The following is a 72,089-nucleotide window of genomic DNA, read 5'->3' as shown; positions in this document are numbered from 1 at the left end:
TAATAAAGACAGTGAAGCCAACACAGAAGAAATAATCTCTCGCCTCATTTGACGCAAAGTGGGAGATTATTGGGATTATTATGTTGCGTCATGGGCTCGGTCCTTAGCCCAGTTTAGATTGCCGGTATTGGGTCTGTCCAACCGTGCACATTTTGTTCTAGGGTTTAGTATATAAGCTGCATGCATGCAGTCTTTGTAGTTAACGCTTTTATAATTTTTCTCTTTGAGTTTTGTAAACCCTAGCTCGCCTCTACAGTGGAAGTTCTTCATCGAGCTCTGCTAAGGTGTGACTTCATTGAATCATAAGCACATATTTAATTCTATTCTGTGTTCATTTTCTTACTGTATTTGTCTTGTTTGATTTTCATATTCATACCTGTGAAAGATCTAATCGATCTAGAGTTTTATTCTCTTCATATATATATATATATATATATATATATATATATATATATATATATATATATATATATATATATATATATATTGATTAATTTATTAATTTATTTTTTAAAATAGATTTAAAAAGTTTCACCTAATAAAAACCTTAATATATATTTTATCTCAAAAAAAAAATTATCTATATAATATTTAACTATAATATATTTATTCAGTGCTTGTTTATGAATTTTAAACCACAGTTAAATAATTTGTTTTTTTCTATAAAGTTGTCTAATATTCTAATTATATGTGGGTTTAAAAAGTTTTGGATTTTTGAAAACCGAATTATAAAAACCGATTCAACCGAATTGTATTTTGGTTAGATCGAAACGGATTTAAATTTTGTTTGAACTATTCGAATCCATGTTTTGAAAACCAAAATCAATATTGATTCATTTGATTGAATCGGATCGAACCGATCCATCCAAACGAACAGCCCTATAAATACAAACTTAAGTGGTTGTCAATACAAACTTAAGTGGTTGTCAAAGGAAGGTGGTCGGAGGCAGAGATGAGATGGCATATGAGATGGGGCAAAATTGGAATCGTGGGTTTTTGGTGCCCTTTTGTCCCGGTCCTTCAATTTTCAATTTTAAAGAGAAACCAAATCTTCACTTCAAATTTGTATTCTTTTTATTTTCTTTGACCGAGAACCCATTTAGAACCCATATCAAACACCCCCTTAATTTTCTTTCTAGTAAATCATTAAAATGACCATTATTGTATGTATCTAAAATAATCCACCATTTCGCTAAACTGATTTCAAGAAATGCCTTTATTGAAATCCACTACAAAATCAAAGTTCTAACAACCTTGCTTCTCCACCAAATGATGGTGTTATTTTTTGGCAAAATGAGCAGTTATTTTGTAATAAATTTCTAAAAAAATTGTCCAAATGACTATTTCAGTATTTTGTGAGAAATGTTAAAAAAAAAAATCTGTTGACCAGACTATTTGTTTACCCATGACAAGCCTAATCACTGATTGAAGAAACACAAGGGGCAAATGTACATTAATAATAACTATTCCAACTAGAATCATCCTTCCCATATTAGCAACTTCAACACTATCAAGCATTATACAAACATAACAAACAAACTGGAAGCATAAATTCTTAGAATATTAGCAACCGGATGGATTATTACTTCATGTATTTGTGAAGAAATTTGCGATGGAAGTCGCTACGAATGGTGTCATTGATGAAGCGCTTTGGAGCCTTGGTCTCTCCACGAGCCTGGTTCTTGAACACCACATCATCATCCCACCTGTCACAAATATACAACAATCAATCACACAAAATCAAATAACACACACACACACATATAAATATATATTTAAAGAGATTGCAATACCTTCGTTTAACATTGAAGGAAGTGGAAGTTGGATTATTAAGCAAAGGGTTCCCTCTTATCAACTCAGCCTCTTTCAGTTTAAGCTCCTCTTCTTGCTCTTCACGTTCCTGTACAAACCAAATCCATGTCATATATAATTAAACAAATCTCAAGTGAGGAAAAGATTCTTATTAAAGAAAAAACATAATAATAAATAATAATAATAATAATAATATGTTTAAGAAAGACCAACTCACTTTGCGTAGTTTTTCCTCGGCTCGTTCCTTCTTGATTTGTTCAAGCTCTGCTAAAAGTGCCTCTGTATCATCTTCATCATCATCATCATCATCGTCCTCATCACTAACCACAGAACAAATTTGTAAGCCATATTGAAGATATTAAGGTTACTCAAATATTCAATTGATAATTCTACATTTCTTTTTTGGCTTAATGGACTTAATAGGTTAAGTACTTAAACAAGGCATGGTTACCCATTCAGCCACTTTACTCAATACTCATACATGACTTGATAAGTAGTTTGACTTAAACCTGTTAAAATTACTAGGTAAAATACCAACCTTTCATCATCACTTTTGATGTCTAAATCAGCATCATCAGCATCTGCAGTGCGTGGAACAATGCGGTCCTCAATTTCTCTCCTTGATCCTAAGTATGGATAATAAATATTTAAACAGTAGATTAAAATTTTGCATTTTGGTTACAAAAGCAATCAAAACATCAAAAGAAGTTATTAGATGCAATATGTACCTTCCAGTAGGTGATGACCACTTTTTCTTCGGTCTCTATCCTCTGCAACCAAAATTGATACAATCAATCACATACACAAGTCAACAGTCAACACTAACTAATACTATTACATTACAGATGAAAGAGAAGAGTCATATGATTTTACCACTATAACCCTTGTCTTTAGATGAGAAGTGTCTCCGCTCACGCTCCACCAACTCCTCTTTCAGGTCTCTCCTTTCTAGTTCATCCTGGGTGTCCTGACCATCCTTTCTGTAGCAACAAACACCAAACTATAAAAGATTAATCTCCCTTCTGCAATTTCATCAAGTTTCGTATGCATATTAATAGATTTTGTTTCAATGTTACAAGATTAGTGTGCAGATACTAATTTTAAACAACTTGAAGTAAAATACAATATAGAGGAAAAGGTAACCTGGGCTTGAGAGTTGTGTGAGAAGCAATATCCCTCGAGGAATACTTCTGAGAAGGACCAAATATACGTGTTCCACCTTGTTCGTTACCACCTTTAGCAGGTGCCCATGTCGGTCTAGCAGCCGTCGTCATACTTTCTCACGACTCGTTCTGAGACAACCTGCCGATTCAAATCCAGAAAGAAGGTAATCTGATTAATCACTGATTTTGTATTCTACAAGTATTATAAAGGTTAAATTGGATCCTACAAATACCTAAGCATAAACTAAAATCAAAACAAATATATGAATGAAAACCGACTGAAATCTTAGAACCAAGCCTTGTTTCATCGGAGAAAGAATTGAAACGCCAGAAATTTAAGGCTAGGGTTTTACCTTGACACGATGATTATCCAAGTCGACCGTCAATCGCCTGAAAGCAAAGAAAGATAAAACGAGATCTGCCCTCTTTTGTTAACACCTTGTTTGCGACCCCTCCCTTGGATTTAGATTGGGTAGTCCTTAACCTTCTCAAATCGCAGGAGAAAAAGAAAGAAAAGAAAAAAAAAGTCAAGAGAAAAAATAGAATAAAAAGGAAAATAATTTTTTTTTTCGAGTTGGAAAAAGATTTTCTTTTTCTAAATCCTTCCAAATCAAAAGATATTAAACTTGAAAGCACAAAATTTTCTTTTTATTTCCATCAATTATCTTTCTTTTCTCTCGTTAAATTAAACTTAGAATAAGAGTGTAAATACACCTATTAATTCATATGTTATTCATTAAGACTATGGTCATCGGTTGTCAAAAATAATAAAAAAGAATTGGGAAAATATTGTAAAAATAAATTTAAAAAATTGGCAAATATCGTTAGGAAAAAAAATTAGGTTTGTAAGAGAAATAAATGTTAGGCTAAATTCCTAAAAGAGTAAATTACACGAATAGTCCCTATGGTTTGGGGTCATTTGCGCTCTTGGTCCCTAACTTATTTTTTAACTCGGAAGGTCCCTATTGTTTGTTTTTTGTTACACGCTTGGTCCTTACTGTTTGTTTTTGTTACTCGTTTGGTCCATGTCTTACCTAATAAGACTATTATTTAAATAAGAAAAAATGATGGGGTAGGTAAGGTAAGGTGAGGGGGTGGGTTTGGGGTGTGTTTATTTAATATAAATTAAAAAATTAAGGCCAAAATAGTCTTTTTAGATAAGATAGGGACCAAGCACGTAACAAAAACAAACAATAGGGACCTTCCGAGTTAAAAAAAGAAGTTAGGGACCAAATGCGCAAATTACACTAAACCATAGGGACCATTCGTGTCAAATTTTTCATAAAAACCTAATTTTTTTTTCCATCATCCACATTCTGACAATTCTATGGTTGTGTGTCAAATTTTTCGAAATTTTGTAAATGAGGCTAATCTTTGCTTCTATTTTTTTGTGGGTTTTCATAAGATTGTGGGGGAAGAGGATATGAAAACTAATTTTCGAGGAAGAGGATGAAGATATCTCTTGCAACATAACGTCAAGTCGTATTGCTTATGTTCTGTTCTTTATAATAAACTAGTTTATAACCCGTGGAAACCACGGTTACAAAATTAATTAAATATTCATAATAAAAAATTCAAAATTATTAATCAATTATTTTATATAAAATTTTAAATACATTATTAATTAAGAGATTTCTTTATTAGTTATGTAAAATTATAATTATTGATTCAAATAAATATGTGGAATTAATTTATCATATATATTAGACTATTTTTATTTGTGAACTAATGAAAACAATAATATAAAATTTAAAATTTAAATTTAAAATAAAGAATAAATAGATTGACAAATAACATCACATTAATTAGGAGGTTTAATGAATTTAAAATAGAGAATTAATAGAATGACAAGTGACATCATATTAATTAGGAGAGTTCTAATATTATAACACTTGTCAAAAAGACTACTCTTTTATTAGTATAAAAATATTATAAAGAACTAAAATGATCTTGCCTAAAAGCACTTGATAAAGTTAGACTAGACCATTTGCCATAAGCCAAAAAGAATTGTCATGTCCATTAAGCTTATCGAGATTTTGACAAGTATATAGGCCCAACACACGATTCAAAACTGTTAAAAAAAAACTCCATTTGGTTCCAATTCAATTGGACCAAGAAAAGACAATAAACAAGATCCAACGAAACTATGATTTAAAAGCAAATCATACAGGATCAATTTAAACCGGCTTTTATTTTATATTATTAATATTAAGTAGGTGAATCCTGATGTATTGTAAGAAAATATAACTATATTGTTAAATAATATTTTTTAATAAATTGTGATTTGATCATTATACATCAAAAACCAAACAGAACACCTAATTACCTATTAGTTTTATTAAACATCATAATTTTAACTTATTGGTTATGTCTAATGTTAAATCATGATTTTATATTTCTTTTATATATATATATATATATATATATATATATATATATATATATATATATATATATATATATATATATGAAGCTTAGGAATAGTAAACTTGGCATTTTTTTGGCAGAAATGGTCCCTGCACTTTGCTCCTCATTCTTTACCTATTTTGATATTTTTGGTCCTTGCAATCAATATTTTTACACTTTTTAAGAACTTTTTAATATTTAAAGTTTGGCCACAAAACTTTAACGGTTTGACAACTTTGATCCCTTTTCTAAAAATTTGCTAATTCCTACCCCTTTAATTCTTTAACCGTTTTGAAACTTCTGATCCTTGCAGTCAAAACTTTTACATTTTTTCATAAAAACATGAAAAAAACGATCCGGGGCAAACTCCGGGCTTTTCATCCTTGCACTTTCTACGTCTGTCATATTTATCGATTCGGAAACAATATTGAAAGCTTCTGGCCTCCGCGTAGCGGGGTAACCTTTCTAGTTATATATCAAATCTATGTTGAATTCCTTTTATAACGAATAACAAATATTATTAAAAAAACTGCTATAACTTTTGACAATGTTGGTGCATAGGTTTTCCATGCTCAAGGCAAAAAGACTTAGGTGTTGTTTGTTTTTTATAAAAAACTTCTTCAAAACTCTTATTGTTGCGCGGCGCAGCACACGCGCAACACTTTTTGTCCCGCAGCAGTTTGTTTTTCGGAAGTCTTCGGGGCTTAAAATCTTTGCCCGTGTGCTTCTTGGGGAAGCACTTGTTGTACCTCTTCCCAGTCCTTCAAACCTAAAAATTCAACCCAAAAAAACACGCCGCATCGTTCGTAAACATCTTCTGCCCAAATGAAGCTCCATCGACGTCCCTCCAAGATCGCAGCCCCACCACCTGTTGTCGTCACACCTCGTCGTCGCCCCACCTGATCGTCGGCGACTTCCACTGTAGAATATCTTCCTTCTTCGTCGGCCTCGTCCTATCATAGGTATGTTTTTTTTTTCTGTTTTTCTATTGATTTTGGAAATTGGCAATTGATTTCGTTTGTAATCAAAAATTGATTTCGTTTGTATCTCTTTTAGTCCATAAAAGATCAGATTAGGTGAATTGCATGTGAATTAAGTTGAATTCGTTTTTTTTTTCATTCTGGAAATTGGCAATAGAAATCGTTTGTAATCATAAATTGGTGTTGATTTCATTTTTTGCTGCATATATGTTGTTGAATTGTTGATGTTGTTATATGTTTTTTCTTGTTTTTTTTTCTTTGTTGAAGATGATGTTGTTGATGCATTCATGTTGCTAAATTGTTATTGTTGTTGTATGTTATTTGTTTTTCAAGTATAATAGTGATAGTTTATTGCTTAAAAGTCACAAATATATGATGAAATATCATAAATTTTGCTTAAATGTTTGTTGAATATGCTAAAATCTTTGCTGAAATCATAAACTTATATGTTTTTTTTTATTCATGATGCATTGTTGTTGAGATGTCATCAATTTAAGTTATTATTATGTTGCAATATCATTAAGTTATTATTACGTGTTTAAAAACAATTTTCGATTTATTAAATTAGTTTATTTTAGTTTTCTAATGTCTACAACAGTCTACAGATGTTAACAAAAACAAACACGCTTATTATTACAGTCTGCAGCCGTTTGGTCCACCTCTTCGGTTGTAGAGGTTTGCAGAAGTGGTTCGCAGACTTTATGAATTTTTTCTTCAGAAAAACAAACAGCACCTTAATAATGCCTCTTTTACCAATAATATTCATCAGTAACATCCCAAAAATACGAGCCAAAAATTTCATTTTTAAAACATATACTTAGTAAAGCATTAGGAATAAAACGTTCATCGATCATAACATTTCATGAAAGATATCACATGTCTGGAAAACATTTTCATAAACATAATAATGTCAGAGTACAAATCCCCAGGAAGATCTCATAGTGCGGAATACGAGGCATGTGTGTGATGGGCCGCTACCACGCCAGCTCCTTCCCCTTCGAAGAAGAGGTACCTGAAACCAAAACTGAAAACTGTAAGCACGAAGCTTAGTGAGTTTCCCACCATAATACCTCATACCATACAAACATATAATGGACAGCTAGGAGATACGGGCCTCGCCCACACTCCGCTAGCTGGGAGATACGGGCCTCGCCCACACTCCGCTATCTGGGAGATACGGGCCTCTCCCACACTCCGCTATCTGGGAGATACGGGCCTCGCTCACACTCAGCTGCTAAACCATAACATACAAGTATCACACAGACAACGAGTATAGACAATTCTATCATACTGGCATATATCATAATCAACTCAACCAAGAGATACGGGCTCGACCCACACTCCGATACTAACTTATCGTCTATACGGGCCGGCCTTGGTGCCTTAGACCCGTTACTACTGGAAGGAAACTCACCTCGAAGAGTAGCTACCGAAGGTCTGACTGCTAGACGTCTGGCTGCTGCACCGGTAATCCTCCGGCTACAAACCCATAAACATAGATTAGCCACTCATAAATACCCTTAGGTCAATTGACTGACCCATCCCTGGTCCAAGGTCAACTCTTGGTCAAAGTCAACTTCTAGCTGACTGAACTCGCCGAGTCGTGGCACAGACTCGTCGAGTCCTTCTCCTACTAACCCGGTCATACTCGCCAAGTCCCTCTTTCATCTCACTGAGTCACCCTTGACTCACTACTCGGGACTATGGAACCGACTCGTGATCCGACTCGCCGAGTCCGAGAGCAACTTGCCGAGTTCCACGAGCAGGTCTCCTACTCGCTTCCAATCCTCACCAGAACATCCCGCAAGAGGATTTGGGGTTTTGGGACTACGTTACACTGTTAATCCCGCGTGCAGATACGAAGGGTTGGACCTTCAACACTTAAACCCCTCTTACTCAGTGAAAGTTCATATGTAACACCCAAGATCAGAAAGGCCAAGAAAAGGAAAGAAACCCTAAGTCAAGGAGTGGACTCGTCGAGCCCAGGGAGGAACTCGACGAGTCGGAGCGGGATCCGGGGGATCGAGTAAGTGACCAACTCGGCGAGTCGGCTCGTGAACTCGGCGAGTTGGGTCTGAACGAGGAAAACCCTAAATCCGGGACTTGGAGCCTATTTAAACGTCTCATTCTCCTCCCTAGGGTTCCTTTACGACCTCTCTACCCCAGAACACCAAACCCTAGCCATCATATCCGTTTTTGAGCTACATCTTGCCTTGAAGAGTGCATTAAAGCTTGGAGAAGGAAGAAAGGCCTTGGAGGTGCAAGAAGGGACTGTAGATCCAGGATTGAGAAGACATTTCAGACCAATTGGAGGTAATAAGCTGTTGCTTGGACTCCCTTTGCACCTAGATCTATTCTTATGTGTAAGTTTTGGTCATTTTTGGCATGATAAGTAACCATTTCGAGCTAGAGGTCCAGATCTAAGGTTGCTACCTCAGATCCATGATTGTTTTGGTCTAGAATCCCCTAAAGTATCAGCCCTTGGTATGTTGGAGAAGTATGTTTTCCATAAACCCTAGTATGAATGTGTTTTGAGCCTAGATCTCTTTAGCTACACATAAAGTTGGAACCCCTGTTTGGCTCGAAAAGCCACTACATGGATTAAGAGCTGTAGCGACTCGGCGAGTCACATGGGTGAACTCGGCGAGTAGTATGAAGATGAGGAGGAACTCGACGAGTGGGATGAACAACTCGTCGAGTTGGATGAAGTTAGGCATGAACTCGGCGAGTTGGAAGAACAACTCGACGAGTTGGTTGAAGATTGCCTTGGACTCGGCGAGTCAGGTCGCGAAACCCCAAACCCTTCGAGTTGAAACTAGAATCAGTGAGTCAGGTGGAGACTCAGCGAGTTGGATAGGTCAGGACACGGAAATAGTTGGACTCGGCGAGTCATGGACTGACTCGGCGAGTCGAGTCGCGAATAGAAAGACCTTGAGCATATGAACTCGGCAAGTCATTAGGTGGACTCGGCGAGTAGGGTTGACCTGGAAGGTTGACTTTGACCAGAGTTGACTTAGTTGACTTTTAGAGGACTGCCAGACTAAGTGTCATACTGATATTGGTAGCTCGGAGAGCTGAAGGAGCAGCGGCTCGGGGGATTGTCGATCAGCAGCCAGAGGATTATCGGCAGAGCTCAGCAATTCAGGTGAGTTTCCTTCCAGTAGGAACGGGTCTAAGGCCACAATGCCGGCCCGTTTAGCTAGTAGTAGTTTCCGGATTTTGATCCAATGCAGTAGTTAGTATGTTTGATGCCTTCGTGGCCCAGACAGGATTTATGTGTTATGTGTTCCGGGCTACGGCCCGATGCAGTATGCAGTATATGTGTGTTCATGCTAGTTGATATGTTTATGTTATGTTCTGTTCAGTTAGTTCCGGACTTCGGTCCGATGCAGGGGGCAAGGCCCCAGTTAGTCCGGACTTCGGTCCGATGCAGGGGGCATGGCCCCAGTTAGTCCGGACTTCGGTCCGATGCAGGGGACAAGGTCCCAATCAGTTTCCGGACTTCGGTCCGATGTAGGGGGCAAGGCCCCAGTTAGTCCGGACCTCGGTCCGATGCAGTGGGCAAGGCCCAGTATGTGCTTTATATGTTATTGCATGGTATGTGGTAGTTTGGGGGAGCTCACTAAGCTTCGTGCTTACGGTTTTCAGTTTTGGTTTCAGGTACTCAGTTTTCAAAAGCAGAGCTCGGAGAGATTGCAGTGCACACACCATAGTCAGTTAGCCTGGGAAATGTTTTACTCTGATAATGAGATTATGTTTTGAATCTAATACTCGAAAGTTATGTTATGACTTATGATACGTTTTTATAAATATGGTTTTAGAAATGTTTTAAAAGAAATTTTTAGTCTTGAATTTTGGGTCGTTTCAAGTTGGTATCAGAGCCTTGGTTTGAGGGATTCGGACATACCCTCGGGCGTGTCTGAACTCAAACTAAGGGATGGGTATAAAGGTTTTCAAAAAGGAAAAGACAGTTTTGTAAAAAGAGTTTTGAAAAAGAAAACAGTTTTAGTAAAGCAAAAGAATTCAGAAAGAAAGGAGTTTTGGTAAGAGAAAAGGGTGTGGTGCATGCAATCAGCCGAGCTCAAGTAAGTACTCCCAAATTACCCATACAAGTTACGTTATGATTATCAGTATCAGTATCAGCTTCAGTTTCAGTTCAGTTTTAGTTTCAGCTTCAGTTTCAGTTCAGTTTTAGTTTCAGCTTCAGTTTCAGTAGAACAACATGCTAGAATAGGACTAAGGATCTAGGATGATGCCTTATGTGCCTGCTTTATGTGTTTCAGCTTGAGAAGAATTTCATGCTAGTGATGAGTAAACAGTAGTAGGATAGCCTGTGTAGGTTATGCCTGATAGTATGAGCTTAGCATTGTATGCTAGTACAGTTTCTTGTTATAAGAATAGTTTTGCTTGAGTGTGTTTCCCTTATCCGAATGTTGCTTGCTTTGTGCTTTGTGGGACTCTGAGTGATGGGAGTTAGCCATTAGGTGAATACGTCACATCACATGTGAGCAGGGTTGAATAATCTCAGAGTGCTGGATTTGGCCCTATTGCGCAGCTCTCGTTTGAGTCTAACCGTTGTAGGGACGAGACTTTTACTCGAAGGATTATCCGAGCCTCATTGCATGTGATGGTATTTAGGTGGTGGCTAATTGGCATTACAAGGAGGCTTTCAGCAGCTGAGGATTGGTTTGGGTGGACTCAGAGGTTCCCTAGGGAAAGCCTAGGATGAGAGTAGCAGAGATCAGTAGTAGAGAAAAGGGGACTTGGTTGAGTTGAGGTAACTCTTGAGGAAAGTACGGATAGATGTGGAAGGTAGTATGGGCCCGTACTACTGAATGAAGAGGATCCGTACTCGATTCAAGAGGGGCCAAGGCAAAACCAGGGAACTAGTAGAGTGTGTGAGAGATCCCTCGGCAGTAGTGTGTAAATTGATCAGGAATTGTTATATTTTCAGCATGGTGACGTTGCGCGAGATATCAGTTGGCAGTTCAGGTGCCGGGGAGGGATCTGGATCAGGCTCTAGAGCCGGACAGCTTGAGGATCAGATGAGGGATTTCATTTCCGCAGAGATCATGCGCAACATCATTGATCAAACTCCAGTAATTTTCGGTTCGGTTAGAGAGGCCATTGTGGAGCTCATGGACAGTCATCTTGAGGCCTTTAAGGCCGGGATAGTTTCAGGATAGACTGGGGCTCGTCTAGACCCCGATTCTTATGGAGTTTAGAGATCCATCGGGAAAGGAGATCCCATTTCTAGTTTTTGCCATCAGGGGACAGGAGTGAGTGGGGCACCCCGTCTCCAAGAGAGACCTTTGCATGATTGGATAGTTAAGGAGGTTACGCGAGCCATTCGCGAGGATCTGCCCGACATGGTTGTGAGGATCACTGATAGGTTGATTGCGAAGCTCGAGGATCAGACAGCTGTTGTTCAATCGACGGGCGGTGTCGACAAGGTAACGCAGGAGCGAGAGACGGGCAGGGAATCGGAAAGGAAGAGAAAAACGGATGAAACTCAGGGAGCCGCAGGTTCGGGCAAGAGGCCCAAGGGGTCGGATTTGAGGACGAGGAACTATCAGAGCCGCAGTCGATGCGGGAAGTGTGGTAGGACGCACATGGGTACATGCAGGCGTAGAAGTGGGGGCGATGCTGGATGTTTCAAGTGCGGCCAAATTGGCCATTTTAGCAGAGATTGTACTGTTACCATCGCTCAGGGTCTTGATCCGATATGTTTCCATTGCAGTTAGAGGGGCCACAAGAAGGCCCACATTCCGAGTTTGTATACAGCAGGGCAGGTGCCAACTCCTGCCCTTGGGACTTCAAGTATCGCCAGTGGTTGCCGAGGCCGGGCAAGGGCGCCCACGGCTCGGAGCCGAGTTTTCCGGTTGATTTCAGCAAGGATTCGAGCAACGCTGAGTGATGGAGGTATGTATCTTTTACCTCCCTGTCAATTATTATTCATGTTATTATTGTTATGTTGTTGCATTGATATCAATAAGTATATGTGTTGGGGGTATTATATTACCTACTTGTGACGGAGTTTTATGCCATCTGCATACCATGGGATTAGAATGGTGAATTGGAGGTCGTTCCCTCTAGATCAGGTTACTTCAGATGCGGTGACTGTAACATGTATGTGTAAGATTCAGTAGTGCCTTATTACTTGCGGAAGGCGTTAGTCGGGTAATGATCAGTTATATTCTCAGTAGTGATAATCCAGAGTTTTTAGTGGAGTAGCTAGCAGTCAGTAAGGAAGTGGGTTAGGAATGTGCACCCCAAACGCAGGTTCTCGGGATGTAGTCCCTAAAGAAAATACAGTTAAGGATCGAAGGGTGCTCAGTCAGATAGCAAGAAGGGTGCGGATCTGGTAAGAGTTAGTTAGAGCGCTAGCAAGGGTAAACGTCGGCGGACAACATGTCGCCCTTTTAATGGAAGGAAGGTTGGAAATCCTTTCGACCAGTGAGCAGTAAGGAACTAGCCGAATCCAAGTGGGGGAGAACTCTCCGAGTATACAAGGATAAGAGCCACGTAGACCCAGAATGAGTGCGCGGCCTCTGAGAAGAAATGATAGTAGCTTAGTGATTGATGGATTGAGAAGTTCAGAATTGGGAGTTCGAGGACCTTCCCAGCAGTTCGTTCATGTAATCGAGATGGTTAGAAGCTGGTTGGGAATCCAGGATTGGAGGACCACCTGTAGGGCTCAAGTGAGTCGGAATGAGGATCCTGAGAACGGTTAGCAAGAGATGTTTTCGTATTAGTAGCCAGTGACAGAGACAGCAGACAGAATTGTGTAGATTCAGGAGTTGGGAGTTTGGAAACTTCCCAACAATAGCTTCTTGTATCCGGATTAGTAGACGGTTGGTTTGGGAACCAAGCCGAAGAATTCCTCGACGAAGCGCTAAGTATATCAAGGATATAAGATGTCGAGGTTGATGCAGTATTTAAAGACTGAGGGCTGGTTTTGAGAAATCAGGATGAGGAATCCCTAGCAGGACTAGGGATAGTCAGGATGTCCTCAGATAGTAGTAGTAGTAGTAGTGGTGGTGTTGTAAGCCTACGGGGGTAGCTGTAGCATTCACTATCAGCCAGATAGTAGTAGTAGTGTTGTAAATCTACGGGGGGTAGCCGCAGCATTTACTAGCAGTCAGATAGTAGTATAGTATTGTAAGTCTGCGGAAGTAGCCGTAGCACTCGTCTAGTTAGTAGGCAGCATGAGCGCGTTGTTGGACGGGGGGGAAATAGTAGTACCCACCAGTTTGGGTGCAGCAGTGAAGATGTGGGAATCCACGAGTTAGATTTCGGATTTTCCAAATGGTTCAGTTATGGTTAAGTCGGCGATTCGACAGTCGGATCGTCACCACAGTTATGAGATCAGAGTAGCAGTGGACCGTTGGGGTTCGGGTATGTTAAGGGCTACCGTCAGTCTGGGAGTCATCATGTTGTTAGTCGTGGAATTGATGATGTCAGGATGTGACGTTTGGACCTGATCGGTGGATCGGAAGGTTGTTAGAGCCACAGTGACAGGATAACTAGTGGAAATTAGTTCCAGAGAAAGATTTCGTTCAGAAGTCGTGGGGGCGACTAAGTGAAGAGTCCTTTGACTCCACAGTTGAGTTGGAACTCAGTGTTTCAGGCAGTTCAGTGTATCAGGCAGTTCAGTGTTTACGGCAGTTCAGTGTTTCAGGCAGTTCAGTGTATCAGGCAGTTTAGTGTATTAGGCAGTTCAGTGTTTCAGGCAGTTCAGTGTTTCAGGCAGTTCAGTGTATTAGGCAGATCGGTGTTGTAGGCAGTTCCGTGTTTCGGATAGTTGCAGTGTGAAGGTCAGTATTAGTATAGTTGGTTGATTTGGAAATGGCAAGTCCCTCTCAGTAGGATCAGTTGAGCCTTCTGCCAAGTATAAGTGATCTGTAAGGATAGCTAGGCAGGTAGCTTTTCTTTCAGGATGGAAGGCTCGAGTTAGTAGGAGTTGAGTAATCAGATGGGAGATAAGCAAGTTGGTTCTAGCAGCATCGTTTCAGTATGAGTGGCAGAATGGATAGAATAGTTATAGATAGTCGAAGTATCTTCAGGAGTCGCTGGAAGTGACTAGGAGATTGCGATGGAGTGTAGTGACCGGTGGGAGTCCGGTAACTCAGATATCGGCAGATTAGTTGGACCAGGGTGGTCTCAGTGCATCCGGTAGGCAGATGAGGGGTAACAAAATTCTCAGTCGGAGGAAGTAACATTGAGGAAATTAGGGAAAAGAGAAGAATTCAGTATGTACCAACAGTAGTGACCAGCACTGTGAGTGGCTGGAGTGATGGACAGAAGGGTGTTAGTTTTTCCAGACAGAGAGTTGGAGGCAGTTCGCAGGACAGTTGGCCATAGAAAACTTCGAGGACGAAGTTTAGTTTAAGTGGGGGAGAGTTGTAACACCCAAGATCAGAAAGGCCAAGAAAAGGAAAGAAACCCTAAGTCAAGGAGTGGACTCGTCGAGCCCAGGGAGGAACTCGACGAGTCGGAGCGGGATCCGGGGGATCAAGTAAGTGACCAACTTGGCGAGTCGGCTCTTGAACTTGGCGAGTTGGGTCTGAACGAGGAAAACCCTAAATCCGGGACTTGGCGCCTATTTAAACGTCTCATTCTCCTCCCTAGGGTTCCTTTACGGCCTCTCTACCCCAGAACACCAAACCCTAGCCACCATATCTGTTTTTGAGCTAGATCTTGCCTTGAAGAGTGCATTAAAGCTTGGAGAAGGAAGAAAGGCCTTGGAGGTGCAAGAAGGGACTGTAGATCCAGGATTGAGAAGATATTTCAGACCAATTGGAGGCAATAAGTTGTTTCCTGGACTCCCTTTGCACCTAGATCTATTCTTATGTGTAAGTTTTGGTCATTTTTGGCATGATAAGTAACCATTTCGAGCTAGAGGTCCAGATCTGAGGTTGCTACCTCAGATCCATGATTGTTTTGGTCTAGAATCCCCTAAAGTATCAGCCCTTGGTATGTTGGAGAAGTATGTTTGCCATAAACCCTAGTTTGAATGTGTTTTGAGCCTAGATCTCTTTAGCTATACGTAAAGTTTGCCACTTTACGTGAGGAATAGGCCTTAGAAGTATGGATCTATGAGTTGGAACCCCTGTTTGGCTCGAAAAGCTACTGCATGGATTAAGAGATGTAGCGACTCGGCGAGTCACATGGGTGAACTCGGCGAGTAGTATGAAGATGAGGAGGAACTCGACGAGTGGGATGAACAACTCGTCGAGTCGGATGAAGTTAGGCATGAACTCGACGATTTGGAAGAAGAACTCGACAAGTTGGTTGAAGATTGCCTTGGACTCGGCGAGTCAGGTCGCAAAACCCCAAACCCTTCGAGTTGAAACTAGAATCAGTGAGTCAGGTGGAGACTCAGCGAGTTGGACAGGTCAGGACATGGAAATAGTTGGACTCGGCGAGTCATGGACTGACTCGGCGAGTCGAGTCGCGAATAGAAAGACCCTGAGCATATGAACTCGGCGAGTCATTAGGTGGACTCAGCGAGTAGGGTTGACCTGGAAGGTTGACTTTGACCAGGATTTTGACTTTGACCAGAGTTGACTTAGTTGACTTTTAGAGGACTGCCAGACTAAGTGTCATACTGATATTGGTAGCTCGGAGAGCTGAAGGAGCAGCGGCTCGGGGGATTGTCGATCAGCAGCCAGAGGATTATCGGCAGAGCTCAACAGTTCAGGTGAGTTTCCTTCCAGTAGGAACGGGTCTAAGGCCACAATGCTGGCCCGTTTAGCCAGTAGTAGTTTCCGGATTTTGATCCAATGCAGTAGTTAGTATGTTTGATGCCTTCGTGGCCCAGACAGGATTTATGTGTTATGTGTTCCGGGCTACGGCCCGATGCAGTATGCAGTATATGTGTGTTCATGCTAGTTGATATGTTTATGTTATGTTCTGTTCAGTTAGTTCCGGACTTCGGTCCGATGCAGGGGGCAAGGCCCCAGTTAGTCCGGACTTCGGTCCGATGCAGGGGGCAAGGCCCCAGTTAGTCCGGACTTCGGAGGGGGCAAGGCCCCAGTTAGTCCGGACTTCGGTCCGATGCAGGAGACAAGGTCCCAGTCAGTTTCTGGACTTCGGTCCGATGCAGGGGGCAAGGCCCCAGTTAGTCCGGACCTCGGTCCGAGGCAGTGGGCAAGGCCCAGTATGTGCTTTATATGTTATTGCATGGTATGTGGTAGTTTGGGGGAGCTCACTAAGCTTCGTGCTTACGGTTTTCAGTTTTGGTTTCAGGTACTCAGTTTTCAAAAGCGGAGCTCGGAGAGATTGCAGTGCACACACCATAGTCAGTTAGCCATGGAAATGTTTTACTCTGATAATGAGATTATGTTTTGAATCTAATACTCGAAAGTTATGTTATGACTTATGATACGTTTTTATAAATATGGTTTTAGAAATGTTTTAAAAGAAATTTTTAGTCTTGAATTTTGGGTCGTTTCATCATATGACTCGCCGAGTTTGAAGAACAACTCGACGAGTTCCAAGAAATCTTCATAGGACTCGCCGAGTTGTTCTTCCAACTCGCCGAGTCTAAGGCCATCTTCATAGAACTCGCCGAGTTCCACTTTGGGACTCGCCGAGTCCGTACGACCCACTTCCCATACATACCAAAACTGAGACATGCAACGCTTCTAACCCATAGATCTATGTTGTAACGCCCGTGTTTCTGGGCTTGCCATTTTTAGCAATGTAATAGTCTAGGTTAACCTTTGTAACCCCAATTTGAAATAATAATAATGTATTATTTGTGAATTATGTGATTTATGTGTGTTTTCTTAATTATTATAATTTAATGAATTAAGAATAAAATAAGCGTCAAAATTAATGTATTAGATATGCCCGATATCTTTGGATAATGTTGTAGTAGTTGAAACGAGGTTTCCGAATATATATAGAACGCCCAAATCTGACTTCGTATGAGGAAGTTATGATTTTCTGAAGTTTCGACTGGGGCAGTATGCAACCCGAATACTCGATTTGAGATCGAGCGGTTTTTAGTCGAAACAATCTAAACGAGAATCGAAGATCTCGTTGTTAGTAGTGAAACGATGAAAAGATAGGCGAGAACGGACGTCAGACGAAGAAGTTATGAATTTATAACGAAATTTTTTGTCCTGACCTCCTAAAAATAATTAATAAAAATAAAACTCTGTAGCTCTACCCCTCGTGCGTCCTAACTGGATACTCTCGCTCATCACATATTCAAAAGCATAACGCACATATGACAACAAATCCTAGGCTAAGGCATCACAAATCAGGCCATTCTAATCCTAAGATATGAAATACCTAGCCTGTCTCTAGCATGCAATAATATCTCATAAAGTGCATAATAGATATTTCATAACACAAAAGTAAGGGTATTTTGGGAAATCACCGTTTGGCTCTGGCTGATTGTACACACTGCTCTTTCTTGCTTTCTCTTTGAACTCTTATCCACTTTTAGAAAACTTATTTATTTGAAAACTTTTCCTTATTTCCTCAGTTTGAGTCCAGATTTACCCGAAGGCGCATCCGAATCCCTCAAACCAAGGCTCTGATACCAATTTGTAACACCATGATTTTCAAGGCAAAATTTTCATTTAATTAATCAAATTATTATTAAATCACTTGTTTAAAATCTCATACACATTTGAATTACAAAAACATAGTTCCATTTTCGCTTAGAAGAAAACCAGGATCCTCCAGAATACAACTCTTTCTTTGGTGTGTACAATCGAGCCGGTGCCATCCCGCGTTACTGAAAGAACCTGAAACAACATACGTAAAACACTGTAAGCACGAAGCTTAGTGAGTTCCCCAATATACACCTTACGCACATACGCCTTTCCAGGCCCTGACCTTCCGGTCCACTGCACAATGCCTTCCGGCCCATGAGATAATCGCCTTCCGGCCCATAACGTGTTGCCTTCCGGCCCGTAGTACATTGCCTTCCGACCCATAACATATTGCCTTCCGGCCCAAAAACATATACAACACATAATACATTTACTCTAACACATAAAGCACATATATCATATATCATACCTGACCTTTCTGTCACATAACACTTTGCCTTCCGGCCCATATAAACATGCATATCACGCGTAGCAACTAACTTTCCATTTATAGCATATATACATAACACATAACATATTCGACCTTCCGGTCACACAATCAAACCCTTCCGGGTACAGTATAGTGAGAAGACTCACCTCGCAGATACTGGAAGTTAGCAACTCCTGAAATCCCTTGCACTTGATCCGCCGAGCTACAAGCTCCCTATAACATCATATATCTCTTATTAATACTTCTATCTTCCACGTTAACTGACCCTAAGAAATCACACAGGTCAACTCTGGTCAACGGTCCACGGTCATCTCGACTGGACTCGGCGAGTACCCTGGCGACTCGGCGAGTCTAGTCGTCCTCACAAGTTCCTGGATGTTCCCTTTCTACTCGTCGAGTATCTCTCTTGACTCGACGAGTTCCTCGTGGAAGAATCGCGGGGCCACCCCGACTCCACTCGCCGAGTCTGAAGAACAACTCGGCGAGTCCCAGTGAATCTTCAAGCTACTCGCCGAGTCTGCTCATCTGACTCGGCGAGTCCATGCCATGCAGTCGATCAAACTGCTTCCTGAGATAAATATTGTCCCGAAATACACAGGCATGGGACCCTCTGGACCCCTAAAGGTCCTAATACAAGGCTATAGCCGTTTGGGAAACAAGGGTAACCATCAATCTAACCACAAAAGGGTTCCATAAACCCTAATTCCATGCACACATTCACAATACAGGAAATAATCCGAAAGGTTACCTGAATCACGTACTCTCTGTGTCCCCAAGCCTCAAAACGTGATTCCCTTGCTGTCCCATTAGCCAAAACCTTCTCCTTCTTGGACAATAACTTCTTCAAATCACCAATCATCTTCAATCCTTGCTCTGGATGCCCACAACCGATTTAGGGTTCTTCTCAGTCGGCCAAATGACAGACAATGACGGCATAAGATCCCTTATATACGTCCCAAACTGAACGGCTAGGGTTTTCCGCTGAACAGCGTCGACTCGCCGAGTCCATAACTGGACTCGTCGAGTCCAGTCGCGAACCCGCGACCAGATCTGCGATCCTACTCGGCGAGTCAAGCTCAAACTCGCCGAGTCCCCCCTCTAGGACACCCCAAAATGTGATTTAACAATACTTGAGATTTCGGGCTGTTACAGTAGTCTCACCTACGCGTGGATATAAAGAACGTTGAAAACGGAGTTCGTATGAAGGAGATATGAATTTTTGAAGTTTATTAAATATTTAATATTTATTTTTAATTCAAAACTCCGATATTATCCGAAGAGGAGTCAGCCGGCCTATCCGAAGTACGCCCCACGTACTGATGTATGCCCCACGTACTGATGTACGCCCAGCGTACATCGAAGGATGATGAAGTCAGCACTCGAGTACCTACGATGAGGCAAGCGCTTACGAACCGAGGCGTACGCCCCACGTAGCCTCGTACGCCACGCGTAACCCCGAGGTTCAGCTCCTATAAAAGGGGATCCGAAGGCAGCTCTTTTCTTTTTACAATTTCTTCCTTCTCTCTTTAGTCTTTGCCTCGTTTTGCGTGCCGTTTGAACCCCGAAGCCCTGGTAATATTCCTGAGCCCCGAAGCGAGATCCGAATCCCCGAAGATCCCGAAGAGCGTTATTCCCGAGCCGAAGCTCTGCCCGCGAGGAGCCCGGTTTTTGTGAAGATCTTCCAGATCTACGAAGAGACACTACTTCTGCAAGCCGTAGTGCTGCCCGATCGTCTTCCGATCAAGTGAGTGTATAGTCCCTTTTCAATACACGATATTATACAAGTAATTGTTGAATGTATTTGAGAATACGGGAAGTATTCTATATAAAATACGTGCTATGTGTATATATTTTGCAGTTATATGTGTGAATGTATATTCATTCTCTTTTATCTCATAGATCTGATATATTCTATATGAAATACGTGTTATGTGTGTATGCCTCATCTGTTATGTGGAATATGTATTGATTAAAGCATGCTATACAGGTTTTTAAACAATGTATAAAAATGTATATTTTTATCTACTAATATGTTGGGTAGAACATGGGTAGATAATTGGTGTGAAATAAACAGATGAGAGGCATCGGTGTTATTGGTGTTATTCTAGTCATCCAGCAGAGTATGGATGACGACCACGGACTATTCTAGACTGTCCTGTGGAACACTAGCAGGCTCATTACTTGTAGGTGTTGTGAACGACGTGTTCACCAGTGTACTCTATCCCCCACATGGTTGCCTTTAGGGCACTTATTGTTGAGGAAGCCCCTCTGCAGTAATGTCCGTCCCGATGAAAATCCTGAATTAGGTTCCTTATAATAGAAATTATTTTAGGGACGTAAAGTGAGGATAACGGGAATGGGTAATCGGGTTTTATTGTGGATTGGTGAAATTAAATATAATTATTTATTGTGGGTTGAAAACCCTATATGCTCACCAGGCTCCCAAGCCTGACCCACTCAGTTTATTTGCATTACAGGAAGTGGTGCAAGAGCTTAAGATGGGCGAATCATCAAGTTGTTTTTGTTTACAAGTCTGTATATGTATATATTAGTTGAATGACTTGTAATGTTATCGTTTATGCTTTATGATCTGTATCGAAACATGACATCCCGACTTTTGATTATGAAATGAAATCATATTTCTTTATGAAATGTTTTGATAAATATCTATTTTATCATGTTTTGTTTTTGGGAACAAATTCCGCATCTCTTTAAAACTAAAAGGATTTACTCTGAAAATGTTTAAAAAGCATAAATGAAACCGGTCTTTTCTGGCCGAGATTTTGGGGATGTCACAGTTGGTATCAGAGCATTAGTTTAAGCGAACTAGGAATTTGTAGGATTTCTAGACTTAAACTTAGTATGCTAAGTGGAGACTGTGAGATGTGTGTCTGATAAATTTTAGACACGAGCACTAGTTTATTTTAGGAAAGTTGCCTAAAATGCTTTTATGTGCTAAATGTTATATGTTGCCATATATGATATTGTTTGTTCGGATCTACGGTTTGTTGCCAACCGGATCTGAAGGTTTATGTGTTCAGGATTCTAAGCGTATGTATACGATATTAGAACTAGCATGTAATCGTTTGGAGTAATAAGGTGAAATTATTCGGTGTGTAGATCAAAAATGGTGAGAACAAGAAGCAGAGTTGGAAATGCTGATGAAAACAGGAATCAACCGCCTGTAAATCAACAAGTACCTGTTGTAGCTGATGCACCTGAGCCGATAACAATGGCTGGTGTACAAATGATGATTCAAATGATGTTGGATCGTCGGATGGAAGAAACAAGACGCCTGCTTAGGCAGAATCGTGAAGAACCGTCAATTCAAGCGGAAGAGCTCGAGGAGAATGGGGGGCAGTCTGAAGGAGAAAACTTTAGTGGGATCATTGGTCAAGATGAACAACCAGTGGTTAGACGCAATAACCAGTATGGAGGAAATGATGGTCGTGGGTGCAAGTATAAGGATTTCATGGCATCCAAACCACCATGTCTATCCGTAAGCCCGACGCCGGTACAAGTTATGGATTGGGTCTCCGAAATGGAGACTATGTTTGAAAGTTGCGAATGCAGCAACAGGCAGAAGACCGCTCTTGCGATCTTTCTGCTAAAATCTGGCGTGTTGAGTTGGTGGAAGCTGTTAGCTGACTCTATGCCCAGGGGAGAAGCAAGCAAAATGTCTTGGGAAGACTTCGTGGAACAACTAAAACTCCAATACTGCTCCGAGCAGGACCTTCTGGAAATTAGTAATGAGTTTCAGAATTTGAAGAAAGGGAAATTGAGCGTTACTGAATACGTTGCAAGTTTCACAGAAAAGATGAAGTTTATCCCCTATTTGGTGCCTACAGAACTCTCTAAGGTCAACAAGTTTGCCCTTGGACTACCAGCGGACTATGGTCCAATGGTTAAGCAAGCAACCACATTGAAAGCCGCCATTTGGGCTGCTAGAAATGTTGAGACCCGAATCAGGGAAAAAGGTCTGGAAAGGTCAGAGGTTGGTGAGAAGAGGAAAATCGATGGATTTTCAGGGTCCAACAAGAAAAGTAAATTCTCGAAGTCTAGTTCGAAGGGAAGTGGAGGAAAGGTAGAGGCGAAATGGTGCGACAAGTGCAAAAAGAAGCATCATGGGAAGTGTGGCGGGGAAACCACATGCTTCAAATGTGGAAAGCCAGGGCATTATGCCAACGACTGCACCTTCACCAAGAATGTTTGTTATGGTTGTGGTGAGGAGGGGCACATCTCAAGGGATTGTCCAAAAAAGAAGGAAGCAGCAAGACCCAACATTCCGCCAAAGCCAAAGGCGGGAGCATTCCAGATGACACTGGAAGCTGCTAAAGATGAAGCTGATGTCGCTTCAGGTACCTTTCTCGTTAACAAATTTCCTGCCCAAATTTTATTTGATTCTGGAGCCAACTACTCCTTTATATCGCATGAATTTGGTAGAAAACTAGCTTTTCCTCTTGATAGACTAGATAATACCTTATTAGTCGAAGTTGCTAGTGGCAAGTTTGTACCTGTTAGCCATCGTATGAAAAACATCTTAATTGATCTGAATGGGAATAAGTTCCACGAGGAATTATTGCCTATCGAACTTAATGGTTTCGACATCGTATTGGGAATGGATTGGCTTAGCGCCAATGATGCCGAAATTTTATGCAAGAAGAAAATAGTGAAAGTGAACCCGCCTGGGAAGGAATCGTTTATGGTGTACGGAGATAAACGCAGAGTAAATTCTGGAATCATTTCTCTAATGAAAGACGGAAAATGTTTGACCAAGGGGTGTACATCATACTTAGCATTCGTGATCGATGCTAAGAAGGAAAAGAAGGTGATGCAAAATATTCCTGTTGTGTGTGATTATCCGGAAGTATTTCCAGAAGATCTTCCTAGATTACCGCCCGATCGACAAGTAGAATTTTGTATTGACTTGTTGCCCGGAACAATGCCAATTGCAAAAGCACCTTATCTATTAGCACCAACGGAAATGAAGGAGCTAATGATGCAACTTCAGGAGTTATTGGACAAAGGTTTCATAAGACCTAATTCATCACCCTGGGGAGCTCCGGTGTTATTCGTAAAGAAGAAAGATGGAAGCATGAGGATGTGCATCGATTATAGGGAGCTGAATAAGGCAAAAATAAAGAATAGATATCCGTTGCCAAGGATTGATGACCTATTCGATCAACTACAAGGTTCAAGTTATTTTTCAAAGATCGACCTAAGGTCAGGATATCATCAGCTGAAAGTAAGGGAGCAGGATATAGAGAAGACCGCATTCAGAACGCGATATGGACACTATGAGTTCTTGGTTATGTCGTTTGGACTAACCAATGCTCCAGCAGCATTCATGGATTTAATGAACAGGGTTTGTAATCCGTTCCTTGATAAATATGTGATAGTGTTCATAGATGACATTCTGATTTATTCAAAAAGCCAAGAGGAGCATGACAGACACTTGCGAGAAGTGTTAGAAGTCTTGAAGAAGGAGAAGCTGTATGCGAAGTTCTCCAAATGTGATTTTTGGATTCGAGAAGTCCAATTCTTGGGTCACGTGGTCAACCAAGAAGGGATAATGGTTGATCCAGCAAAGATCGAAGCTGTGATGAAGTGGGAACAACCGAAAAGTCCCACGGAGATCCGAAGCTTTTTAGGATTAGCCGGATATTACCGAAGGTTTATCCAAGGCTTTTCTTCGATCGCTAGTCCATTAACAACTTTGAACCACAAAGGAGCTACTTATGCTTGGAATGATAAGCATAAAGAAGCATTCGAGAAGCTAAAGAAGAAGCTATGCGAGGCACCGATACTTTCTCTACCCGATGGGGTTGAAGACTTTACTGTTTATAGTGATGCGTCTGGGGTTGGATTGGGTTGCGTTTTGACCCAAAGGGATAAGGTGATCGCATATGCGTCTCGACAGTTGAAAGAGCACGAAAAGAACTACCCGACTCATGATTTGGAGTTGGCAGCGGTAGTTTTCGCACTGAAAATATGGAGGCATTACCTCTATGGCACGAAGTGCAAACTTTTCACTGATCATAAGAGTCTCCAATATCTCTTTGGTCAGAAAGAATTAAATATGAGGCAACGACGCTGGCTGGAATTACTTAAAGACTACGACTGTGAGATACTTTACCACCCCGGTAAAACCAATGTTGTTGCTGATGCTCTCAGTCGGAAAGTCAATCTTGAAAGGAGAAGGCCAAGAGCGTTGAGAATTGAAGTGGTCTCGACTATTTTGGAAAGTATAAAGAAAGCTCAAAGCGAAGCTTCTGAGAAGAATGACTGGAAGGAGGAACGTTTTGGCAAAACGTTGATGTTCGGTGTAAACAGTCACGGACTGAAGGTGTTCCAAGATCGGATTTGGATACCTAAGACAGGAGGAGTCAGAGATCTTCTGATGGAAGAAGCTCACAAAACCATGTACTCGATTCATCTCGGTAGCACAAAAATGTATAGGGACCTGAAACCATACGGGAGTTTAGAACCATTACCTGTGCCTATGGGTAAGTGGGAAGACATTGCTATGGATTTTGTCACTAAACTACCCAGAACAAAAAGTGGTCACGACATGATTTGGGTGGTCGTTGATCGATTCACTAAGAGTGCACATTTCATAGCAGCCAATGAGAAATGGTCTATGGAGAAGCTTGCGAATTCTTACGTGAAGGAAATTATGAGGCTTCACGGTGTTCCGCTAACGATTGTGTCGGATCGTGATAGCCGTTTCACCTCATGATTTTGGAAAAGTCTACAAGAGGAATTGGGTACCAAGTTGTGTTTAAGTACAGCTTACCATCCGCAGACTGATGGTCAAAGCGAATGGACAATACAAACACTTGAAGATATGTTGAGAGCGTGTACCTTGGAATTCCTAGGTAATTGGGATGAACATTTACCTTTGGTAGAATTTTCCTATAATAATAGTTTTCACTCGAGCATAAAGATGGCACCTTATCAAGCATTGTATGGACAGAAGTGTCGTACGCCGTCTTGTTGGCTTGAGGCTGGGGAAAAGCAGTTTATGGGGCCGGAGATAGTCCATCAAACTGCTGAAAAGTTGAAAATAATTAGGGAGAGAATGTTAGCAGCTCAGGACCATCAAAAGAGCTATGCTGACAAAAAGCGAAGACCGATGACTTTCGAAGTTGGAGATTCGGTTTTGATTAAAGTCTCGCCGTGGAAGGGACTTATAGATTTGGTAAAAGGGGAAAGTTAAGTCCAAGGTTTATTGGACCGTTTAAAGTTCTTCAGAGGATTGGGAACCAAGCTTACAAGCTCGAACTACCAGAAGAACTGAATGGAATTCATAACACTTTTCATGTGTGTTATTTGAGGAAGTTCACGGGAGAAGTTCCCGACATAATTCCACTTTCGGAGTTGAGGATCGATGAGAACAAGAGGTTGATTGAGGAACCAAAGGCAATCGTTGACCGAAAGACTAAGAAATTGCGACGTAAGATGGTCGAGTTAGTGCTTGTCCGATGGAAACACACGAATGGGCCGAATCTCACCTGGGAGACGGAGAGTGACATGATGAGTCGCTATCCGCATTTGTTTGCTGGTGTGTGATTCCGGGGACGGAATCATTCTAAGGTGGAGAGAATTGTAACGCCTGTGTTTCTGGGCTTGCCATTTTTAGCAATGTAATAGTCTAGGTTAACCTTTGTAACCCCAATTTGAAATAATAAAAATGTATTATTTGTGAATTATGTGAATTATGTGATTTATGTGTGTTTTCTTAATTATTATAATTTAATGAATTAAGAATAAAATAAGCGTCAAAATTAAAGTATTAGATATGCCCGATATCTTTGGATAATGTTGTAGTAGTTGAAACGATGTTTCCGAATATATATAGAACGCCCAAATCTGACTTCGTATGAGCAAGTTATGATTTTCTGAAGTTTCGACTGGGGCAGTATGCAGCCCGAATACTCGATTTGAGATCGAGCGGTTTTTAGCCGAAACAATCTAAACGAGAATCGAAGATCTCGTTGTTAGTAGTGAAACGATGAAAAGATAGGTGAGAACGGACGTCAGATGAAGAAGTTATGAATTTATAACGAAATTTTCTGTCCTGACCTCCTAAAAATAATTAATAAAAATAAAAGTCAAAATTAGTCGACGGAGTCTAAACGAAAGTTGTAGAGCGTAGTCTCACCTACACGTGGATATAAAGAACGTCGAAAACGGAGTTCGTATGAAGGAGATCTGAATTTTTGAAGTTTATTAAATATTTAATATTTATTTTTAATTCAAAACTCCGATATTATCCGAAGAGGAGTCAGCCGGCCTATCCGAAGTACGCCCCGCGTACTGATGTACGCCCAGCGTACAACGAAGGATGACGAAGTCAGCACTCGAGTACCTCCGATAACACAAGCGCTTACGAACCGAGGCGTACGTCCCACGTAGCCTCGTACGCCCCGCGTAACCCCGAGGTTCAGCTCCTATAAAAGGGGATCCGAAGGCAGCTCTTTTCTTTTTACAATTTCTTCCTTCTCTTTCTAGTCTTTGCCTCGTTTTGCGTGCCGTTTGAACCCCGAAGCCCCGGTAATATTCCCGAGCCCCGAAGCGAGATCCGAAGCCCCGAAGATCCCGAAGAGCGTTATTCCCGAGCCGAAGCTCTGCCCGCGAGGAGCCCGGTTTTTGTGAAGATCTTCCAGATCTACGAAGAGACACTACTTCTGCAAGCCGTAGTGCTGCCCGGTCGTCTTCCGATCAAGTGAGTGTATAGTACCTTTTCAATACACGATATTATACAAGTAATTGTTGAATGTATTTGAGAATACGGGAAGTATTCTATATAAAATATGTGCTATGTGTATATATTTTGCAGTTATATGTGTGAATGTATATTCATTCTCTTTTATCTCATAGATCTGATATATTCTATATGAAATACGTGTTATGTGTGTATGCCTCATCTGCTATGTGGAATATGTATTGATTAAAGCATGCTATACAGGTTTTTAAACAATGTATAAAAATGTATATTTTTATCTACTAATATGTTGGGTAGAACATGGGTAGATAATTGGTGTGAAATAAACAAATGAGAGGCATCGGTGTTATTGGTGTTATTCTAGTCATTCAGCAGAGTATGGATGACGACCACAGACTATTCTAGACTGTCCTGTGTAACACTAGCAGGCTCATTACCTGTAGGTGTTGTGAACGACGTGTTCACCGGTGTACTCTATCCCCCACATGGCTGCCTTTAGGGCACTTATTGTTGAGGAAGCCCCTCTGCAGTAATGTCCATCCCGATGAAAATCCTGAATTAGGTTCCTTATAATAGAAGTTATTTTAGGGACGTAAAGTGAGGATAACGGGAATGGGTAATCGGGTTTTATTGTGGATTGATGAAATTAAATATAATTATTTATTGTGGGTTGAAAACCCTATATGCTCACCAGGCTCCCAAGCCTGACCCACTCAGTTTATTTGCATTACAGGAAGTGGCGCAAGAGCTTAAGATGGGTGAATCATCAAGTTGTTTTTGTTTACAAGTCTGTATATGTATATATTGGTTGAATGACTTGTAATGTTATCGTTTATGCTTTATGATCTGTATCGGAACATTACATCCCGACTTTTGATTATGAAATGAAATCATATTTCTTTATGAAATGTTTTGATAAATATCTATTTTATCATGTTTTGTTTTTGGGAACAAATTCCGCATCTCTTTAAAACTAAAAGGATTTACTCTGAAAATGTTTAAAAAGCATAAATGAAACCGGTCTTTTTTGGCCGAGATTTTGGGGATGTCACATATGCTCCTTGGGCATGCTCATCACGTAAAGTTGCAAACTTTACGTGCATGCATGGTCCTATGAGCTCAAGAGGGAAAATCCAAGCTCTTTAAGGGGTCATACACTCAATAGGGACCTCAATCACCCCAACCACAGAGACTTTATACTTCTAGGATGTCCATAAGATCCCAATCTGAAGTCCTTTTAGAACTTAAAGCATAAATACATGGAATTTGAGATTTTAGGGCTTGAAACCACTAATTTGGGACAAAAAGGGGATCTAATGAACTAATGATCAAGGTAAGAACTTTTCTACCTGAATGGAAGCTTCTCACAGTGTAGATTCCGGATCTACCTCCCCTCCTTGCACACTTCAACCTCCTCTTCCTTCCTCTAAGCTCCAATCCTTCTCCACAAGGCCAAAATGACTCTCAAGAAAATATGGGGGCTAGGGTTTCTCTCTACAGCTCTCTGGAAGTGTTAGGGACTAAGGAGGCCAAGTTAGAGCGTTTAAATAGGGTGCAAACGCCCGGATTAGGGTTTTTGTCCAAACAGGGTCTACTCGCCGAGTCCGGGGACCGACTCGCCGAGTCCAAAGTTCAAACCCCACGCCTTATCCCGCTCCTACTCGGCGAGTTGGTCCTTCAACTCGCCGAGTCCAAGGCAAAAAAAATGCATAAAATTAAAATATTAATCACAAGAAGTACGTACCAGGAACCAGGTGCTACATCATCTCATTCAAAAAAAATTATCTCATTTTTGTTCCAATTGTTAAGGCTTTTCATCTTATTTTTTGTGTTTTAGCTAATTACACGAGCAAATTAAATTTTTTATATGGACATTTTTCATTTATAGATAACATGTGCTTCTATTATAATGTCGAGAGACGTGCATGTACTTTCCTATAAAATCATTCATTTAAACACTTCTTTTGCTTTGATTGGTGCTCAATAACCACCCCCAATACCCAACTAGCTTGTAACACCAATATACCTTTGATATGATGTTGAAAACTCAAAGTTTGATTCTTTTACAAGAGGCAGAAAGCGGGTTGGGATAGACCAAGAGCCAACAGTCAAGCCCAATGCACAATATACACACCGACCACCGTTTTACCGAGCCGACCACCAGTATAATAATCGCATATCTACCGTACAAGATCATACCAAACAACATCCCTGGAAACACATGAAAGATAACTTATTTTATTAAAGGGTTCTACCCTTACGACCTATTGACTAACATATGACACATGCAAGAAAGCCATAAACCAGACCAATCCTCACTTATATAAAGGTAAGTTCTTCTTACAAAAGGGGAACAAAAAGCTAGAAGGAAATTTATATAATACACAACACAAAGCAATATCTAATTTAGGCATCGGAGATCAATACCAGGGTCCAACCGTCGGTATGGCCTTCTAATATAGTATTTGTTGATCTTCTGAAGCGTGACTTCCATGTTGTTCATTAGACGCAGTCCCACGAGGATAACTATCAATACACACGGAAGACCACGTAGCAACATTGGCATCAACCATATTGAAAAATGCAGAACAAACAACCAACTTCGTACCCACATTCTGAATCACCTTTCAACACATTCAACTTGATTCCATCATTTACACTAATATTTGTTACAACACCAATGACAGCGCAAGGAGTAGCTGTAACGCCCGCAGATTCAGGCTAGACGATTAATATATAATAAATGATAAAAACGACATATTTACAGAATGTTATTTAGGATAAATAACCTTAACCAAAGTTATAGTATATGTGACAAGAATTATGTACATACAAAGAATTTTGAAATCCAACTTCGTGTGAAGAAGTTATGCTTCTTCGAAGCTTAGCGATTAACAAACACAACTATGCAGGTCGTAAAAATGTGAATTTTAGATAGGTTGCTTATTAGCCTAAGTAATCTAAACGAAAGTCATAAAACCGAGAGCGTGCATATAAAGAACATATAAATCTGACTTCGGGAGAGGAAGTTATGATTTTTCAAAGTTTCGACATAGCAATGTAGACACAAAAATCGAAATTCAAATTGGTTGATTGTTAGCCGAAACAATCGAGCAATGAAGATTTCGTGAATATGAACCTGTCGATATAAAGATAATCAAGAATGGAGTTTGCATGAAGAATTTATGAATTTTGCACGGACTCTAACAGTCTAAACCGGTCAAAATATGAATTTTGTTAGATCAAGAATTATGTCACACCCCAAAACCAAGAACGGCAGAAACGTTCTGGGGCGGAGGACGTCATGTAAAGTATCACAACAATGCAAAGTAGTAAACAAGCAACAACATCATCCATTGCATTAATAGTATAATTTTAATTACAAGTGTGTTCTTTCATAGTATAAAACAACATAATGAATAGTCAAAATAAAAGACGAGTCTTGACTGCTCCGTCTTCACAAAACCTGGTCGTCATACCTGTCTATTTGTGACCTGAGAATACAAGTTATTTTGAAAGCGAGTATCAACAATAAAGCTGGTGAATTCATAAGTATTTATGTGTCTTTGATTTGTAAACCTGTGAAGAAAAGACTTGTAATTGTTTGAAGGAAAGTTTGTATAAGTATGAAAATGTTTGTAAGTAATTGTAAACGTTTGAAAACCCTAGAAAATCCCATATTTCCTACTAGTATAAAAGTAGTCTTCTACCAAGACCCGATTGTTTTGAAAGTAGCCTTCTACCAAGACCCGACTGTTTTGAAAGTTTGAACCTCTACATAAGTGAAGGTTTTTCCTTGTACAACTATTATTATTCGAATCTAATCTACCTCATCGATTATGTGAATGTGACACAAGTAAAGGTAATAAGGAAAATAATATAATAACTGAAATTGTATCCTTTTGTATTTGTCGTCTGTAAAGTGTAAGTACTGTAGTATTTGTATAAAGTGACTACTATTGTACTAATTGCCTTAAAATGAGTATTAAGGTATAATGTGATGGCTAGATCCATACTAAACGCTCTCCCCGTCAAAAGATTCTGGGAACCAAACGCGACTCCTGCAATGATTGCAAGCCGTGAACATCCACATTATGATTATATGATCATGTATACCCAATATAACTATCACCCTTTGTTTAGAACAATGTGTTAGTGATTCATTGGTATAGTTAGATCATGTACTTGTTCCATGCTATAGCACCTTATTATGTTTGTTCTGTTATCGTGTATTGTATCTTCATCCCTGTTTATCTTTATTGTGTGTTCTCTTATGTTATCGTGTATTGTATCTCTTCATATAGTATGCGTTGTATTAGTATGTCTGTAATTGTACTTTTGTAATTGTATCTCTTCATATAGTATGTATTGTATTAGTATGTCTGTAATTGTACTTTTGTAATTGTATCTCTTCATATAGTATGTATTGTATTAGTATAGACTTGTGATTGAACTGACTCTTGTGTGATTCCTTGTACTTGGAATAGTAAGTCGTATCTCCTAACTATACCTATTATAGCTACTAGTAATGTACGTGTATAACCGAAAGTATGCCTTTTCTACCCAAAGGTATTGAAATGACTGATGGGACTTTTATGTCTATATATGTATACATGATATATAACTAATATTTAGATGACATTCGGACGATTAATCGATGCCCTAAGGCCACATCCCAACGAGGAAAAGGAAATAAAGCGAGATAGCCGTCCTAAGTCCTTTAAACATTACTTATATAACTATACATATATGGGCCTGCATTTGACAATATAAATGTATAAAAGAAGTTTTGTAAAACCTTTGAAAAGTTTAATAACTAAGAAATGATGACTTGATGTCAGTTTATAAAATGATTTGAAAGTAGTTTGTTTAATAAGAACAATTTTAAGTATAAGAAAACCTTTGATTGAAACACAATTGTAACAGAGTTTGAAAGGAAACATATAGTATGTAAGAGAGTTTGATAAAGAGCTTTAACATGTAAAAACGTTTTAGTAAGTCATTTGGAAGTAGTATACTGAGTAAACAGCTAAAAGTGTAGTAAATCCATTTTTATGCTAGTTATTAATCTCATGTGATTGATGTACTAACTAGCATGGTTCAACTTGTATCCCCCCCATAAAAGCATTTATAAACATTTAAAAACATTTAAAAGGTTAATTAAGGGGTATGAACTCACCTGTAGTGAGTGGATCAGATGGAAGTGTCAGACAAGTGCTTGGTGTCAAGTGAAGACTTAAACACACACAATGATCCTAATAACATATAAAGACATATGTATATATAAAAATAGTGATTATAACACTAATTAGACAAGTATAAACATCCTAATGCGTGGAAAACACTTTAGTCAAAGTGCTAGGAGGCCATTGGGTTGCAACTAAAGATTGCAAGGCATTGTAAGTGAGTTTATGGTCAATGGACCATACTAAATGGAGTTTACAGCCCAGGGGAGTTTACTACTGGCCATAAACTCTCTAATGGGTCTCCATTTGAGGCTTAAAGGCAAGATGTCATAAGTGGTTAAGTGTTTCAAGGCTAAACAAGAGGCTAGGTGAGTTTAAGGTCCAAGAATGACCTTAACTTGTGTTTACGACCTGGGGACCACTTCCCCATGAGTTTATAGCCATAAAATCATGGTGGGAAGTACCATTTCGTTGCTTGAAGTCCCTAGTTCAATGGGGTATGGTTCTAGACTAAGTTTCAAGGCTTGGTAAGGGGCTTGGGTGCAATTTGCCCTACTTATAGGGGTTTACGGCCCAAGAACATGTCTTGGCCATAAAATCCTTTGATCTTGAGTTTCTTTGTGATTTCTAAGGCCTAAACATGTTAAACCTAGTGTACAACGAGTTAGAACAAGAGTACTTACGATCTAGATGCTTGAATGGTCGGTTTTGGTCAAGAACACGAGTGTGTATTTTTGGTGTTCTTGGTGAAGCTTGAAGATCTACACAAATGGAATGATTTCACGGATAAAATCATGTAAGATCACTAGTTCATGTAAGATATCAACTAGTTAGGGCAATAAAATTACGAGTTTTGAAGATCGGGGACGAAGATCGGGATGATACTTGAGAGGATTTCAGCCAAGGGAAGGAAAGGAATGAACAAAATGGCCAAGACTTCATCATATAGGAGGAGTTTACGGCCCACATGGTGTTTACGACCGTAAACTCCCTTGTGGTGGCCGTGAACTCCTTGTCAAGGGGTTTCATACTTGTTCTTTGAGCTATAACTTCAGCAGATAAACCCCGACACTTATCCCTTAAGTGTACAAGGCTCAGAACGCTCAAATAAACTCCAATTTGTGCTAAATGTTAGCAGGAATGAGTTTGACTTTCAATGAAGTATTTGACTGTACAGGATAGAAAATTCCGGGTTGTCACAAATTAGATGTTGAGACCTTAATGAAACTTGTAGAGCTCGTCGAGAGGATTCTGGGGTTATAAAGAACGTTAAAAACGGAGCTAGTATGTGAAAGATATGGTCGTCCAAAGATCTACGTGAAATCGCCGAAGCTGATGATGTGGCAGCACCAGAGTGCTCCATGTGGCAAGGTCGGCCGGTCACTCCTCCAAGAGACATGACGACATGGCTCCATAAGAAACGGACACATGGCCCCACCACGTGATGACACGTGGAGCCTTTTAGAAGGAGGCTGGGTGGCTAAATCTGATCGCGACATGTAGCAGACAACAAATGGTGCAACGTCATCTGAAGGGCATGGCACGGCTACTGTTCATGCACGTCGCGCCCCCGAAAGTCTATAAAATCGCTGATTATTGGCTCATTTCATCACACCAATCTTCCAAGAAACTCTTTGAGCCATTTCTTTCCTTGAGTCTGATTCTTTTAGACTTGTAAGATACTTTAGTAAGGTTCTAAGGTCCCAGAGAGCCTGACAAGTAGAAGCTATCGGGTCGGAGTTCTTCCAATGCAAATTTCCGACTTTTCGCTATTACTGAGAGAAAAACTTTGAGACACACTTGAACAAACGTTAGAACAAGTATATTGCAGAATAGTTAATCTCGAAGGATCTAAAAGCTCAACAATAATATTTAGTGTTAGATGGTTAGAGAGTTAGTTGCGGAAAATTAAAGAAATGGAAATGACAACAATTGTTATATCAAGTATACACATAACCTGATTCATAAAGAGGAATGCATTCAAGCCAAGTTAATAAGTGAGATCAAACTTAGTGATTAAGTCCCAAAATACTTGCTCCGAAGAGAGATTGTAATCGATTATGAGAGAGTAAGAAGTGTGAATAAGAGAGATAGAAAAGATAACTTCAGAGATGTGTATTCAGAATAGATGCGTAAGTTTTTAATACAAGAGAATGAGCTCTATTTATAGAGACTCACGAAGTACACTAGATTACATCTCTAAGAGTAGCCATGCAAGGCATACTGGATAATAGAGAGTATTACAAAAAGACAAGTAAAGTAATCTAGTAAAGAGACTGCGGTAGATAGAGACTGCGGATGTGGTTGCTGATGAAAGAGCTTGACTGCGGGGACTTGATGATTCAACAATTCCCCCCCTAAGTGACCTCTGTAACTTTTGTTCAGCTATCAAGTTTAAGAAACTTGATCAGGATCCACCAAAACTTCCTGATGTTTTCCAACCAGATGATTCTTCTTAAGATCTCGAACTTGACTTCTGTAGTAGTGTGCTTTGATTTTTCCCCTGCGTTTCGGCAGATATCAAGTTGCTTCCTGGTGAGGTGATGCATGGCAGTCATAGGAATGAAGTATTTGACATTGTCAAACTTCCTATTGAAAATGACTCCAAGTTCAGGGTAGTTGGTTGCACCTAAGGATCTTTCTTCATAGCCTTCGGTAGGCATTGGTGCGGGGTCAAGAGGTGGCATATCGAATTTCTTGGAAATGGTGGGGTAGACGTCAACGTCGATTTTAGCAAAACCACAAACTGTTTCCTTCAAGAAAGTATTAGCCTTTTCAAGTGAAATCTTCTCCGACTTGTGTTGAAACACCTTTGCAATGAGAAAGACTTCTTCCGGATTCATACAGGGGAAATTAGCCTGGGTGTGGACATAGTCGTGTTCCCTTCTAGTCAGAGTGTACTGGATGAAGTCAGCCTTCATGAACTTCCTGATCTTGTAGTTCTTGACTGCGGATGGTCTATCGTTAGACCATATATTCTCAATGGAAGAGGCATGCTTAGCATAAAACAGACTAAGTCTCTCAAATTCCGTTGGCAGTCTTTTAGAGTCTGGAAGGTTGCGGTCGCATTGCTCAAATACTGTGAAGTATCTGGCATTTGGAGAAATTGGGACATCCCAGTAGCCACCCGAAGGGGGTTCCGCATAGGTGAGGTGAGGAGTGTAATCATCATCAAGCAGTCTGCGGTGAGGATTGATCCAAGAATTTATCAAGGACTCATCCATGATAGTATCAAAACCGCATTCTCTCCATATGAGCTCAGCAAGTTTGGCTGCCTTCCAATCTTTTTTTCCTTTGGGTGGTGGCAGGTGAGTCATTTGAGCTCGGAGAAGACATGTGCTTTGCAAGATTTTTGAAGTGAGGGGGAGTCTCTGGTTTCTCAGGAGTTTTTTCCTCTTGCGGTGGAGAGTTATGAGGTGGAGTATGATGAGATGGTTGCGGTGAAGGTTGCGGTGTAGGAATTTTTTCTGTAGAGATGGGGGAGTTTGTTGTTGTGAGATGGAGTGGTTTGAGTGATGGACTTCTTCTTCACTTCCCCCTCTTGAGGAGTTCAGACCCAGAGCCTCCTCAAGCCATTGACGAAGGCCATCAACTTTGGCAAAAGCTTCTTGAAATTGAGCTTTGAGGGCTTCTGCCAGTTGTTGATTGTTGGGGATGGTGGGGTTGAAGAGTAGTCTGTGAATTTCCTTGGTGAGTTGTAGGATTTTGGGACCATGGAAATTCGTGGACAAGGATCGCTGCAGACGGTTGATTGTAGTTTGAAGGACTTCGATCGTGGACTCAAAGGCAATGTAAGTCTCAGCAATCAGCTTTTGAGATTGGGAAGCATGATTTGCAACGGCTGCTTGAAGATCTTTCTTGATTGTGGTTACCTCAGAGATGAGGCGTTCTGCAGCAGCCATGAAGTCCTCGTGATCTGCTTGTCGATTATTGTCAAGGGACCGAATTCCCATTTCAACCTTGAGTGAGATACGCTCAGTAGCCAATCTCTCACGAGTTTCCAAGCGCTCTATCCGTTCAATCAATGACTGCGGTCCGGGGATATCTTCTGGTTGCGGTTGAGTTGGCTTGACCGCAGCAAGGATTTGATCAACCTTGGCTTGAAGGCTCAAAAATTCTTTCCTAGTGTCAGTATATTTCTTCTTTTTCTTTTTCTCTTTGGACTTAGAAGTTGAATGATGGGAGCCACTGGATTCTTCTTCTTCATCGAACATCATAAGATCGTCATCAGAGGGAGAGGGTTTGTTTACCTCTTGAAGATCAGCATCATCAAATCCGAAGGTAGGAGCATAGATCACTTCTATTTCGGGTCCTTCGTCTTATGATCCTTGGACAGTGGGAGTAGGAGGAACTTTGGAAGCATTTTGATCAGCAGTTGCTCCCTGAGCCTTGCGGAAGGTTTCGACCATTTCAGACATCTAGTCTTGAACTTTTAAAATGGTGGCTACAGTATGGGCATTGTTAATTGCATCTGCTCAATACTTAGCCACAACTTGGATTTCTTATTCCTTTTGCAGCTGTTTCTTGACTTGTTGATCTTTGCGTGCTTGGAATGCCCTACAGAAAGCGGCATATTTCTAAATCTCGGCTTCTGTTACCGGATTGTAATTCAACCAAGAATCATTGGAGTCTTCACCGTCAAATCCTTTATATCGCACCGATGTGTGCTTCGGGTCCACGGATCCTTGCACAATTGTGCTCACCGTGCCTAAACCACCTGTTACAGATGTAAGAAGAGTAGGATTTCCTGAGCTTCCTTGGTCTCCTTGACCCGTGGTCAAGTTTGGCCTCGGCTCAGTTCTGGCATGGGCGGAAGAAATGCCCTGCGGTTGGGAAGGTGTTTGAAGTGTATGGGTTACATTCAAGAGGATGGAGTTCAACTCCTCAGGAGAAAAGAAATGTAGTTGGGAAGCTCTGGAGACTTTAGGGCGAGAGCTGATGGTGTGCCTAGGGCAGCATAGCAGAACCGCGTCCAAGCCCTAGAGCCTGGCACACCGGCCAGGCTCAGCCCAGCAGGCTCAGCGCCCGCTGGCGCCCCCAGGAGCGAAACGGACAGGCGGAAGGATCGCTCCCGCCAAGTAACGCTCCTTGCTCCAAGACAAAAGATACGGTCAGGAGACAAAGGGCAGGATCAGAGCATTACCGTCGGAGCCAATGAGAGCGCTCTAGCGTTTGAGGGCGCACGACCCTCCAATCAGCGCCTCTGACCTTGTCTCCTCCAAAAGTGATCTTGTCTGGTACGGACTAGGCAGGAGCGCTAGGTACAAAAGGATGTGCACACAAGACCAGCGAGGTAAGCTCTCTAACCAATCTTGAGAGAACAAACACAAACCCTAAAGTCATCTTAACTTGACCGTCGGAGCGTTCTCCCGGGAACCTCTCCCGAAAAGCGGCTGAGAGCCCTTGTTCTTTGTGATCTTGCAGTTATAATCAGGCAACCAAGAAGATCTCATCCCAGAGTCAGAAGCAAGGTCTCATCTGGGACAAGGTTCCATCATTTGGCACCATCCGTTTGTGAGACGAAGAACACAAACAAAAGCACGAAAGCAAGCATCAATGGCGTTCAACGGTAGTGAGGGACGACCAATTAGTCCCATACGTCCCATGACGACGTTGGACGAAACGCCACCGCCTACAGCGACCAACAGGCCAGTTTTGGGCGAAGGAATTTCTACAACAGCCGCCGGAAATATTTCACAATCGTTGTTTTCTCAGCAAGGAACAACTCCGGTGGAGCTACTTTCGCCTACACAGCTTTAGATGCCACCGTTCTTTGCGCCGCCGCTGCAACAGGCGTGAACAGTTCACTCAACTGCACCTCCATCGAGCCATATTTTCAACCTTTCACCGTCATTCGTAACACCTACATCGTTCCAGACGACTGGTGGACAAAGTTCCACAACGCTACTACCACCATTGGCGCAAACCATGATGAACCATTCACCACCCGTCTACCCGACGGTTGGAGCATGGACTGGACCGACTATCCCCCCAAACAACAGCTTACAAAAGCCGATAATGATCAACCCTGTTACATCCATGCACCCTTTCTCCACTAGCTATCCCCTCCAGTTACCATTCCAGCCATACCCCTTTTATGGACCAAGTCCAGGCTACCTTATGCCCCCACAACATGGAATGAGTTCTCAATACCAGCAAGGGACGTCGACTGCTCCAAACCAGGATGGTTTTTCCCGGAGCGTAACATCTCTGTTTGTTAAAGAGTTGCTGGATTACGAAATACCAAACACTGCAAAACTCCCGACGCTTAAAACGTACAATGGAACCACCGACCCAGATAGCCACATTGATACATATGAATGGACGATGACGTCGCTAAAGCTTAATGAGAAGTTTTGGTGCACATACTTCCCGCCGACGCTCGATGGCAATGCTGACACATGGTTCAAAATGCTACAACCGGGCAGCATTTCAAACTTCGCTCAGCTCAAGTACCACTTCCTCACCAACTTCATGCAGCTACGTAAATACAAAGGTGATTCTCATTCAATTATAGGCTGTGAAAAAAGGGAGGGGGAGACTGTTCGAGAATACTTTACAAGGTTCATAAACGCTACGCTGGATGTACCGGGGCATGACGAAGGGCTCATTGCTGGTGCTTTCACATGGGGACTCCTGCCTGGGCCCCTCTCGCAAAAACTCATAGGAAAGAAGCCTCTAAAACGAGCTGAGTTGAAAGAAAGAGTGGAGCGATACCTACGGCAGGAAGATGGTGAAGCAGCCAAGCAGGCTTACTTGAATGCTATGGTGACTAGACATCACCACCCGACCCACACGGATTTCCCAGGGGGAGGAAGACACTATGGCCAAGCAAGAAGACCACCGCTACGTTTCCGACCATTTATTAAAGACGACAGATGGGGTCGCCGCCCAGAAGTATATGTAGTGTCTGAGAAACAACAGCCAGCCAAGTCGCCTAAGAGTCGGTACTGTGAGTACCACAAAAGCAAAACGCATGATACAGCTAGCTGTTCGATACTAAAGAAGGAGATGGAGGAGAAACAACTTAAGGGAGACCTGGTGGAGGTGGCGCGAAGACTACGCGCCAAATTCGATGCTGAGAACGCCAAGGGTCCACCCCGCGAAGGAGTTCAACCCAAGGTGATATTCATGATACGCAACAAAAGAAGTAGGGAGGAACAGCGGGGCGAGCAAGTCATTGTTAAACCGTCAGCACGCGCGCTCACGTTCTCCATAAAGGATCCCCGGCCGGACGGCTGGAAAGGTGACAACCCTCTGATAATACAGGCATCCATCAAAGACGTAACTATCCATATGGTCTATGTCGACATCGGGAGTTCAGCAGACATCATCTATGAGCATTGTTTCCGGCTCCTTCTGGATCGCTGGAAAGACAATTTGCGACCTACGACGGGTAGACTGGTGGGATTCACCGGCCATAGCTTGTGGCCGTTGGGCACGATCCACCTCCTCTTAACAATCACTAGCCACGACAAGCAGCGGAAGAAGACCGCCCTGATAGACTTTGTGGTCATTCGACACTCGGCGGAGCACAACATCATCTTAGGGAGGACTTCCCTCTTGAAGCTAGGGGCCGTACCTTCAACCATGCATGGGATCATGAAATTCGACACACCAAAAGGCGAAGCCATGATTTTGGCCACCCCACCCAGAGAATTGCGGTGCTATACAGTTATGAAGCCAGCAGAAATAACCAAAGGGCCCAAGAGGCCCAAGGGCAATCCTGCAAAGGGGAAGGAGGTAATCAATGAGGGATACCCCGACCAGCCGGTCAATGTTGGAAGCAACCTCCCAAGCCACACAAGAAGAGCACTGGTCGACCTGCTCAAACGCTACAAACATGTATTTTCTTGGACCCCCACAGATATGGTGGGGGTAGAAAGGAAGGTCATTGAACATAAGCTAATGATCAAACCGGGGGTAAAAGAGGTTAAGCAGAAGAAGAGGGTACAAGGAGGAGACCGTAACAGGGCAATCAATGCAGTAGTGTCTAAGCTGACGGAGGCCGTAATAGTAAGGGAGGCGATGTTCCCAACGCGGATTGCAAACCCAGTTATGGTCCGCAAGCAGGATGGGTCGTGGCGCATGTGCATCTACTTTTCTGATCTAAACAAGGCATGTCCTAAGGATTGCTACCCACTCCCGGAAATCGATCAGAAGGTAGAGTCGCTACAGGGATTTAAGCTAAAATTCTTCTTGGATGCATACAAAGGGTATCACCAGATATTGATGAGCAAAGAAGACGAAGAGAAAACAGCCTTCTATACAGACCATGGCACGTTCTGCTACACCAAGTTGCCTTTCGGGCTAAAGAATGCAGGGGCGACATACCAGCGGCTAGTCGACTCGATATTCGCCAAGCAAATTGGAAGGAATATTGAGGTGTATGTAGATGATATGGTGATTAAGAGTCCAAATGAAGAAAAGATGTTGCAAGACATCGAAGAGACTTTCAAGACATTAGAGGTGGCCAAGATGAAACTAAACCCAACCAAATGCACGTTTGGAGTGGAAGAGGGGAAATTCTTGGGCTACTATGTTACTAGACAAGGCGTCCAGCCCAGCCCGACCAAGGTCGACGAGTTCATCGAGACGCCAACCCCAAAATCTCTTAGAGATGCACAAGGTCTGAACGAGAAGCTCACAGCTCTAAGCAGGTTCATCTCGAAATCTGCCGACAAGGCTATGCCACTGTTCCACACCTTAAAGGGATGCATCGAGAAAAACAATTTCCAATGGACGAATGAAGCTGAGAAGGCGCTCCAGAGAATCAAGGAAGCACTGCACAAGCTGCCGACTCTGGCAACCCCCATCCCTAGAGAAACATTACAAATGTATCTTTCAACATCAGGCAAAGCGATATCATCGGTATTGGCTGTGGAAAGGGAAGGGGAGCAGAGACCGGTATACTTTGTTAGTAGAGCGCTGCAGGGACCATAACTCAACTATCCCACAATGGAAAAATTGGTGCTGGCACTCATCTACGCTGCGAGACGATTAAGGCGATACTTCCAGGCACATCAAATCGAGGTACTCACAAGCTACCCCATTAAACAGATCTTGCTTAAGCCGGAGACATCGGGTCGGCTGGCCAAGTGGGCAATTGAACTAGGAGAGCACGATATAAACTACCGCCCAAGAACAAGTATCAAAGGGCAGGCGCTGGCTGATTTCTTACTAGAAATTCCTGACGGAGGGAACCCGGCGAAAAAAAAGGTGTGGGCAGTTGAAGAGGCCCCTACCAGCGATGGTTCATGGACCCTGTACACGGACGGAGCGTCCAACAGGGAAGGCTCAGGGGCGGGGCTGATCCTGACTAGCCCAGAAGGAGAAGAGGTAACCTACGCCCTCCGTTTCGACTTCCATACATCGAACAACGAGGCGGAGTATGAGGCGTTGCTTGCAGGGTTGCGACTTGCCAAACAGATGGGTGCGAAAGCTATAACAGCACTAACCGACTCAAGGTTAGCAGCGAACCAATTTAATGGGAGTTTCGAAGTAAGAGACCAAAGAATGGGAAAGTATGTAAAGATGGTAAAGCAACTGGTAGGATCATTCGGCCAATTTACAATCAAGCAGATACCCAGAAGTGAGAACAAGAGGGCAGACGCTTTGAGCAAGCTAGCGTCCACTTGTTTTGACCACCTGTCAAAGAAAGTTTTAGTGGAGGTGCTCCAGGAGAGAGGCATTGATGAACAGCAGGTGAACATCTTGACCCCCGCTGGACCCACATGGATGACACCGTTCCGAGAATACCTCCAGAGAGGAGTGTTGCCGGACGACCATGAAGAGGCCAAAAAAATACGTATAAAGGCGCCCTCATACGCAATGGTGAACAGGGAATTGTACAAGAAGGGATTCACGTCTCCATGGCTAAAATGTGTAGATCAAGCCAGGGGGAGAGAGATATTGTAGGAAGCACACTCAGGGCAGGTAGGCGCACACGAAGGGGCGAGGGCTTTGACAGGAAAGGTGCTACGAATGGGGGTATACTGGCCGACGATACATCAAGACGCGGTAGAAGTAACCAAGAAATGTGGGGAGTGTCAGTCTTACGCCCCAGTCCAGGCGAAACCCCCAGCGCCGCTAAGCAACATATCCAGCCCATGGCCTTTCTACCAGTGGGGCATAGACATAGTGGGTCCATTCCCAGAAGCACCAGGGAAACTGAAGTATATGGTGGTAGCCGTGGATTACTTCACAACGTGGATTGAAGCTGAGCCACTGGCATGCATATCTGGGAGGCACATGATAAAATTTGTGTGGAAAAACATCATGACAAGATTTGGAACACCTAAGGTTCTCATCAGCGACAATGGTTTGCAATTCGCTGAGAACCCATTCAGAGAATGGTGCACTGCCAAAGGGATAAGCCAACGCTTCACATCGGTGGCACACCCTCAAGCGAACGGTCAAACGGAGGTGTCCAACCGAACCATTGTCAATGGGATCAAAAAGAGGTTGGGCAAGGCAAAAGGGAATTGGGCAGAGGAGATACCAATGGTGCTATGTTCATATAGGACTACACCACGGAAAAGCACAAGGGAAACCCCTTTCAGCTTGACATATGGGACCGAAGCCATGCTCCCCATGGAAGTGGCAATGAATACGCTAAGGGTGGCCAACCAAGATGAGGAAAGCAACACACAAGACCTGAGGATAAACTTAGATATCCTAGAGGAGAAACGTGAAGATTCAGGAGTACGCGAAGCTGCGTACAAACATGCAACAGAAAGGTATTACAGCCAAAGGGTAAAGGAGAAGGCCTTCAAAGTGGGCGAGTATGTTTTGAGGAAAAATGAGGCCAGTCGGGCACAACCCTAGGGAAAGCTGGGCCCAACGTGGGAAGGCCCATACAGGGTCACAGAGGCAAACAGGAACGGGGCATACATGTTAGAGACGATGGAAGGAAGGCCCATTCCAAGAACATAGAATGCTAGGAACCTAAAGAAATATTTTTTCTAAGGAAGAGGAAAGATGTAACCCTAGTTGGTTGATGTTCCATTGAGTATGTTGCACCCTAGAGTACTTAGAGTACGCCTATCCATGCTAAGTGACATGAGAATTGATACTCAGTGTATTTCTATGTTTAAAGACATGAGTTTAGTACTCGACATATATAGAATTTCATGCATAAGTGACATGAGCTTAATACTTAGTGTATTTAAAAAACCCGTGGTTAAATAATAATGCAATTGTTGATATCTCATACTTAGTGTAATAATCTCCAATGATTGAATGATGAGTGCTAAGTGCATTCAATGTGAACACCTAGTGTGTCAATGGTAACAAAAACAAGGCAAAATGTTTGGCACATCTTGAGCAATATGCAATAAACGAATAAGCCAAGCACAAAACAAAAAAAATAGATAGTAGATAATGCTTAGTGCATGTCAAATATATATATATATATATATATATATATATATATATATATATATATATATATAACATTGTTCTTAGCAGTTCAACCATTGCAAAGCAAAACACACAGACTAAACAAAACGAAGAAATATTATGGCTCCGAACCATCACCAACAGCCTTATCACCAACCACAGCCCCCTCCACAACATCATCCTCACCTACTTTCCCAGCCAACCCACCAGAAACTTCCCTATCATGCACCACTTCATCAACATCATCACCTCTAACACCTGCTCGATCATTACCACTAGCACCACGATCTTTCCCACTCCCTCCCACATCAATGTCATTCATAAGCAGCATTTCACGACCTGCAACATCCTCAGGAGTGCCCTCTGAACCAAAAGAACACAACTCTCGCAAACCATCAATACCCATCTCTCCCATACCCAACAGACCTGCGTGATCCATGCTAGCGAAGGACAAGAGAGCATCACTTACGCTAACCACAGGCCCGACAGACAGCGAACCAACACCCGCCTCCCCACTTTCACCACCACTTGAAGTTTTCTGGACAGATTCAACCCCAACCATATATGCAGCATGGCGGATAAGACTGATAGCATTGTTAAAGTCAGGATGCTCTATCAGCTTATCAACGATACACACAACACCGATTTGCAACAGCCAATCCAAGTCTCGATGAGTAGCGCACACATCTGCTTGCAGCGACGACACAAGCTTGTCACGGTCAACGGCGTCACGCTCGAGACTTTCAACCTAGATCATTAAACCTTCATTCATTTGAGTGAGAGAATCAACCTTGGCCTCCAATGCAGCCCTAGCCTCATCAAGAACATTCTTCTCAGACGCCAACAACTCACATTTCTTTTCAGTTAAGCGAAGATCATCGCCAAGCTCACCCAGGCGGTGCTCCAGGCTTGCCACACGCGATCCACAGGTGGCATGAGCGGCCTCCATCTCGCCAAGGCTATGGATGCGCCGGGAACCTGCAACAAGATAGAACATCGTCTGCGCAGCAGCATAGGCCATGTTGTGAGCAAGGGCAGGGCTACCCATTGCATCCATATCCCCCACTGCAGCTGGAGGGAAGGCATGACGCGAGAACTCCAAGGCATTGGCACGAATAGAAAGACGAGAATCGTTGCGAAGATCCCAAGATGGCACAAAAACCGTCGACCCAGCAGCACCATCACCAGGGCCACCATCTTTGGAGACTGTAACTGGCCCGTGGGGACCGAAGCCTTTTGTGGTAGAAAGCTTGGAAGGGAGAAACAGAACACTTGGAGAAGGGATTGAAGAAAAATCTGAAAAACTGGGCTATTCAGTCGCCCTATTGACTCCCTCAGACTGTTGCACGTCATCATCGGGAATCACAACCATGCCAGCGGAGGTGGAGCTCACTGGCGTGGAACTCATCGAGCTCAGTAGACGAGAAAAGCTGCGCCTAGTATGCACCCTCTTGGGGGGCAGGAGGAGCACCAGTCACTGGCTCACCCATCGCCTGCATAGCTTTCCGTTTCGCCTGCATCCGCCGAACGTCAGCAACGATACCCTCTTTGCTATCCTCACCGTCCTCCGGGGAAGGGGAAGGAGCACCGCCCGTTGGCATAACAGAGGAAATTAGGCGGGCAAGCAACGGATCTCCCTCAGACGCCGACGAGCCCACTGGAGGGACAGGAGGAGCAGGGGTGTTGAGACGATCTGCCCGACAAGGAGGGGGAAGATGCTCGAACAGATCCACCTCACGAAACTCCAATTTGCCTCGATAGCGTTTACGCAGCACCTCATCCATGGATAAGGAAGACTCAACACCTAAAGAAAAGTAGAATGAAATGTAAGTCATATGGAGGCGGTTAAGAGAAACACCAAAAAAGTAAAGTAAAGAGAGAAACAGGACGAATGCGAAACTTACCATCAATGACGGAGTAGAACACCACCATCTTGCCACGCTGCCTCCAGGAGGGGCTCATCCCTACCCTGGAGAGAAGCGCTTCGGAGTAATCTTCAGCGGTTACCTGCACACTTTTCAGGTAATCGGCGACTTCTTGATTGTGAGGGAAGAGCTTAGGGACAGTATCGGCGAAAGCATTGGCACGGTAACGACCACTCCCAACCAGTTCCTGATTCACCCACAACCACTTGTCTTGCCAATTCTTGGGGGTGCGCCCATCAGGAACTAGGGCATGTCCCCCTCGCCGGGCCGAAAAAGTACACTTATCTCCGGTAAGGCAGAACCGGAAGAAGAAATTGAAGACGAAGTAGTCGGGAACATACCCATTGGCTCTATAGATCATCTCGAAGGCAACCACTTTGTTGACAACATTAGGGGTCAACATCTGAAGACTACAACCATCCTTCTGAAGAACCTCCTCTTGGAAATCTGTCAAAGGAAATCGTATGCCAGCATCTAGGGTTTTTAGGAAAACCCCAATTTTTCCAGGGGGAGAAGAGATGCGAGAGCCAGCAGAGGGAAATTCCACACCTTCTAAAGGAGACAAGCCATAAGTGGCCTCCAACTGTTGATACTCAGCGGCAGAAGGGACAATTCCGGGAAGATTAGCCATGAAAGGAGAGAAAAGACGAATACACAGGGAAAAGAGGGAAGAAATGGCGAGAATCGTTCTCTGTAAATCCCCTTTAAAGGAAGAGGAAGAGGCGGGACATTTAAATGTCTGACACGCTGACGTAACCATTAGCAATCACATGCAGTCACGTCGCCATTAAGAGCGGAGTAACGACATACGCACGTCAATCAGTTAAGTCCAGAACGCCGTAACTAGCGCTGCAACGCTACGGCTACTGGACTGGGGGACTTGATGGTGTGCCTAGGGCAGCACAGCAGAACCGCGTCCAAGCCCTAGAGCCAGGCACACCAGCCAGGCTCAGCCCAGCAGGCTCAGCGCCCGCTGGCGCCCCCGGGAGCGAAACGGACAGGCGGAAGGCTCGCGCCCGCTAAGTAACGCTCCTTGCTCCAAGATAAAAGATACGGTCAGGAGAAAAAGGGAAGGATGTGAGCATTACCGTCAGAGCCAATGAGAGCGCTCTAGTGGTTGAGGGCGCACGACCCTCCAATCAGCGCCTCTGACCTTGTCTCCTCCAAAAGTGATCCTGTCTGGTACGGACCAGGAAGGAGCGCTAGGTACAAAAGGATGTGCACACAAGACAAACGAGGTAAGCTCTCTAACCGATCTTGAGAGAACAAACACAAAACCTAAAGTCATCCTAACTTGACCGTCGGAGCGTTCTCCTAGGAACCCCTCCCGGGAAGCGACTGACGGACCTTGTTCTTTGTGATCTTGCAGTTATAATCAGGCAAGTAAGAAGATCTCATCCCAGAGTCAGAAGCAAGGTCTCATCCGGGACAAGGTTCCATCAAGAGCCAGTATTATCCTCTTGGGATTGAACTGGGGGGGGGGGGGGGATTCTCCTCGTTGCTGTGAATCAGACTCACTTTCTGATTTTGAGTGGTAGAAGATGGTGGTTTCGAATGGATGTGCGGCCATCCCAAGGACTACTGGAGCCTGTTAAGAGGATGAGGTATCAGTCCGGTCACGCATATGGCTAGAGGGATCGGTTCTGCGTTTCTTGAGGATTGAAATAGGTTGATCATCCTCGTCAGAGTCACTGCTGGAGTCATGTTGGCTTGGTTCGACAATAGTAACTACTGGTGGTGTTTTTCTTTCCTTGGAAGGCTTGGAAGCATCCTTTTTAGGAGTTCCTTTCTTCTTGGTGTTGCGGGGGCCATGAAGAGCAGAGACTTTATGCTTTCGTCTTTGGGATTGAGAAATGTTGGAGAGAGTAGTGGAAGAAGGGATTGCGGTGCCTTCAGGGTTAAGGATTGCGGATGGATTTTGAAGAGGCGGGGTAGGAAGGTATGGGTCAATACCTTCCATAACCTCAATGTGGTCTGAGACATCAGCAGTCTCAAGACCGAGGGTAGAAAGAATGTGGGTAGGAAGTCTTCAGATTGGTTCAAAAATTGATTGATCAGAGGAAGGATTGTAACTTTTAAGATCCTTGGTGACAAAGAAGTTGATGTCACTGCCCATGTCGATCCCTGCGTCCGTATGAAGGACTGAAATGCAGAGGGACCAGAACCTTGCAAAAGTGAGTTCGGTTGGGTTCTCCCTTGGGCTTTCCTTAGGAATGTTTTGAAGGAAGTCATCCCATAGGATCTGTCCGTACTTAACGTCATGACCTGTGAAGATACTCCATACAACCTCTAAAAGTTTGAGTCCCATATTATCCGTGCCTCCGGTTCTGTCGGATAGACTGCGGATGACGAAGTGGCACACGAATTGCCAGACCGCAGGCAATTGGTTTTTCTTGAATTCACCAATTCCTTTGATCCTTTTCTGATATCTCATTTGGTAAAGTGCCGGAGTAATGTCCGCCATGGATGGGGTGAAAATCTTGATGGAGGGATGAACCAGAAGGTTAATGGCAGTAAGAAACTTTTCTTTGGACAAAATGACCAAAGAATTGTTAATCAGGTTAAGATGAACTTCTTGGGGGTTTTCAAGTGGGCGATAGGCAGAAAAGGCACATTTGAAGAGGGTTGATATTGGGACAACGTTTGTGAAAGCATCGAAGGGGCCAGACAGAGGGTGATTCTTCAAGAACTTGATCATTAGTTTTGTGGGAGCATTGTAGAAAGGGTGTTCTTCAAACACGACTCTGAAATTGCTTGAAGCAATAGTGGGAGAGTCTGAACCAGTAGGGTTCACTGATCCATAAGCCTTGGATTGTTTCTTCGATACTTTGGATTTCACCATTTTTGAGAGTTTGAGGAAACTTTGAAGAAGGAAGGTAGAATGCAAGAAAAGGTTTAAGGTTTAGAGAGCATTAACTTTTCTTTTTGGAGAAGAAAGGTGTTTTATAGTGTCTTAAGGGAGCGGGAAACGTTTTTGACTTAAGTGATTTTGGGTAAAAACATTTGGGGTTATCTTTTGAATTAGGGTCTTTAATCTCAGCCACATATTGATAAAAGATGGATTAAATCTGAATTTGGGGTTTACCAAAAACGGTTTTGCATTTAATGAAATGTCAGATTTGATACCACGTCTGGTGAACGTGTGGTGAGGGCAAGAACAATCTGTTGGATAAAGGGGAAGTTGTAACGGATGTGATGTTTTAGGGTAATATGAAAGGACATATTAAAAGGATTTGATTTGGAGAATCTTTCTTTTTGTCATCATACCTAAAATAGGTCTGACACGAGGTTTAGAAGAAAAGAGAATGAGACAGTTTCTCAAGGAATGTTTTTATTTAATGAAGGATCATTAAATAGCACACCATGTTTTTTTTTGTTTTTCAAAAGAATGAACAGTCTGAAAATCAATTAATGTGACTGCGGATGGACACATCATTGCGGATGGATCTTTTGCCATTGCGGATGAGTAGATATATGACTGCAGTGAAAGAAACTGAGAAGAGCACTTGTAGAACAACTTAGTAATAACAAACGAGAAGGACCTAGTGAAGGATAAATATAATATATGGTTGCGGTACATAGACTGTGGATCACATGATATACCAAAACCATTTATTATAAATAACTTTCAGTTACGACCGCAATGGATACCAAGGATGGTTTGCGGTGCCTATCAATTCAAGAAGAATTAAGGGTCCGGATTCATCATTCCTAACATTTGTAAGAACGCATTGAGTTTGGTAGAATCAAGTGCTTTTGTAAATACATCAACATTCTCTTCATGAGTAGGGACAAAGATGAGTTCAATGGTACCTTTCAGAATGTGGTCTTTGATGAAGTGATACCATAGTTCAATATGCTTTGTCTTGGAGTGCTGAATAGGATTATGAGAAATCGCTATGGCACTTTCAGAGTCACAGTAGATTGGTATCCACAACATTCTGTATCCGTAGTCTAGCAGTTGTGTCTTCATCCATAAGACTTGAGAACAACAGCTGGCTGCGGCCACATATTCGGCTTCTGCGGTAGACAATGATACACAACTTTGGTTTCTTGAGGACCAGCTGACGAGTCTTCCTCCTAGAAATTGACATCCACCTGAGGTGATTTTTCAATCAAGTTTGCATCCAACATGATCCGCATCGGTAAATGCTTGAAGACTGAAGTCATTGCATGCGGGGTACCATAGACCAAGAGATTTGCTTCCTTTCAGGTACTAGAGAGTTTGTTTGGCTGCGGTCATATGTGACACTTTTGGGTCAGCCTGATACCTTGCACATACACCAGTTGCAAAGACAATGTCTGGTCGGCTTGCGGTGAGGTACATTAGAGAGCCAATGATACCTCTATAAGTCTTGTGATCCACATATTCGCCAGAGGGATCAGCAGAGATCTTATATCCGAAGGCCATGGGGACCTTAGCCGAAGAACAATTATCCATTGAGTACTTCTTCAATAGTTTAGTGGTGTATTTCTCTTGATGAATGAATATCCCTTGCTGAATTTGTTTCACTTGAAGACCTAGGAAGAAATGAATCTCTCTATTCATGCTCATTTGAAATTTGTTGTCATGAGCTTAGCAAATTCATCCACCATTCCTTAATCAGTCGATCCGAAGATGAGATCATCCACATATATTTGTACAAGCATAAGGTGGTCACCATTTGCTTTTCTAAATAGAGTGGGATCAATCACTCCTCTTTTGTAACCTGAAGAGACTAGAAATTCTAAAAGAGTCTCATACCAAGCTCTTGGGGCTTGCTTCAGACCATAGACTGCTTTTTCAAGCTTGTAACAGTGGTCAGGGAATTCAATACTTTCAAAGCTAGGTGGTTGCTGAAGATAAACCTCCTCTTTTAATTCTCCATTGACAAAAGCACTCTTAACGTCCAATTGGTATACTTTGACGTTTTTGTGGGCTGCATATGCTAAGAACATTCAGATGGCTTCCATTCTTGCCACCGGAGCATACGTTTCATCGTAGTCAACACCTTCAAGTTGACTGTAGCCCTTTGCAACTAGTCTTGCCTTATTTCTGATGACCGCACCAGATTCATCTAACTTATTCTTGAACACCCATCTTGTACCAACAATAGTGTGGCCTTGCGGTATGGGAACGAGTTGCCATACCTTATTCCTTTTGAATTCTTCCAGTTCTTCTTGCATTGCGGATATCCAATAAGGCTCCAATAATGCTTCTTTGATCGATCGTGGCTCAACTGATGACATAAATGCTACGTAGTGAAAATGATCAGATAATTCCTTAAAAGATCGAGTCTGGACACCTGCGGATGGGTTGCCAATAATTTGACCTGGTGGGAGGTCCTTCGTCCATACGTGTAGACGAGGTATCAGATGATCAGCAGCTACGGTAGAGGGAATGTCTTCAATATCAGAAGTTTCTTCGGTTGGAGATGGCAGTTCCCCCTGGATTTGAGAGCATCCTGCGGAATCATCTTGGCTTGTTGGAATGAGACTGTAATTTTCTTGAGCAGTTTGGAGAGGTTCCCCCTGGATTGCTGATGGGAGTTCCTCTGGAACCTGAGAAGGTTCCCCCTAGATTGCGGATGGGAGAGTGATAATCCTTGTATCGGGTCTAATGTCAATGTTCTCTATGAGTTCATCATCCGAATCCGAAGATACGTTTGATGGTAATGATTTTCTGCGAATAGGAACTTGAGCATCATCAAGTACTGGAACCTCGATGGTTGTTACTTGATCCGGAGTAGAGCTTTCCCCCTCAACCGGAGAGGTGAAAGTATTGAGAGATGCTACTTCGGATAGAGATGGACCAGAAACATCAATGTGTTGTTGTTGAGCGGCTGGTGACACAAGAACTTCGGAAAGTTTCGCCGTTTAAACAGGGTCGAAAAGATAGTCATAATTGACTTCAACTAAATTTAAAGGATCTGAAGAAGCAGGATATTGCTTTCCATGATTGCTGTGGTTTCAGTGGATGGAGGGGCGTTGCGGATGTGAGAATCATCAAATTTCACATCGAAGCTTTCAATGATTAGCCTTGTAAGTCTGATGAGAACCCGATAAGCAACCTTGTTCGTGGAGTAGCCAAGAAAGATGCCTTTATCAGACTTCGGTGCAAATTTGTTAAGCTGATCTCCGTTGTTGATCACAAAACATCTAAACCCAAAGATATGAAAGAAACAAACATTTGGTTTGCGGTTGTTAAGTCCCTCATATGGTGTTTTATTGAGACGTTTGCACACAATGCTTTGGTTTTGTACAAAGCATGCGGTTGCTACTGCCTCAGCCCAGAAGTAAAGAGGAAGGTGTGTGAAGTTGAGCATGGATCTGGCTGCTTCTACTACTGTACGGTTCCTTCTCTCTACTACTCCATTTTGATGTGGTGTATAAGGAGCTGAAAAGTTATGAGTGATGCCTTTGGACACCGAGAAACTGTTGAGAGGATGATTAGTAAACTCAGTTCCATTATCACTGCAGATTCGTCTTACTGTCAGCTTGATCTGAAGTTCTATTTCTTTGATGAAGTTGATAAGAATTTGTGGTGTTTCAGATTTGAGTCTGAGGAAGAAGACCCATGTGAAGCGAGTGAAGTCATCTACTATAACCAGTATGTACTTTTTGTGATGGAGACTGGCTATGGTTGATGGACCGCAGAGATCAATGTGCAGAAGCTCAAGTGGTTCAGATATTGAAGAGTCAATCACCATGGGGTGGCTTGCTTTGGACTGCTTACCACATTCACATGCAGGACAGAGAGTGTCATTGCTGAATTTGAGAATAGGGAGTCCTTTGACCAGCTCTCCAGTGACCAAAGTGTTCATGTATCTGAAGTTGAGATGAGTGAGCTTGCGGTGCCATAGCCAGCTTACTTCGGATACAGCTTTGGAAAGGAAACACAATTGCAGTTTGCCAATGATCAGAGAGACATCTAGAGGATACATGGTACCCTCGGATCGAGACTTGATCAAACAGGTGTTCCTATCACTTGTCATTACATAAAAGAATTGATCATCAAATTCAACTCGATGGCCTGCCTTACATAGTTGGCCAACACTGATGAAATTGTGTTTAAGGCTTTCTACATAAGCAACCTTTTGAATTGAGAAGTTCCCCGTAGTGAGTACACCGTAACCTCGGATGATTCCATTTGCATTGTTGCCGAATGTAACATTTCCACTGTTGCATATTGGCCTGAAATCCCAAAGATATTCTAACCTTCCGGTCATGAAGTTTCCTTCCCTTTGCTTGATCCTGTCAAACATCAAAATGTAACTTAGTCACATCATGTAATAACAATCAACAATTAGGAACTTAACAAAGTTAGATAGTGGACTTACCTGAATCAGAGTCAAACATTTTGATTCTTCTTTTCATCCAGATCCTTCAGGTGGCTAGGGCAGTTTCGCTTCCAATGCCCTTTTCCTTCACAATGAAAACATATAGACTCTTCGGGAATGGTACAACAGGTTATTCCAGACTTAAACTTTCTCTTTACCTTCCGGTCAACCGGGTTGACCAAGGCTGATTCCTTTCCATTAAGAAGAGAAAGCTTTTATGGACTTCCAATGTTACCATTGTCCATGTCCAGAAAGTTTGAGAAGTAGACCTTCCACCCATATTTGCTTGACTATTGCACCAAATCATTTCTGATTCAGCAGCAATAAGCAAATAATAAAGATCTATTAGGGTTATGTTGAGATCTGTCACATAGTAGTCTTTAATAAACTTACTATATGACTCATGAGGTGACTAAATGACCTAGTCAATAGCCAACTTCCTTGGGACAATGACACCCCACATTCTCAACCTGTCAATGCGTGACTTCATTCCTAAGACATGAGTGCACACCGGTCTTCCATCTTCATGTTTCATTGCTAGTAAGGCTTGAGTGACCTTGAATGTTTCAAGTATTTGAGCTTGTGGGTCAGGGAGAACAATTGTAGGAGGAGGAGGAGGAAGAGAAGTATTATTTCCATGAGCCAAACTCAGGAAGTGATCTTCATTACGAAAGCTTGTTTCATAAGATTTGGGAAGATCATTGTTGTCTGAACCAGACATCTACAATAGGAGATATTCAAGTTAGTTGATTAAAATCCTTAATATAACATCCAATTTGAAATATTAAGGCTAGGACCCAACACAATATTTTTTTAACTTGGAAGAAGGATGCCGTAATCTAAGCTATAGAATATTTGAAGGTAGGTGAATGACGATTCACCAATTTCCACCATAAAAACGAAATATAAACTATTAGGTTTTAATTGGTCTTTAGAAATTCGTAGATTCTTTTGAGATTCAATGAACTTTTCAAAGGCATGTTTCAATCTTGAGTGTCCCCTCCAAGTTTTGTGACTGGGACACCGAGGATCACAATACGAGGTGTGAAGTAACCATGCAAATTACTTGGTACCGTTAATGTTTATCACTCAATCGATGTGCCGGTTAACCACACATGCTCCACCGACCTATGATAAACCTTAAGTCACCCTTTACCTACCTTGTTAAGTCCATGTTAGTGTGCCAGTTAACCACACATGCTCCACTAACGACTTGGATAAAGTGCAAAGTGTAATTTCATGGGATAGCACCTTATTCACATTTTCCTAAAGTACCTAACATTGACAATTTAATAAAACATTTAGTTACTTTATAATAATCATTATACTTTTAATGAGAATTTTATAAGTCCTTGTCTTACCCGTTCGGCTAACAACCCTCCACCAGTCAAGGAAGCGGTGGGTGAGAGTGGACACCCATTAAGCTGCCATTTTATAGGCAACAACCTTATACCCCCTTATAGACCAGCTTCGTGAATGAGGCCTACTAATGGTAAGACGACTTGATGGTATACATATATATATATATATATATATATATATATATATATATATATATATATATATATTATTAACTTATAATATTATAAAGTATAAGGGTTGAAATTTAACTTTTAAAATTCTAAGGGTTGGAACTAAAGTTTTTATGACGAGTTTACATGTTCCAAAACTTGAGGGCAAGTTTTGTAACTTTACAAAACCTTTCAAATTCATAACTTATGAGTTATTAAAATGAAGACTCTTCATTTTATAACTTATGTGTTCTTTTATTGGTTTCTAACACAAAGAGACTTTTGGTTATTCATGACTTGAGGACAAGTTATGGACTCCATTAAAACACATAAAGATTAAGAATTAAACATTTAAACAAGTAATTCCTATGATCTATCAAAAACTCATAAGAACATGAATATTCATATCAGAGTTTCAAGAACATACGAACACATAAGATCATGAAAAATTGATATTAGCCATTGAAAATGGATTAGAAGAACCATTACACCATCTAAAACAAGTTTTACAACACCAAAACAGTTTAGGGTAATGTTTCTAGTCTATTTCCAGCAGCAAAAATCGAAATTCTGCACTCTGCCTGGCCAACTCGTCGAGTGCACGAACAGACTCGCCGAGTTGGTTGTATTTTCACTTGGACTCGTCGAGTCCCCTGTGCAGACAGCTCAAAAATCGATTTTTTCCACTATTTTGCATCAAGTATTTACAAACAATCCTATGCTCTGATACCACTGATGGGTTTTGAGCATTCTAACACTCCTAAGTGTACATGCAACCCTAGAAAACCTTGGATCTATGTTTGTCTAAAATACATGAAAAATATGATTTCCAAGGTTCATAATCCTATCTAGCATACATGGGGAACTTTTTAACTTAAAAGATGGCTAGAATAACATACCTTGTTTGATGATTTGATTCCTTGAAAAGCTTGAGAGCCTAGCAACCCAAGTGTGATGCCTCAAATGCTTCACACAACACCAAATGCTTTTGGAGTAAACTAGAGAGAAATAAGAACACTTCTATTTTCGGCCTTGCCCTCTTGTATAGCTAGTGTATCCGAAAATGGGGAGTATGATGCTCTTTATATAGTGTGTTACAATTAGGGTTACACCATGTAAACCCTAATGTAACATGGCTCTTCATTTTCATGACCCATGGGTTTAAACTCCATGGAGCATCCTATGGGTGTTAGCCCAACTTGATAATCCATGGAGCCTTTAGCCTACTATACAAGTTATGAATGATTTACATAATTAATTCATATATTTAATTAGTTATCTTTTGATCACTTAATTAATCCTAGATTAATTCTTGATCAATACTAATTAAATAATATTATTAATATATTAGAAATTATAATATATTAATAAACCATAAGTGTTATTTTTCTCATTTTAGTCTATCCAAATGCATGATGCCATGCAACCCAAATGGACAATGCCAACCAGATCAAGTACATACCAGAAATAGTTATGGACTTAGACACTTTATCCAATAGTTAGTCCCTAGTTGATTATGATATCTCCTTGTTGTGTATGTGTAGTATAGGACACTTGGTGTGATGATATGATAGGTTGGTAGGGTCTTACCTGTGGATTGTATGATACTGTTAGGTGTCATGATTGGTTAGGCTAATGATAGTACTAGTTTGTTGTTGAGTGGATACCTTATGGATTGTATGTAGTTTAAATTAGATAGCATGCAAAATATTGGTCTAAAGCCTTATTGCATGGTCCTGTTAGATTTATTTCTTTTGGGTGGGATCATCTGTTTGAATGTCTATCCGATTCCTGATTACATATAACTATGTATTCATGTGGTGGTCAACAATATTAGCATTGACCGCGATATGGATATGGTTCAAGCTATAGGCCGATGATTGTATGACGGCTAAGAGTTGGTAGTAGTTGACAATCGATAGCCGGTAGTAGTAGTGGCTGATATCCAGTGACAGAGTGCTAGTAGATGATACGTATAATTGCTATGTATGTTGTATGCATGTGGACAGGAGAATTGGCAGATCAGTGCTAGATCTGCGGATTTTGCTTGTATGTAATATATATAGTGAAATGTATGGTATATTGAGGAACTCATTAAGCTTTATGCGTACAGTTGTGATATATACGTTTTGTAGGTTGTTCGTGAGAAGAACTCAACGATACTGTACACTCACATCAAAGATAAGGGTTTCTGTTGTTTTGTAATTCAGCTATGTTAATCTTATGTTTTCAAACAAATGAATGTCACTTGGCAATTAAGTAGAAGAGTTTTAAGCGGCTAATCTATTTTAAATGAAAAATCTCTTTTGTAATTTGGGGACATTACATTTAAATATAGAAACATTATTATGTCGAGAAAAATTTATGTTGGAATGTCCATTAATACGGGAAAACTAATTTTTTAACTCTTCATATTTGAATTACAAATCTCTTCGAATAAATGAATTTCTTTTGTAGTAAAATTTACTTATATACTACTAACAGCTACAATATATAAATGAAAGAAAAATAAAAAACTATTACCAATTAATAACCATAACTTAAAAAAACTTTTGAGTTATGATAACTAACTAGGTGAATCTGCACGCTGCGCATAATTATACGGTAAAATTAATAACAAATATATATTTTAAAAAATATCTAAGTCAATGTCCTTAACAAATAATGGTTATATATATATATATATATATATATATATATATATATATATATATATATATATATATATATATATATATAAAGTGTTAATTTAAATTATTGTCATCATCTTAAAATATATGATATTTTTTTTCCAAAATCGATTTTTTCAACTCTCCATGTATGATATTTTTATCAAAAGTTCTTTCAAATACGAACTAATATAAATATAATATGTATAAAATGAATTGAATAAGAAAAGACAATAGTAAATATTTTTAAATTTACTAAATATGAAAGGTAATTTAGGTTTTAAAAATAACTACACAATATGTATAAATTAAAAGAATACAAAGATCGTTCGAATTAGTATAATCGAAAATAATTTGCTATCTCTCTTTGACAAATTATATTCGATTATATTAATTCGAGTGACAAATCGAGATAACAAATTATCTTCAATTATATTAATTCGAACTAGATATGTTGCCCATGCTCCGCATGGGCCGTGTGCGTCTGATTTGAATGTTGTTTTTGTTAAAAGATGCAGGTGGGATAATTCGACCCCTAATTTTCACAGACGGAGACGGATACATAGAGGCAGGAAAAAAACAAAAAAAATAAATATGCGGACCAATATATAAAAAATATACCAAAATAAGAAAATGAGAGCCGACAGAAAGTGCAACGGACAGGAAAAAACAATAAAAGTTAAATATGAGGACAAACCCGGACTTTGCCCCAGACCGTTTTTTGTATTTTTTATGAAAAAATATAAAAATTTAGGCTGTAAGGACCAAAAATGTCAAAATGACTAAAAAGTTAAAGGGTTGAAATTAGAAAGTGTTTAGAAAAGTGGCCAAAGTTGTCAATTCCTTAAAGTTTTGTGGTCAAACTTTGAATGTTAAAAGGTTTCTAAAAAATGTAAAATTTTTGACTGGAAGGACAAAAGGTGTCAAAATGACTAAAGAATAGGGGCAAAATTGACAAAAAGCATGTATATTTATAAAGGAATGACCATTTTTGTCAAATCCTTAGCAAAGTTATTGTAGCTAAGGTAAGAGAATTTTAATATATATATATATATATATATATATATATATATATATATATATATAATGCTCTTTGTGATTTTTAATGGAAAACTCTTTTAAACACATGTATTGTAACACCCATAAAATCATGTCAAATTTGATCATTTAAAAACATTTCAAAACCATTAAATCATTACAAACTTGTTTTCCAAAATGTATAATATCAGAGTATTCCCATAAACATAAACAAAACATGTGGAGATGTATGATCACGCCTTCGCCTTACCGCGATCCCCTGATGTACATGAAACAACAACTAAAAACTGTAAGCCCGAAAGCTTAGTGAGTTCCCCCAAAATACCGATACATTGCACATATATACATATACAAAGAACAACATGTACTGGTCCATAGCTTTACAGACTGGATTACCCTTGGGCCCACAGTGGGAGTCTCGATTGCCTTCCCGACCCAGAACTCACATCTGGATTGCCATCAAGCCCACAGTATGAGTCTCCCTCAGCTCGTATCTGGAATGCTCCCAGGTTTGTTGGTTACCGCACGGAGCAGTATCACCTCAACCCATCCCACATAATATGTCGACATATAACACATCTACTGCACATACAAGTAATCACATAATACTACAGGTAGTCCTACATATCTACCTAACTGACATAGCAACTAACATGCAACACTAACTCATATTCAATATAATACCAACTACTAGGATATCATATCCAATGGGCCGACCTTGGTGCCTTAGACCCCTTAGTATTGTGAGGAACACTAACTCATACTCAATATAATACTCACCTCTCAACTGCTGGCTCAAAATGATAAGCTCAAACTCTCGGATCACCGCCACAAACTCCACCACCTATATTCACCATAGAACCATATTCATAAGTTTCCATTTTTCCCAAAATCCCAAGAAGTTAAATAGCCAACCCTTGGTCAAAGTCCAAGTCAACGGTCTAAGTCAACAGACCATGTTGACTTGACTCGTCGAGTGCAGTCACTGACTCTTCTAGTCCTTCCAGAACTCGAATAGTCATGAAATCCCCCCACTGACTCGTTGAGTTTCCCTGCAACTCGCCGAGTCAGTGCGCATCCAAAAGTCGGGAAAACCCTAGTTGACTCGCCGAGTAACCCCACTGACTCGCCGAGTCCATGAAGAAGTCCTTGCACGACAATCTTCATTGGACTCGCCGCGTTGGCCATGCAACTCACTGAGTCCCTTCAGTCCATTATCCATTCAGATGCTTTTTAAGCCATTCCAAAGCTCTATATTGCAGATCCAGTTTCCCAAGGCATGTTTATCATATAAAGTTGCAAGCTTTACGTGCACGCAAGGCTCTAAAGACTTAGAATGCCAAATCCAAGCTTGAAATTGGGTTTAACTCATAAGGAATGGTTCATTCGTGCTAAAGCTGGAACTTTATGGACTTAGAGACCAAAGAGAGTTCAGATCTGAAGTTACAACTTCAGATCATAGCTCATACCCAAGAATAACTTCTTAATATGCTAGAAAAGCCCCAATCTTTAATCAAATGAGATATATAATGAAAAGAGGTCAAGATAACGACATGATACCTTCAAAAGCTTGCCAACTAAGGTAGATTTGAAATCCCCACACGTTCCTTGCTCCTTGCCACTGGCTCTCCAAGCTCTTCTCACTAAGATCCACCTTTCATAGCTTAAAACACACAAGAATGGAGCACACACACAGATTAGGGTTTGCTGGACTCTCAAGCGGCTGTAAAGGGGCTAAATGAGGCAATTGATCCTTTAAATAGGGTGCAAAACCCCAAAAATTAGGGTTTCATCCTCCAGCTCCTACTCATCGAGTCCTATCTTGGACTCAGCGAGTAGGTCACTTAAACACGCGGTCAAATCCGCTTCTGCTCAACGAGTCAGGGCATCCAACTCGTCGAGTAGACCTTGAAATTTATGAAAATTAAAGCCATAAAATTATTACATGAGATTTTGGGCATTACAATTCTTTCCCACTTGAACTAGAATACGTCCTCGAATTCCGCTTCAGTGAACAACCCTAGATAGTGCTCCCGCATTTCCTCCTCCGGCTCCTACGTCCACTCGGACCCTCTTCGGTGCTCCCACTATACCTTTACCAAAGGTATGTCTTTGTTCAGCAAAATCTTCACATTCCTCTCCAGAATGGCCACGGGCCTCTCAAAGTAATTTAGGCGCTCATCGACCTGAATGTTATCCAATGATACTACTACCCCCTCGTCCAATATGCACTTCCGTAATTGCGAAACGTGAAAGGTGTTGTGGATCCAACTGAGCTCCTCCGGTAGCTCTAACCTGTATGCCACCTAGCCAACCCTAGCAAGGATCCTGAATGGCCCAATGTATCTGTGACAGCCGAAATTTTTTTGTCTTATAAGACCAGCCAATCAATCGAGAGTCAGAGTCATTTCTGCTATCTTTTAGCATTGTTAAGGATCGTTTTATGAGTTCTAAGCCTAGTACACTTAAGGATTGGGTGTCGGGGCATATTATCTTTAGTTCATAGAGTTGTATTTGTTGGGTTTTGCGCATTCTAACACTCCTAAGTGTACATGCAACCCTAAATACCTTGGATCTATGTTTTCTCTATTATACATGCAAATAAGAACTTCCAAGGTATTATCCTAATCTAGCATACAAAACAATAACTATAGCAAGATAGAATACATACCTCTTTGGTGTAGAAAGTCTTCATGAAGCTTGAGTGCCTAGTGCCCCAAGTGTGACACCTCAAATGGTTCACACAACACCAAATACACATGGAATGACTTGAGAGAAAACTACACTTCATGAAAATCGGCGAGCCCTTTCTCACTCTCTCTAGTGGTCGATTTTTCCCAAGAATGTGATCTTTATATAGTGTTACAATTAGGGTAAACTCTTAATTGTCATGGCTTTCCATTTCCTTGGATCCATGGGTTCAAATACACCATGGAGCATCCATGAACCATCTTATGGGTTTTAGCCCAACTTGATTATCAATGGAGCATTAGCCCACTATACAAGTATGGATGATTTACACAATCAACCCATATATTTAATTAGTCTTCTTTTGATCACTTAATTAATCCTAGATTAATTCTTGATCAATACTAATTAAATAATCTCATTATTCTTATTATTAATATACTAGAACTTATAATATATTAATAACCATAAGTGTCTTATTTCTCTCATTTAGTCTATCCAAGTACATGATGCCATGCAACCCAAATGGACCATGCCGGGTCGGGTCAAGTCTTACCAATTATAGTTATGGACTTAGACATTAATCCAACAGTCTCCCACTTGGATAAGTCTAAAACTATTATTGCGTATGACTTCAGGAACCAACTGGCAATCGTAGCTCTCAAAAGCTTCTGTCGAACTCTGACCTTGTAGATAAACTCTGACCTTTGTCAATGACTTGTCCAATAGATAAGGGATCATATATTCCTCCATTCTAGATATCATATGGACTGAGACATGGATTATATTCATTCTCTCTGTCCATTTGTTGTTTCCCGATTTCCGATTTATGACGACTCACTAATTGAACAAATCAAATTAGTCCTGGCCCGGCCGAGCACTTCCATTTGTCATCATCAAATCATCGAGGGGCCCACAGATATCGCTTTTATCCCGAAGGTAAAAGGAACGGATAAACTTTGACTCATATGGCTTGTTCTACTACTTGTTGAATCATACACAAAGGCACGTTTTATAGCACCGAGTTACCAAATGCGTTTTCGTGCTATCAATGTACTATCAACTCATAGTAACAACTCATATCTCTAGGTTTGAAGAATATAAGATATTATCATCTCATGATCACTCGTGATAAAATCCATGAAGTGATTCCAATGAGCGCGGGTTGAATCCAATACTCAGAACTTATGAGCACTCATGAGTGTTGTAGCCCTTTGTCCAACACCTTAGACCTCTACAAGCCAACCCATGACAGTCTTAATTCATATCTACTTCCAACATATGACCGACTGTGGATAGTTTGAATAACTTAGTCATTCCAGAAGAATAACCCAGTTTATTCGGGAAGTCAAAACATGCAAAGTGAAACACAATAATAATAGTATCCAATATGGTATCAAAACCTATCACCATATGATTACACATTATTCATTGTATACTGTTTCAGCTATCAACTTTATTCTTGAATTTAAAACAATAGTTGTCCCATGCTCCAAGCATGTACACTATGTTTTCTAAACACTAGTCATGCCATACACCAAGTATGCATACTATGTTTGTCTATGACCTTTACTTTGTGAACTAGATCAATTGAACATAACTTCAATGATTCTCTTTTCACACTCCCAAATCCTTACCGCAAATGCAAGAATTCCAAATTCATGCCATTTACTGAAATCTGTTAGATTCTAAACTTATATGCATTGAATCTCTTGTAACGATTATGCACAAACTCACAAAGACTTGGCAACAATCATTACAGAGTATTCCACAGGAGATCAGTTCCTTGGAAACATCCTTCTTGCATTAATTTTCCTTAATCTTACACAGATTGAAAATTCTAACTTTGAAACATTTCCAGATTCCATTTTGACTATCACTTCTGACCAAGAGTTGCCTCCTTACAGAATATGTCAATATGGTCCTTCCAGAATTATCACTATACTTCCAACTGTCCTTGAGCAACCAATCTTTGGTAAACCTTAGATTGTCCTCGACAATTGTTTAATCCTTTTAGTCATATCTAGTTCTAAACCTTTTCCCTTCTTAATGCCCAAGGCATTTGGAAAATTTTAGAAAGGATGAATATAGCACATGTAATCGATCCTATATCCGAAGCATATGGGACACAATTCATGATGTCTCACATAAAGACTAAACCAGTCTTTTGCTATAACATTTCCATTTCAATTTGCCAAGTTCTCATAATTCAGATTATGAAAAGGGATGCCGTAATCATAATCGAATTTTAGAACGCAAATAATGGACCCATATACAGAATTTCCTTATGTTGAGCCATTCCAACATGAAATTCATATACATATCTTTGACTAAATGATTAAAACCTCACGATTTAAGCTTATAGATTTGAGATGAAGTATAATTTCCTCTCCCTTAATTATAGCAAAACAACTTTTCCCAATTGAAACCTTTTGTTTTCTATAATTAACATTGCTAACTTGCAATGCTTATCATAATTATCATGCTCCCACTAACATGATGATCATTAGCATAACACTTATGCTCCCACTAGCTTTGACATGTTCTCAGAAATCACCTGGACTTCTAGAAATCAATACTTCATTGACTTTCTTACCAAAGTTCAGATTTCTGATGCTAGATTGTTTTGATAAAACTTTATCAAAAATCATACACCTTCCCTTAGATAGCACACTTGTGTGTCTAAACGGTTATGAAGAGGTATGCCGTAATCATAATGGTTAGACCTTTTTGCCACTTCTCACAAGTCCATATTAGTGTGCCGGTTAACCACACGCGCTCCACTAACGACTTTGAGAATGCAAATGTCACAATTGCTATCTAGATAAAATCTACTTAGTGAAAGTGTTTCCTCACCATCATTTTCATGAATCGGAGAGAAACCTTATGACACTTAGATTTAATGGTGTATGAGTTCCTACCCATATGAATTTGTCAAAACCATAATCATAAGACAAAGATAATGACAACTCCAAAACCATATGGATTGAACTCAATCTTAACTTCTTGCCACTTGGCAGCTCAAGGGCCTGCCATTGCTTCCAAGTTGTTATGCAACACATTGAGAACTCTAAGAACTCATATGCAAAGCCAACTTCAACTGGAATGGGCACAGTATATGTCAACACAATAGATTATAAACCTCAAATTGCGTGCTAGAGAAGAACTTTAGGTTTTATTCTTGATTAGTTCTTGAGACTTTCAAGACCTTTAAGACTCCCACTGTCCTCTTGACCTATAAGACTCCCTTGTCAAATATCCAAGAGATAGTGTGGATTCTAATCAAGACAAACACTTCACACAATTGGCCTAAGTTGGTCTTTGTTTTATCCAAAACATCACAACTTACCAATTTCAAATGTAAAAGAGTAGAAAACTTTTACTCTCACATTTGACAAGTGTTTTAAACCTTCTTTAAGACATGTCACTCAAGTTACAATCTTGGAGTATGACTCTAAGAATTGTATTGGAACGAAGTATGACTCATCTTCTTGATTTAACCATTTCAACAATTCAAGTTCCTCTTCTTAGTCATAAGAATGCACTAAGATTTCCTTAGAGAACTAATTGTGCTATGGTTTTTTAATCATTAAGATGATCACGAAAGCTGATACTAAAGTACTCTCCCATCTTTTCAGATTTGAGAAACTTTTATCCTTCTGCCTAATTTGATTCTTCTTATTCGCTCTGCCATACATTGGAACCATTTTCCAATGTCTCAGAGTTACACTTAAGCTGTAAGTATAATCATATTTACTTAGCTTTAGTAAACTATAATGAATAGTCTTATCGATCTTATGTGGTGGACTTAATCAGTGCACATGAATGTGTACTTGATCCCTTAGTCCTTCACTTGACTCACACATCCATGTGAACAAGTAATTAGTCTTAATTTTCCAATACTTGAAAGTTCTCATTCATCATGCTATACAACTTGCATGATTCCAAGTTCTGGTCCAATTGAAACTTGGGTGATGAGAATCTTTCCTTATTTGGTAAATTTTGACATTACCACAAATGAAAGAATCAATTTCATATTTCCACTCTTGCTATTAATGGAATCATATAACCAACAATTTTTCCTCAAATGCCATTGTAAGGATATTTTAAAATAAATAAAATCAAAAGTTTTCGATTATTTTAAAACTTTGCGGAAAAACTAATCCTTACAATCCATATGAAAACTTGTTGTTATCTATTCCTAAGCAAAAATATCATAACTCCTAAGAAGTAGCTCAAGAATCCGATTTTTCAAGCTATGCGATAGAAATCCATCTACGCGATCAGATTCAACATATTCTTTCTTTAAGTTTCTTCACCTTTTCTTTGATTCTTAAAACATCACCATGTGACCCAGTCACATCATGTATCAAGAATCTCAGAATAGAAACTTAACAGAGTTAGATAGTGGACTTTACCTGAAGTAGAGTCAAACTTATTGACTTTAACATCCTTAGGTAAATTTGGCAGCTTCGTGACCAATGCCCCTTCCTTTGGCAATAGAAACATATGGACCCTTTGATAATGGTACACGAGACTATCACAGACTTAGCTTTTCTCTTTACCATTTGGTCAACCGAGTTGACTATGGCCGATCCCTTTCCATTGGGAAGAGAATGCTTTACTGGATATCCAATGTCATCATTGTCAATGTCCATAAAGTTTTAGGAAGTTGATCTTAGCAAATAGATAAGATCGTTAAGGGTCTTGTCATAGTCTGTTTCATAGGTGTCCCAAAGGAACTCACTATGTGACTTAGAAAGTGATTGAACCACCAACTTTCTCAAGACTTTGACACCCAACTCTCCCGGCTTGTCAATATGTGACTACATCTCCAAGATGTGCTCACACCTAGACCTTGCCTTGCCAATAGGGCTTGAGTGACCTTAAACTTTTCAAGAACTTGTGGGTTGGGGAGAATAATTGGAGGAGGTGAAAGAAGTATGATTTCCAAAGGACATCATCTTCATTTAGGAAACCTTGTTTCACTAGATTTGGGAAGATCATAGGTGTCTATTACATACATCTTTTGGGAGATATTCAAGATAGTTGATTTAAAGTCCTTAATATGACACCCAATATGAAATATTAAGGCTAGGACCCAACAAACTATTTTATAACTTAGAAGAGGTATGTCGTAATCCAAGCTATAAAATATTTGAAGGTAGGTGAATGACGATTCACCAATTTCCACCAAGATAAACGAAATGAATTATTAGGTTTTAATTGGTTTTGAAACTCCTAGATCTTTGAGATTCATTGAACTTTTCAAAGGCATGTTTCAATCTCGAGTGTGCCCTTCAGGTTTTGTGACTGGGATGCCGAGGATCACAAAACAAGGTGTGAAGTAACCATGCAAATCACTTGGTACCCTTAATAAATTACCCCTCAATCGATGTGCCGGTTAACCACACACGCTCCATCGATACTATGATAAATATTAAGTCACCCTTTACCTACCTTGTTAAGTCCAAGTTAGTGTGCCGGTTAACCACACACGCTCCACTAACGACTTAGACAAAGTGTAAAGTGTAATTTCATGGGTTAGCACCTTATTCACATTTTTCCTAAGTAACTAAGATTGGGTATTATTAAGAGTTTAGTTACTTAGTATTATCATTAATACTTTTAATGAAGGGAGAATTCTAGTCCTGTCAAACCCGTTCGGCTAACGACCCTCCACCAGTCAAGCAAGCGGTGGGTGAGAGTGGACACCCATTAAGTTGCCATTTTATAGGCAACACCCTTATACCCACCATATATATATATTATTAACTTATAATATTATAAAGTATAAGGGTTGAATTTTAACTTTTAAAATTCTAAGGGCTAACTTGGAATTAAAGTATTCATAAGGAAAACTTTTCAAATTCCAAAACTTGAGGGCAAGTTTTGAAACTATTCAAAACTAATTAATTCCATAACTTATGTGTTTAAAGTAGTTTTAATCCAAAAACTCTTCAAGTTCCATAACTTGAGGACAAGTTATGGAAGACTTTAAACTAATAAAAGAACTAACTTTTTCTTTATTTTATAACTTATGGATTTAATTATGGTTACATATTTTTCTTTAATGAAGTGACTCTTGAACTTCCATAACTTGAGGACAAGTTATGGAGTCATAAAAAAATTATTCAATGACACAAGACTCTTCATTTTGTAACCATTGCCAACTTTTATGAGTTTTATGAGTCTTTAATGTGACTCTTCATGTAACTTGAGGACAGTTACACAAACACATTTTATACTCAACTCTTAGATTAAAATGGATTGAAAACAACTATTTCACTCAACATTTCTATTAATCTAAGCAACTCATAAGAACAAGATAATCAAATCAAACTTTTTCATGTAATTAGTCTAAACCTTAAACTAATACAAAACATGAATCTATTGACAATTATCTTTGAAAATGGATTAGCATGAACATTACCACACCAAAAACAAGTTTATAAGTTCAAAAACAACTTAGGGTAATGTTCCTAGTCCATTTCTAGCCAAAAACCTCGAATATATGCTGTCTGGGGCTCCTACTCGGCGAGTGGCATCAACCTACTCGGCGAGTAGGATGATTTTACTCATGTACTCGGCGAGTTCATCAGTGGACTCGGCGAGTACAGTGCCCAGAAAGCCAGAAAATCGAGTTTTTCAGCATTTTTCAGCAATTTGCATCAAGTATAAGAGAAAGCAAGCCTAGGCTCTGATACCACTGTTGGGTTTTGCGCATTCTAACACTCCTAAGTGTACATGCAACCCTAAATACCTTGGATCTATGTTTTCTCTATTATACATGCAAATAAGAACTTCCAAGGTATTATCCTAATCTAGCATACAAAACAATAACTATAGCAAGATAGAATACATACCTCTTTGGTGTAGAAAGTCTTCATGAAGCTTGAGTGCCTAGTGCCCCAAGTGTGACACCTCAAATGGTTCACAAAACACCAAATACACATGGAATGACTTGAGAGAAAACTACACTTCATGAAAATCGGCTAGCCCTTTCTCACTCTCTCTAGTGGCCGATTTTTCCCAAGAATGTGATCTTTATATAGTGTTACAATTAGGGTAAACTCTTAATTGTCATGGCTTTCCATTTCCTTGGATCCATGGGTTCAAATACACCATGGAGCATCCATGAACCATCTTATGGGTTTTAGCCCAACTTGATTATCAATGGAGCATTAGCCCACTATACAAGTATGGATGATTTACACAATCAACCCATATATTTAATTAGTCTTCTTTTGATCACTTAATTAATCCTAGATTAATTCTTGATCAATACTAATTAAATAATCTCATTATTCTTATTATTAATATACTAGAACTTATAATATATTAATAACCATAAGTGTCTTATTTCTCTCATTTAGTCTATCCAAGTACATGATGCCATGCAACCCAAATGGACCATGCCGGGTCGGGTCAAGTCTTACCAATTATAGTTATGGACTTAGACATTAATCCAACAGTATTCAAGCCATACACTCCTTCAATAGGAGTGTATGGCCGTACACATGGGTGTACGCCCGTACACTCAATGAGGCCATACACCATTGCCTATATATAAGCCATTCCTTCATTTTTATTCATTTCTTCAACTTCCAAGACAAGAACTCGAGTTCTCTCTCAACTATCATCAAGCTTTTTCATATGGAGCTTCATTTAAGTAAGTATTCCTTCAATGTTTAGTTGATTTATTGCTATATCTAGCAAGGATCCATGATTTCATCCATGAAACATCATCAAAACTCAAGAACATCAAGTATGTACGACTGTACACTCTATCTATGGTCGTACACCCTTGTTAAGTCCATAACGTAAGGCCTTAAACACTTGCTAGTCACTTGTTACCCCTTAGAACTCTTGAACCCTTGAACCCCTTTGATGCAAGACCCAAAAATGCATCCATCTTGGAGTGTTTACGACCGTACACACTTGGTATGGCCGTACACACCTCAAAACCTTCGAAAATGATAGTTTTTCTCATCCTCTTGTTGTGTAATAGTAACCCTAGCTTTCCCATGGATCAAACACCCTTCTTGTTGCATGTTTTCCATGAGCGTACGACCGTACACCCCTTGTCTATACACTCCATGTTGTGGCCTTAAACCCCCTTTGATCCATCACATGTGATTGTAACACTTAGTCCAAGTGTTTCCTAGTCCCGAAGGGTGTTTCCTTTCATGTTAGTTGTTTAAAACACTAATTTAATACCTATATATGCCATTATATGTCATTTAGGACTCGTTTGTGTCTCGGGAATTCATTCGTGGAACTTCTCATCTTTACACGAATCTACAATTGAATCACCCACATAAGGTGAGTTCATACCCCTATAATCAATCTTTTAAACTGTTTTAAATACTTTTAAGGGGGGGGGAATACAAGTTGAACACAATGATAATTGTGTAAATGTTTTGTGATAAACATCATTTCAAAGGATTGCTTATGTTTATAAAGTGATCAAATCATTTCAAAAGCTCTTTTTAAGTTATGTTACTTTATTGTTTATAAAACTCCGTTTTTAAAGTACAATCATAACTCCATAGATAAATGAGTCTTTAGTAAAAGTTCAAGTAAACATACTAGTAAACTATAATAGGTATAGTTTAGGGGTTCAATACATACTATAAAGAGAAACAGGGTGGAACATACTATACACTAGAACAGAAGGAACATACGATAACAAGAACAAGATAAAAATAATGTGAAACCACTACTTCACGACTTAGTAATATAGTTGCTAGGTTGTGTTTTGTAATCAGAGTCTCCTGGAGGGAGAGCATAAATTTGTGTATAGATCTATACGGGATTGACACCCCACACCTTGCTGCTAGCTACAGTGGGATTTACGAGTCTACGGGTGACAAATGTCACAACAGTTTCGGCGCCATTAGGTCGTTGTGTTAAACACGTGTCATATCAATGTGATTACAATCAAATCACATTTTAAACCTTAATTAACAAACTAGTGTTAAGGTAGTTAGTGATTTAGTGATTGCTTACACATTATTATTGAATACTTTCTTTTCCCATTACATTCATATGGTGATCTTCTCCCATATAAAGTAATGCAAACTATTTTCTAGTAAAGATAGTCTTAAACTTGGGAAAACTTACAAAAGACAAACAGTACAGTCGAGTCTTAGTACATTCACTTAGAAAGGGGCCTATAATTCTAACTTTTTGATTCCTTAGTGCATACATCAGGGATATATATATATATATATATATATATATATATATATATATATATATATATTAATTGGGTCCGGTAGACAGTAAAGTCGGTGCTTTCCGCTTCATTTCCTATTCCTTGTTTGGTTGTGGGCTTAGAGCAGATGCACCTAGTCTACTATCGATCCGATCTTAGTTATATATATTCCGCATAGACTAAGTAATCATAAGGAGTAGCAGGTATGGGTCAGGTCATAGTATACAAATTCAATACATCGTTTTCTAGTATAGAGATATACTTTTCAGTTAGAACACTTAGTAGGCTAAACTAGAAACTTATCAGTAAAAGGGTTTAATCCATTTTATTAAACCATTATAGCTTAAAGGACCTTAAGTGGTTAATTCTATAATACCTTAGTTTATACATCAGGGTTATAAATAATTAATATCCGATAGGTAGTTGGATGTGTGATTTCCGCCTAATTTCCTGTTCTTTGTTTGGTTGTGGGCTTAGGGCAGATTCATACAATTAACTATACGTTCGATATTAGATTATATTTAACTAGTATAAAATAAATGATTATAGAAGGAACTATTGTGGTTACTATTTTTACTGAAGGATATAAGGGTTTTTCTTAAAGAATGTTTACATCAAATATAAAGGAATTATTACAGTTAATTCCGTGAGTACCAATTGAATACACTAGAGTTATATAAAAAGAAGACCTAACAAACAATGGGATGTGTGACTTCCTCCTCATTTCCTATTCCTTTTTTGGTTGTGGGCTTATGGCAGATTCACACAACCGATTGTTTATTTACTCTATGTTTTATATAACATGTATCCATTTAGTACTCATAGAAAGGATTGTAGAGCCATTTTTACTTAACTTTCATCATATCAGAAGATATAGGATCTTATGGAGGAATAGGCAAACTTTTCTAAAAAAACTTTCAACTTACTTTACATCACTAAAATACTTATGAACTCACCAGCTTAAATGCTGGTCTACTCTTTCAAAATAACTTGTATTCTCAGGAAACTAGTAGACAGGTATGCGCTCTGGGATTCAGAAGATGAAGTATAGTAGATTCATGTATTGTTTTGTTATTTACTTTTGGATTCAATCTTTTTTGAATCATTACTTGTAAGCACTTTAATATTAATACAATGGTTGTTTGTTACTATGCTTGCTATGATACATGTGTTGTGATACTAAACACGACGTCCTCCACCCCGAACGTTTCCGCTGTTTCGGTTTGGGGGTGTGACAGTATCGGGGACCCAATTTTCCCCTCTTCCTGAAGCGGATCACACCCTTCTAGGGCGAGACCTTCAGGAGTACCATGTCACCAACCTGGAACTCTAACTCGAATCGGTGTTTGTCGGCATAACTCTTTTGCCGACTCTGAGCGGTCTGCAGCCATTTCCTAATCTGCTGAATGTTCTCGATAGTCTGCAAGACTACCTCCATCTGTTCCATCACCCTATGCCCGACCTCGCCCCAACAAACTAGGGTGCGACATCTCCGACCATACAACAGTTCGAAAGGCGGGGCGCTAATGCTGGAATGAGAACAGTTGTTGTAAGCGAACTCTGCAAGGGGTAGGTGGGAATCCCAGCTCCCATAGAAGTCTATGACACACGCCCTCAACATATCCTCGAGGGTCTGAATGGTCCCCTCGCTCTGACCGTCGGTCAGCGGATGAAATGTTGTGCTAAAATGCAGTCGCGTGCCCAGTTCCTCGTGGAACTTTTGCCAGAAACTGGAGGTAAATCTAACATCTCGGTTGGAAACAATTGAGACCGGAACCCCATGGCGAGCGACGATCTCGCAAACATACACGTCGGCCAACTTCTCAGCCAATGAACTCTCCCATATAGCCAATAAATGGGCCCTGTTGGCCAATCGATCCACGATGACCCATATAGCATTAAACCCCTTCGTCATCCTCGGCAGCTTGGTAATGAAATCCATCATGATATGTTCCCATTTCCACATGGGAATCTCCAGGGG

At 40.6% G+C, this 72,089-nt stretch overlaps 3 protein-coding genes across 3 annotated transcripts; 2 read left to right on the top strand and 1 right to left on the bottom strand.

Annotated features, from left to right (window-relative positions):
• Positions 1 to 1,425: 1,425 nt before the first annotated feature.
• LOC145051801 (uncharacterized) lies at positions 1,426 to 3,470 on the bottom strand. Its single transcript, XM_078999625.1, has 8 exons — positions 3,329 to 3,470; positions 2,956 to 3,114; positions 2,686 to 2,792; positions 2,541 to 2,582; positions 2,351 to 2,438; positions 2,030 to 2,132; positions 1,794 to 1,900; positions 1,426 to 1,706 (listed from the first exon to the last, which is right to left on the bottom strand). Exons 2-8 carry the CDS (start codon positions 3,084 to 3,086, stop codon positions 1,583 to 1,585), a joined length of 702 nt encoding a protein of 233 aa, XP_078855751.1. The 5' UTR covers positions 3,087 to 3,114; positions 3,329 to 3,470; the 3' UTR covers positions 1,426 to 1,582.
• A 34,796-nt stretch (positions 3,471 to 38,266) lies between these two features.
• Positions 38,267 to 41,281, top strand: LOC145055626 (uncharacterized). The gene has a single exon (XM_079003983.1). The coding sequence runs from the start codon at positions 38,267 to 38,269 to the stop codon at positions 41,279 to 41,281; it is 3,015 nt and encodes a 1,004-aa protein (XP_078860109.1).
• A 15-nt stretch (positions 41,282 to 41,296) lies between these two features.
• On the top strand, positions 41,297 to 42,256 carry LOC145055612 (uncharacterized). Its single transcript, XM_079003964.1, has one exon. It carries the CDS (start codon positions 41,297 to 41,299, stop codon positions 42,254 to 42,256), a length of 960 nt encoding a protein of 319 aa, XP_078860090.1.
• The last annotated feature ends 29,833 nt before the right edge of the window (positions 42,257 to 72,089 follow it).

The sequence above is a fragment of the Lactuca serriola genome, chromosome 5 (genome assembly GCF_051521515.1).
Source record: "Lactuca serriola cultivar US96UC23 chromosome 5, Lser_US96UC23_V15, whole genome shotgun sequence".
NCBI lineage: Eukaryota > Viridiplantae > Streptophyta > Magnoliopsida > Asterales > Asteraceae > Lactuca > Lactuca serriola.
Note: the sequence above shows the minus strand (reverse complement) of the source record. Positions and strands in the feature narration are given on the sequence as shown.

Coding starts and splice junctions, on each gene's coding strand:
- LOC145051801 (XM_078999625.1), bottom strand. CDS start 3,086: ATGACGACGGCTGCTAGACCGACATGGGCACCTGCTAAAGGTGGTAAC. Junction 2,583..2,685: donor TAAAGACAAGGGTTATAGTG/GTAAAATCATAT, acceptor TTTTGGTTGCAG/AGGATAGAGACCGAAGAAAA. Junction 1,901..2,029: donor CCGAGGAAAAACTACGCAAA/GTGAGTTGGTCT, acceptor TGGTTTGTACAG/GAACGTGAAGAGCAAGAAGA.
- LOC145055626 (XM_079003983.1), top strand. CDS start 38,267: ATGATGAACCATTCACCACCCGTCTACCCGACGGTTGGAGCATGGACT.
- LOC145055612 (XM_079003964.1), top strand. CDS start 41,297: ATGGAAAAATTGGTGCTGGCACTCATCTACGCTGCGAGACGATTAAGG.